General features: G+C 33.9%; 2 protein-coding genes across 3 annotated transcripts; both read right to left on the bottom strand.

The window, feature by feature from the left end:
- Positions 1-22,834: 22,834 nt before the first annotated feature.
- On the bottom strand, positions 22,835-24,647 carry LOC115955096. The gene is made up of 2 exons (XM_031073148.1): positions 24,402-24,647; positions 22,835-23,212 (listed from the first exon to the last, which is right to left on the bottom strand). The coding sequence occupies exons 1-2, from the start codon at positions 24,571-24,573 to the stop codon at positions 22,929-22,931; spliced, it is 456 nt and encodes a 151-aa protein (XP_030929008.1). The 5' UTR covers positions 24,574-24,647; the 3' UTR covers positions 22,835-22,928.
- Positions 24,648-26,456: 1,809 nt separating this feature from the next.
- Positions 26,457-59,881, bottom strand: LOC115956096 (two pore calcium channel protein 1A-like). Of its 2 annotated transcripts, XM_031074562.1 has the most exons (24): positions 59,572-59,878; positions 58,308-58,451; positions 58,116-58,223; positions 54,897-54,992; positions 53,454-53,584; positions 49,976-50,036; positions 49,374-49,540; positions 47,042-47,147; positions 46,764-46,841; positions 43,068-43,129; positions 38,989-39,061; positions 36,599-36,664; positions 36,355-36,498; positions 34,007-34,064; positions 32,639-32,746; positions 32,328-32,391; positions 31,779-31,947; positions 31,281-31,345; positions 30,969-31,059; positions 29,942-30,028; positions 28,939-29,016; positions 27,396-27,433; positions 27,191-27,296; positions 26,457-26,979 (listed from the first exon to the last, which is right to left on the bottom strand). In XM_031074562.1, the coding sequence occupies exons 1-23, from the start codon at positions 59,701-59,703 to the stop codon at positions 27,212-27,214; spliced, it is 2,211 nt and encodes a 736-aa protein (XP_030930422.1). In that variant the 5' UTR covers positions 59,704-59,878; the 3' UTR covers positions 26,457-26,979; positions 27,191-27,211. The 2 variants fall into 2 exon arrangements, with proteins under 2 accessions (XP_030930422.1, XP_030930423.1); XM_031074563.1 differs by lacking the exons at positions 26,457-26,979; positions 29,942-30,028 and having other exon boundaries at positions 26,996-27,296; positions 59,572-59,881.
- Between the last annotated feature and the right edge of the window lie 1,859 nt (positions 59,882-61,740).

The raw sequence follows: 61,740 nt of genomic DNA, 5'->3' as shown, positions 1-61,740 counted from the left end.
TCTATCACAAACTAGGCTACGAAATGCAGAACACCATGGGACCTAGCATTTTCTCGTAAAAGCCCAAATTATTTGGTGAGCGAGATAAAAATCTAATCTTTTCTAAGGCCCAAGAACTTTATACTTAGCAAATATTCGAAAAAACCCATGATTCAAGTTCATTGCAATACTATTTTTTTTCCAATGGGATTCAACCCCATGATAAAAGCCTATGATTCAAACCCATGGCAAATTATTCGTCAAAAAGCCCAGTTCCCACTGGTAATATCAAAAGTCCAGTTCCCATTGGTAATATCAAAACCCAATCTTCATTGGCATTATCAAAAGTCCAATATTCATTGGCAATATAAAAAATCCAATCTCCGTTGACAATGTCAAAAAGCTCAGTTCCCACTGGTAATATCCAAAGCCCATTTTTTATCGACACTATTTCATCAAAAAGTCCAAGATTATTAACGCTTGGCAAAGAAAAATATCATGGTATGATCATTACTTAAACATCACTATGGCAAAAACCATGGCAATCATCTTATGAAAGCTCATAGGGAGTTATCTTGAAAATTATGTTCTCATATTATAAACCCATGAAATACATGGTCATCATTTGCATCACAACATCCATAATATTTACCTTCAACACTCATGGTAAATATTCAATCTCACAAGCTTATCATTTAAATTATGATGCGATTATTAACATTATTTACGATATGGAATTCATCATAGTAGATGTTACTTACAAAGGCATTTTGGAAACTTGTCCTATTAGTTCAAATATTACAAATTGATCAAGGGCCCATTACCAGTATCTATAAAAACCCAAAATATGTACTAACAAAAGCCCATGAGGAATGAAAACTCATGGCCAACATTTGTTGTCCATTTTGTAGAATGCACACAAACCGGCCCAAAGGAACCAGCCCATGTAAGCAAGCCCAAATCCAGAGGACATCAGCAGGAGGCAGAAGATTGGGAATGGGGAACTAGCCCTTGTTCATCTCTAACCAAAGAACAACCAGAGACCCCTACAAGAGAACCAAGCCTTTGAGGATGAACTAGGGGGCTGTCTCATCAGTTTCTGCCACCCTCTACCTGACGTAAACAGTGCCCAAGTGCTGTCATCTCTCAAGGATAATGTAGCTCCATCACCTTCCCTAAGACTACACCTCTAGCGAAAGGGGAGCTAAAACCAAATTATTCCAAACCTTAATGAATTGATGCTATAAACGTTAAAAAAGTTCAAAAACATGATTCATGTGCCAAGCTCATGAATCCTTAAGGGGAAATATTGGGAATATGTGGTTTGGAGGGCTAAGGGGATCTCCAGCGGAACCCCCTAAAGTGGACCTAGAGTTTGACACCTAGCTTGGGGTGTTGAATCTTACTTCTTGGGGACCAATATCAGTTTGCAGCATTAAGATTCGTTCTTGATACACGCCTTAATCAAGCTCAGCCCCAGAAATCCTAGCATTTAATGCAAAACACTCTAAAATCCCATCATTACCCAAAGAAGCAAGGTAGCCCCTAAAGTAAATCTCCTACTTCTGATCATTGTTATGAATACCGTTTCGGAGCCCGTTTCGGTTTGTTCATTGGAATGGAATATTTCGGTACCGGTCAATTTCGGGTACCGTTTCGGAATTACTGCTAAAATATATATTTATATATTATTATTACTATTCTATAAAATAATAAATTTAATATAGTTTTCTATTAAAAGAAGTGGGATTATTATTTAAAAAAAACATTTATTTATGGTTTAAAAATAAAAAATAAAACTCATATTTTGTGTAATTGTACACAAGTGAACTTCCAAGAAACTTTCTATTGACTATTTTTTCAGTTTCTCCCATTTCCCAACCCACCCACATGACTAGTGCTGCTTCCTACTGATTTCTTTTTCAGTTTTTCCCATTTCCCAACCCACCCACACGTGACTAGTGACAACATTATTAGCTACTCAAATGCTACTTCTTTCATTATTGCTACTTTTTCTTCATCATTTCACCTTCTGAGCTATTTTCTCCTCTTCTCATCTTCTTCTTCTCCCTTTTTGTTACGCAAGTCACACTTTTTTTTGCTTCATCTTGCTCTTCAATTTTCTTTTCAACTTCTCTGTCATGGTTGAGAGGGTCAGATAGTGAGAGATGATAGAGAGACAAGGAGCTACAAGTGTGAAAATGAGATATAGATGAGAGAATGAGGAGGATTTTTGGTGATCTAGCAAAAAAGATGCAGATCAAGTTCAGAAAGGGAAATAAGAAGACAAAATTCATACCGGCCGGAAAATGAATTTCGGCCGAAATTGGCTGGAACAGGCCGAAATGGGGCGGAATTTAATCCGAGGTGGAATGGAGGGTATTACCGTTCCGTTTTACACGCCAGTATGAGAAATTCTAGCCGTTTCGGCTGGAAAGGAACGGAATCCATAACAATGCTTCTGACCAAAAATCCCAGGAAGATTAACCTTGATTCACGACCTTTGATTAGTCCTACATTTTTGGATTCTTGTTAATTAATGCTTCTCAGAAAGCTCCATTATAAGAACATAAACACCTCAGCCCACACGAGGACAGCTAGCCCCTCTAAAACTTTGAATTCGTTTGCCACTTTGCTGGTGGTTTAACTTTCCTCAAGCTCACCACTCATTGTCCTGAGCCCACATTTTGTCCTGAGCCCACATTCATCTAATCCTAGATGCTTCTTTTCTCCCTTTCACACAATCACAGCCCATAAATGTCTCTTAACTAGTCATAAACAGCCCACCACTCACAAAAAGCCTTAACCTCAGTGTTAATCCCATTCCACTCACACAAAACAGCCAACATTACCTCATTAATGCCTTATGCATGCACACACTCATCGAAATATTAGTTTGATACTCGCTACACTGAGTTGGGATCTTTCTCTCCCTTCATACCATGCCAATTAATCCTCCTTTTTTTCCTTCTCATGGAACCTTTAATTTTTACATTTTATTTTACTGTTGAAGGATATGATGTATTTATAACAATCAAACTCTTCCCTCACATTGATGTAATGATGGCTGAAAGTACCATAAATACCTCTTAACTGAGACGTATAAGAACCCCTGGGACTTAATATTTTTTCCTAAATTTATTTACTCATTGATTGTTGGACTTAAGTGTAACTTCACCCTTACCACTAGAGAATCTATTTCCTTTGAACTATCAGAACAGGACCATTAATGTGCTAATTAAAATGTAGTAAAACGTTTTTCATGATGCTTCTGTTGCTGTTTTGTCAAGTGCAGCGTTTTGTTTCTTGCTTGGATAGGCTTATCATCACACCGAAAGCCTTTGGGCACTATCTCAAGAGCCCATAGTTGAGTTTCGGCTTGGCTTCTCAATATTTTATTCAGAGGTATAAATTTCCCCCCCAACAATGGTCATGATTCTAAATGTTTTATGTTTCCACTATTACAGAAAATGAGTTCCATGAGGAATTTAATAAATTGGGGGGTCAAATCTCCTTTTTTTCCTCGTTGTTTAGGTTTGGAAAAAGTTACAAAGGAAAATCCATAGGAATGGTATTCAAGTATTTATTATCAACTATAAACATTATATTATTTATGTCAACATCATCCTCATATATAAATTTTTAATAGTCAAAATAGTTCTCAAAGCTGCAGTCCAAATGAACCTACTGTGATTTAGTTGACAAATTGTGGAGACCATGTACTTAAATCACCAAGAAATTACTGGGAACATAAAGAATATTATTATCTTAGTTGATTCATGCTGCTCAAAACAGCCTATGAGATTTGATGAAAATTTGGTGGTGTGGTGTCACAAAGAAAAGAGAGCTGGAGAGGCCAAGATGGTTAGAACTTCAGTGATTTGTTGGCCAGTCGTGGTTACCAATAACTAAAATGTCTCTTAGGGGGCAAACAACTTATATTATTATGTTTTCTCATTACATTTGGATTAATTTACTAAATAGTATGATTTTAGTAAAGGTGTCTGCTTCCTTAAACCTGAAGCATGCATGAAATGTCATGTGGCATCAAGTGAGGGTTACTTCTTGTATTTTAGATTTGGTGTTGTTATTCTAGCAATTCTGTCTAAGTAGAGCTTGGCCTTTGCTTGGTACATGCAATTACATTAACTGCATTGAGAATCAAAAGGTGTTGACAGATACTGGTGCTCAACTATCCTGATAACATTATACTAGTGAACACATGCCAAAGTGGCCCTTTTAGTGTTGGTCATTAAGAGTAAACTTGGAGTTTGCATGGTTAGAGACCTCTCTTATGGCTTTCATAAGGAATATCTTGAATAGGAATCTTGGACTTGCATTGACAGTCTTACATGGTTTTTTTTTATATGTCAAGTGTAAATTATTTTTAATTTTATGAGACTTGATTCCCTTTCTCATAGGGTATGCTATTGCTATTAGAATTGTTCTTGCTACATTCCCCTTATTTTCCTTATTGCTTTCATTTTTGGGATTTGTTACATTCGATGAGCAATTTAATTCCACTCTTTCCTTTTACATGAGGTTTATGTCTTGGAAGATGGGTGCTAAATGTCCTTTGGAAGAAGTTGAAGTGATAATAAGAGAGAATATAAATAATGCACTTTGAAATCTATAGTCTTAGATTTACTTACCCCAAAAAAGGAGAAAAAAAAAAAAAAAACCCTTGAGATTCCAAAACCTTGGTCAATGGTTCTAGGCATTGAGAATTTCTGTTATGTTGGAAATTAGCATCCTTTGTGGTCACTGTGCTTCTTTAGGATGAGTTCAACATGCGCAAATGCTTCAAGGCCTGAAGTGACCGTTGTACATAAGTGTACCTGCATTTTTTGAAAAATGCCTTCGGCTATGTAGTGAGAGCTTGTTTTTCTATTGAAATTCTTGCTACATGTTCACCTTTCTCCAATCAAGTGTGATAGGTCTAACCTGTAATGTGAACAGATATATAGTGGTAATTTCAAGTATATGTTAGTGTTTTGAAGATATGGAGTGCACATCAAATCAATTGCTAACATCTTTCATTAGTTCTCTTCATGAGTGGTCCTTTGCTTTGGGTCTCACAAATGGTACTTCTATTCAAAATTTCATAGAGTCAATTTATATGTAAATATTTTTCAGTTGTAATTCTTTAGGCTACTTCATGTTTTTTTTTTCATGAAATAGTCTCTTTGCAATAAAGTTATTCTTATGTATATATATGTTAGTATTTTGGGTCCAAGGTATTTGCTTATTTTTGTAGTTACTACCTCTATATTTCTGTATATTTTAAATATAATCTTATACTCTCTTGACAACTCAGCACTGTAAAATTTTAAAATTTGTTAGTAGTGCTTTAACAATCAATCATCCAAAATGATTTGTTTTGTTTGAGGTCAACTCTCAGAATTCCTAATTTTGACAATTTCTGAAAAACATCAAGATGATTAACCGCACCTTGGATTCGCGCATATAATCTATGGCAAGCAAATATTGCAGGGTTTGCATGCAATTTGCCAGTTACAGAATTGGGAGTGGTACCTACATAGTCTAAGAACATTCTAAATTTAATCATGACTTTTGTTTTTACTCTCTTTTCTAGTTTGTGGAGACTGATAACTGATTCCCACATAATGATTTTTTCTATTCAATAAACCAGATCCTTTAGTAACAATTCTTGAACATGGAATATTATCAGTGACTCAAATAGCAGGACTATTGGAATCTGATTTTGGAACAGTGTTGTCACATAACAAAAATAACATTTGGTACATTAGGTTCATGAGATTCTCTGGTAGCTCGTGCAATTGTGAAGTGTAACATTTTTGGATTTTTATTTACTCTTTCTAAATGAACCAAGCCAGCTAGAGTCTTTCTTGAGCCTATAAAAGGAAGAAAAGGCAGGTAAAACAACTTCATAAAACGCACACTTAGAGTCTATAAAACAACTTCATCAAGAAATACAAGAGCAAACATTATGTTTAAATTACTTCTTCTCAAGTGGTCATCTACCGCATCATATTATTTATGATACTAATACATATGTCAATAGGTCTTGCTGACACAAGGAGTTAGTGTGAGTTACTGTCAGTCGCCAATGTGAATGAACAAAGTAGAGAGAAATGAAAATTGACCTTTTAATAGCCAATTATGTTAAAATTGACCTTTTGTGGCATTGATATGTCTTTAACAAAGAAAACATTTCATTCCTATTACGGCTCTCTTAGACTTAGCTGGTGGAGGCTTTGCTAAGTCAAATGAGGCTAACACTTTTCATTATGATCAAAATGATAAACTATGAAGGACAAAAATATTTAGTTTAAAATTTTTAAAAGGGTTGGGTTGTTCGTTTTTGTTAAAATTGTTTAATTGAGTTTAATTATTTTTAACTATGCTATTAGTAATATTGTGGTTGGGCTAATTTTTTGGGATATTTATTTTGTTTTAGATTTTAGATCTAAATTTTTTTAATAGCTTTTAAAATGAGGAAAATGCTAGAGCTACAATTTTTTTTTAAAAAAAAAAATTGCTATGGTGATGAGCAGTTATTAGTGAGTAAAGAAGTAACTTTTGTGGTGGTACCAAATATAAAAGTATTATCAAATGTGATGTTGGAACAACACAATGTGAGAATGGAACTATAAAATATGAGAAAAAAAAAAGAAGGGAACCACTGAATGTGACAAAAGAATTATCACATGCAATGTTTGTACTGTCCAATGTAATGATGAATTTGTCAAATGTGAGAAAAAATTAGAGTATCAACGAATGTGACAAAAGTATGGTCATTTTTTTAGGTTCTAAGCATATTTAAGTAATTTTTTAGGTTACAGACTCATTTTGGTCCTTTTTTAGGTTTCATTGTCAATAAGTTATTTTTTAGGTTTAAAGGGTCTTCTGGTAATTTTAAAGGGTTTCGAAGGTATTTTGGTCATTTTCAAGTGTTATGGGGTAATTTTGGTTTTTGTTTTAGGTTTTTTTGTTATTTAGATAATTTTTTATGTTTTAGGGTAATTTCAGACTTTTTTTTTTTTGGTTTTAGGGTCATTCGGTCATTTTTTAGGTCCTAAAGGTATTTTGATTTTTTTTAGGTTCTAAGGGTATTCCGGTAACTGTTGAAGGTTTCAGGAATATTTTGGTCATTTCCAAATTTAATGAGGTGTTTTAGTGATTTTATAGGTTTCAAGGGCACATCAAAATTTTTAAGGTTTCAAGGTAATTTCGATAATTTTTAAGGTTCTGTGAGTATTTTTGGTAATTTTTTAGGTTTAAGGTGCATTACGGTCGTTTTTTAGATTCTAAGGGCATTATTGTCACTTTTTAAGTTACAAGGTTATTTCAGTAATTTTATAGGTTTCATGGTCATTTAGGTCATTTTTTTAGTATCAAATGGTATTTCGATTTTTTTTTTGGTTTTAGGGTCATTCAGTCATTTTTTAAGTTCTAAAGGTATTTTGATCATTTTTTAGATTCTAAGGGTATTCTGGTAATTGTTGAGGGTTTCGGGGGTATTTTGGTCATTTCCAAGTTTAATGAGGTATTTTAGTCATTTTATAGGTTTCAAGGGTATATCAAAATTTTTAAGGTTTCTAGGTAATTTCAGTAATTTTTAGGGCTCTCTGGGTATTTTCGTAATTTTTTAGGTTTAAGGTGCATTACGGTCGTTTTTTAGCTTCTAAGGGCATTATTGTCACTTTATAAGTTACAAGGTTATTTTGGTCCTATTTAGGTCATTTTTTTAGTATCAAAAGATATTTCGATTATTTTTTAGGTTTAGAGGGTATTTTAGTAATTTTTTAGATTTTAGGGTCATTTCGGCCATTTTTTAGGTTTTAAGGATATCCCAATAATTTTTGAGAGTTTTGAGGTTATTTTGGTAATTTTTAATTGTTAGAATGTGTTTTGGTAATTTTAGTATATTTAAGGGTATTTCGGAATTTTAGAGACTTTAGGACTATTTTTGTTATATATATTTGTCAATTATTAGGTAATTTGGTGGGGTTGGGTTGGGTTGGTTACGCCCATATGTAATGTTGGTACGGCTTAATATGACAATGAAACTGCCAAATGTGAGTAAAAAAAAAAAAAAGAACCATTGAACATGACAAAAGTACGATCATATGTGATATTGGTATTGCCAATGTGACAATGGAACTGTCAAATATGAGGAAAAAAAATTAGGGTACCATTAAATGTGACAAAGGTACAGTCAAAAGTGATGCTAGTACTGCATAGTATGATAATGGAACTGTCAAATGTGAGAAAAAAAATAGGGTACTATTGAATGTGACAAAAGTATAGATAGATATCATGTTGGTGCTGCCTAATGTGACAATGGAACCATCAAATGTGAGAAAAAAAAATAAGGGAACCACCAAATATGACAAAAGAACAGTCACATGTAATGTTGGAACTGCACAATGTGAGGATGAAATCGTCAAATATGAGGAAAAAAAACCACCAAATGTAATAAAAGAATTGTCACATGTGATGTTGAAACTGCATAATGTAAGGATAGAACTATCAAATGTGAGAAAAAAAAAAAAAGGAACCATCAAATGTGACAAAAGAACTATTACATATGATGTTGGAATTGCACAATGTGAGAATAGAACCGTCAAATGTGAGAAAAAGTAAGGAAACCACCAAATGTAAGAAAAGAACTGTCACATGTGATGTTAGAACTGCATAATGTGAGGATAGAACCGTCAAATGTGAGAAAAAAGTTAAGGGAACTACCAAATGTGAGAAAAGAATTGTCACAACTGATGTTAGAACTACAAAATGTGAGGATGGAACAATCAAGTGTGAGAAAAAAGTAAATGAACCATCCAATGTGATAAAAAAAATTATCACATGTGATGTTGGAACTGCACGATGTGATGATGAAACTGTCAAATGTAAAAAAAAAAAAAAAAGGTAAAAGAACCACCAAATATGACAAAAGAAATGTCACGTGTGATATTGGAACTGCATAATGTGAGGATGAAACCGTCAAATATAAGAAAAAAGTAAGAGAACCACCAAATGTGAGAAAAGAATTGTCACATGTGATGTTGGAACTGCACAATGTAAGGATGGAACCGTCAAGCGTAAGAAAAAAGTAAGAGAACCACCCAATGTGACTAAAGAATTATCACATGTAATATTGGAACTACACAAAGTAAGAATGAAACCGTCAAATGTGAGAAAAAAAAAAAAAGGAACCACCAAATATGACAAAAGAACTGTCACATATGATGTTGGAACTGCATAATGTGAGAATCGAACAGCCAAATGTGAGAAAGAAATAAGGGAACCATCAAATGTGACAAAAGAACTATTATATGTGATGTTGGAATTGCACAATGTGAGGATGGAACCGTCAAATGTGAGAAAAAAAGTAAGAAGAACCACTAAATGTGAGAAAAAAACTATCACATGTGATGTTGGAACTGCACAATGTGAGGATAGAACCGTCAAATGTGAGAAAAAGTTAAGAGAACCACCAAATGTGAGAAAAAGAGTTGTCATATATGATATTAGAACTGCAAAATGTGAGAATTGTTGAAACTAAAAAAATGTATCATAAAAAGTGTTATAGATACATACACCTACGTAGCAACACAAACAGAAGTGACACTAATGTTGTGGACTAAATAATAGGATGAGACCAAAAAGTATTTAATATATATATATATATATATATATGTAAAAAAAAAAAAAAAAAAAGGAGTCCACGTGAGGCTAAAAAGCCACTGCCCTTACCTATAAGAAATGACTAAGAAGAGAAAAATAAGGGATAAAGGAAAGGTGGGCATAGCATTATCAAAAAGCAAGTCTGCTATTGTCCATAAGACAAGGGAGACCCATTATTGGAGTCTTTGACTCTAGGGGTGTGCATGGGTCGGGTTGGGTCGGGTTGAGGGGATTTTTTGACCCAACCCACCATGGTGGGTCAAAAAAAATTCAACCCAACCCAACCCATCACATAAGTCCAACCCAACCCAACCCAACCCACATGGGTCGGGTTGGGTCGGGTTGAACCCATGGGTTTGACAAATTTTTATTATTATTATTATTATTAAATTGAGTAGAAAAAAAAATTAATATATTAAAAAAACCTAAAGATTAGTATCAATGTAACTCCTTAAAGGTAAACAACACTAATAACTAAACAACAATAGTAATTTGTTAGAATTTGTGTGAACTAATTGGCTTTTATATAAGATAGGAAGAATTGACTATTTAAAAAAATTTATAAATTACATAATATATTATATATATATATATTAAATTAGTATTAGTAGGAGGAACTGAGAAAATGCTGCTCTATAGCTAGTTTTTTTTTAAAAATTATTAAATATAATATAATATATATATATATATACATATAAGTGCCCTATAATTGATTTAAAAAAATTATTAAATATAAAATATATTTTAAATATGAGTGGGTCGGGTTGGGTTTGGCGGGTTTGTAATTTTATGACCCAAACCCAACCCGACCCACCATTAAAAAAATTTTTATAACCCAACCCAACCCACCAAGCCTAAAAAATCGACCCAACCCGGCGGGTCGGGTTGGGTTGGGTCGGGTTTGGCGGGTCGGTGGGTTTTGTGCACACCCCTATTTGACTCTATCCCATCAATAGAGTCTTTGATTCTACCCTATCAATGAAGTCCTTGACTCTACTAAACTAATGAAGTTCTTGACTCTACTAAACTAATGAAGTCTTTGACTCTACCCCATCAATGGAGTCCTTGACTCTACTAAATTAATTGGAGTCCTTAACTCTACCCCATTAATGGAGCCCTTGACTCTACCCCATCAATGGAATCCTTGACTCTACCAAATTAATTGGAGCCCTTGACTCTACTACATCAATGGAGTCCTTGACCTTATCCCGTTAATGGAGTCCTTGACTCTACCATTTTAATGGAGTCCTTGACTCCACCATCAAATTAATGGAGGCATTAACTCTACCAAATTAATTGTGACTAATTCTTTGGGATTATTAATTCTTTAAACAAGATTAGAGTTAATAATTCTTAAAATAAAATGACCATAAAATTGGGTTAGAGAAATTTTCCAATTCCAAATTTGTTCACAATGAATAAAATTGCTTCAAAGGAGTTTTCTTTCCCTTAATCAAAATATCATTAAAGTTCCTACAAAGAAGCAAATGAAAGAAAGGGAAAATTGCTTGGAATTTTAACTTCTCAAAAAGAGAATCCTTGATTCAATTTCCATAAAAACATGGTCCTTGACTTATCCTTGAGATTAAAACCAATTATCTCACCCAAATACAAAATTATGCCAATACTTAATTAAAAGCCAAGTATTGACTTAAAGACCCATCATTTAAAATGGGACAAAACCATATTTGAGACTTTAAATCTAAAACCTCAAATTAAGAACTACGAAGTGGCTTGATCCCCGCCAAGGGTATGTAGGCAATCTAAATAAATTATTAGGTGCATCCACAAATAAATAAAAACATATATCCCCTTAAACATAAAAATAAATAAACTTATGTACAAAGATGACATGGTTGGAATCAAAGGGTCTTCCCTTGAAACAAGGGATTGTAATTAAGAGATACATTATCTTAAATGGGCACTACTCACTTCAATAAAACTTATACACCAAAAGGCCTATGAATGAAATTATGTTTGACGAATTTGACAATGTTTGTTATACATAATTTAACAATATTTGTTAAACATAATTTGACGACGTTTGTTAAACATAAGTTGACAATTATTGTTAAACATTGGTTAACAATTTTTGTCAACATAATTTTTGGCACGCCCAGTCCTTTTCATCTCCAACTATGTTTCTTATACATCAATCTTCATGTTGTGATAGGTTTACCAATGACTCCCCAAGTGACTGTTTACTTCCACAAGCTTCCTGCAACTGCATAAGGAGCAAATAGTTGTCGCATGAAATTCACCCTTGGTCCCCCTTCCATCAAGCTGGAGGTACCAAATGATGAACACGTGACCAACATCCAAGTTTCGTCAACTTCAAAGACTTTGAAGAAGAGGAGAGCAAGGAAAGCTGCTAAAGCTAAGAAGTCCCAAACCAAAGGTTCTAATGCGAATGACCCTAACACCATGGGTATGGCCCCAAGGCTTCTCCCCATTCAAATAATGATTGGCTCCATCCCAATCACATTGGGAACAATCGAGTCGATAATGACGACTTCAACTGAAGAAAGGGAAGCTAGTCATACTGAAACCCCAAAGGTTAAGGTCACTAAGAAATCTATCAAGATTTCAAAGAAGGAATCACTAAAGCAAAAGGTGACTCCTCGACCAAAGGCAATGTGACCTTGCATTCTTGAATTAACTTCACCAAAGAGTGATCATGTTATCAAGGGAAAAGAAGTAGACATAGACATTGATGCCTCCATTGGAACATTGTCACCAATCAAGCAAGGTCCTAGAAAAAGCTTTCGAATTATTTGATCACTTTCCGGTAACGGCTCTTTGTGCTGAACAATCAAAAAGGGCCAAGTCAAACTTGGAGGTTCAACAATGGGCATTCTTCTCAGGCTATTTGTTGGCAAAAGAAGAAAATTTTGGATTAGGGACAAGTTCAAAGCACAAAAATGTGACAGAGATTTGTGAGGAGGTTAATAAGTCACCAAGGCCTTACTCAAGTCCTATCACACGCTCTAGGGCCTGCGCCATGTCCCAATCCATCATCAATGATTCTTCAATCTCCACCACTTCTTCTGATACTATGGAAACACAAAGTGATTTTCATAGTCCACTTTACAGAGATTCAGAGTCTATTTTTCAAGAAGAAGACTTTCTAGAAATTCTAATGGACCAATTTGGCAAAGTGTTAAAGATCTCAAATGAAAGTGATTCTGAAGACATGCCGGTTCTAGTAACTAGCACCACAAATTTAGAAGAGCAACTTCAAGAGTTGCAAAGGAAACTCATTGAACAAGATGCCGAAATAGCAGCCTTGGGAGCCCAAGTAGCGTCTCAAGCAAGTACATTTGCTCGAACTCATGTGCCTACAGCTGAAGAAGGGCACACATCATCTAGTTCTATAATACCAGATGAATTAAAGACACTCATTGCTGAGGGAATCAAAGAATTTCCGGCATCTATAAATTTACCCGTTCATGGGTGTCGAAAGCCTTATCCAGCCCATTATGATAATGTTCCATTCCCAATAGGTTATCAAAAACCAAACTTTGAAAAATTTGATGGTTTGACCGGTTCCCCTCAAGAACATTTGGCACATTTCTATTCGGCCTGTGGAGAATTTGCTTTGATAGATGCCTTGTTGATAAGATAGTTCGTACAATCTCTCAAGGGTTCCGCATTCACTTGGTACACCCAATTACAACCAGGGTCAATTCACACGTGGGACGATTTACAAAGGGCTTTTCTTGCTTAATTTGTGAGTTCAAAGAAGAAAGTTTCAATCATTGATTTAGCCGATGCTCGACAAAAGTCAAATGAAAGTGTCAATGACTTCATTACAAGATGGAGAAGCCTAAATCTCCAATGTTCCGAAAAGTTGACTGAACAATCTGCAGTACAAATGTGTTCAAACAATCTCTTACCAGAGATTGCCACTTTCATAGGGATTGCAAAACCTTAGAGTTTTGATGCATTGGTCTCTAAGGCGAGCAATGTTGAAAGACAAATTGCTCGACAAAAGAGTACCATGCAAAGGGGGCGTAATTTAGAAGAAAAAAATATAGAAGGAAAAAAGCCTCGAAATAATGGAGAAGTAATGGCTACCTTTGTCAAAAATGGAAGGCAAATTAGGAAAGGAAAGGAAGGCTCGAAAAATCTCACTCTTGAAGAGAAAAAGAAAATGAAATACTCATTCCATGATGATGATGTGGAAGGGATTTTTAACGAGTTGATGAAAGAAAAAGCAATACAACTCCCTGAGCCTAAAAGACCTTCTGAAGTTGATAAGATAAATGATCCTAAATATTGATGCTACCATCGAATCATTAGCCATCCTCTATCAAAATGCTATATCTTGAAGAATATAATTCGAAAAATGATAAATGATGGTGAAATCGAGGTAATAATTCCTCTCAAGTACAAGTTGCTGCATCAAATAGCATTTCTTTGCTTGAGGAGGAACCAAAGTCGACTTTGCCTTGCCCACTGAGGGGCAAAACCAAATAATGTTGAAAAGATCAAAAAGACTCTTAATATCAAGGTCGAGTCAAGCAGTCTCCCAAGTCTTTATGAGCTTATGACTAAAGCAAAATTAGACTTTTGGGAAAATTCCTCTAAAGATGGAAATGAAGAAGAATGGCTAACATATATTGGTAAGCAATCCAAGAAAATGGCTGAAAGGCCATTACCAATCATTATGCCCTTTGAGAAGCTAGGAGTTAATATCCACAAAAGGAAGGATTCTAAGAAAAACAAGAAGAAAAAGAAGAACACTCAAAAGAAAAGCATGAGTTTAGAGGAAGAAAAATATATTCAATATGAGAGAATGCCAATAACTCTAGTTGAATATCTTCCTAAGGAATTTCTTCAAAATCATTCCGAGGATGAAATGAAAGAGGAAGTTGTGCAATGTTGCATGGTTTCAATTGATGACAATGAACGAGAGGTAGATGAAGTAACTTTGCTTCCAGGCCAATATTTGTCATTACCACAAAAGGAAAAATTAAGCCAAAATGCAAAAGATGATGTTTCTAAAGGGAAAGAAGGCAATTCCTCACAACCCTTGTCACGTAGACTATGCGTTTCATGTTTGGCATGCATAATGTTTAGTGATGAGGACTTCCAGCTTGGGGAAAATTTTCAGAATCAGTTTTTATATGTCAAGGGCACAATTGGAGATGTATGGTTATCAAGAATCCTATTGGATTATGGATCAACTGAAATCTTCTCCCTTATAAGACATTCAAGGTAATGGGGATGAAGTCCAAACAATTGTCCCCATCCAGCTTGAGCATTCAAAGCTTCAACCAAGTTGGACAAAGAGCCATGGGAAGCATCTCATTAAAAATGGAAATAGGAGAATTGTATTCTAAAACTCTTTTCCACGTAATTGATGTTGATACTTCCTACAACGTGTTGTTGGGACGCCTTTGGGTACACACTTATGGCATAATCGGTTCTGCATTTCATCAATGCTTTAAACTTTGCGATGAAGATGGAAATGTGAAAACGGTGTACACTGATCCTAATCCTTTCATGGGAGAAGAGGCAAATTATCCTGTTGCCAAATTTTAAGCAACAACCATCCTTATGCATCTATCCAAAACTGTTTTCTAAAAAAAATAAAAAAAATAAAACAAAACAAAAACCAACCAAAATTAATGAAAAAATAAACATATAAGCACCAAAAAGAACAAGAAGAAGAAGAAGGAGAAGAAGAAGAAGAAGAAAGCTACACGTCCAGAAAAAAAAGAAAAAAAGAAAAGAAAAGAGGAAGCCAACACAATAATAATAGAGAAAGAAAAAAAAATCAAAGGAACAAAAGAAGCAGCCAACACGTTGGAGACTTGGAGGTAAATTCCAAGGGTATTTTTGGAATCCCTCCCAGATTTCTCTCCATTTTGGGGTGAAAATTTTTCGGTGAGCTTGGGGAGAAAACACCTAGGTCTCTCCATTTATTTTCCTTCCTCCTCACTCAACCAAACACACTCTAAAAAAGTTTTTCTTCCTATTTTCTCTCCAAAGTTTTCCATCCACCTCATTTCACATCCAAATAAACACACCCTAAGTCTCAGCTAACTAGGAATTAAGCATTCCCTTATAGGCAAAGGTACAATAGAGTTAGGAGCTCATCAACTTAACAAAACCAATATGTAACTAAGTTGCTCCCATGCTCATCCTTAGTCCCCTCGAGGGGAACTTGGTGGGTAACTATTAAATTTTAGAGTATGGAATGTGGTAACCATGTAGTTGACGATCATAATAGTTGAAGTGCATATCGATGCCAAATAGGAGGTATAAGAATAAACAATATTAGGTCTTGTTTGGTAGGAGAATTTTGTTTTTGTTTTCAAAACAATATGAAAACAATTTTCAAAAAATCGAAAGTAAAACTAGTTTTCAGATAATAATTTTTACATTATATGTGTTTGGCTCCCACTTTTAAAAACAATTTTCAAAATACTAAAAACAAAAAATAATGATGTTTGGGAGACCATTTCTATTTTTGATATATTTTTTTTAAAAGTTTACAAAAAGTAATGTGTAGAATTTGTAGATTACCCCTTTTTTTTTTGATAGTGATAAGGGGATAGAGCTCATGTATTTTATTAATATTCTTTTGGATAATGATCAGTTTCAAATTTGGAGCATGAGATTTTTTTTTTTTTTGGTAATAAAGATAAGCTCTTTAATTTAAGAGATAGAAGAGTTTGGACAAATTTATGGGATCAACTGTTTTCATTTTATTTACAACTATGCCATTAAAAACGTTTTATGTATCTTGAAAACACCATCTCAGTTGTTTTCAAAATCCTGGCTTGAACAAGGAAAATATGATACAATTTTTCGAAAACTGTATATAGAGAACATCAACCAAATAATATATTCAAATGTGAGACCCACATTTTATGATTTGCAAAAAAAAAAAAAAAAAAAACTATATTTAAATCCTCTTACCAAATAGGCCCTTAAATACTATATTTTTATATATATATATATATATATATATAAGAACTTTTATTATTTTAAATTGAATTTGATACATACTATATATATTAATAATGATTGTTTTCTTGAAAATTTCACCCTTGTGAATATTTGAATCTAAGAAATCTAAACTTTCCTTTTTTATTCTATCTTTTGAGGGAGGGGGAGTTCCTAATAGGCCTTTTCACTAGTTGGAATCTTGGGCCATGCCCTTCAAATTTATAAAAAAATTAAGGACAAAGTTTAGCTACAAAATCGGTTGTAGTCCAAGACTACAATTTTACTTAATATCTTTTTAGTTTTTATTGAATGTGAATTTTGACAAATTCACCATTGGATTACATCTTCTTCTTATATACTTCATGCTTGCAAAATTTTTAGAAAATTAAAAATTAATGGCCATGTCATCAACTACAAAGGTTAGACTCTTTTGTAGTTGTACTCTGGTTTTGTAATGTAATGTATTATAAACCCGATTTAAAATAATAGTATTACTATTTTCGGATGTGTTCTAATAAATATTATTGTTTACTAAAATAAAATAGTCATGTCATCAATAAATGATTTAAATTGCAAGTTTTTATAATTTAAAATTATGTATAAAATATAAGTTTATAGATCATATAGTAAATAATATCTGATTGATACCAAATTTGACATGTGTATTAAAAGCGCAATGAATATGCAATTAAAGGGTTAGATTTTCAAAATATGTAGTAATATTTATTTTATTGAGTAAAGTTGTAGCCTTATGCTACAACCAATTTTGTAACTAAGTTGTCCAAAAATTAATTTTTTTTGTAGAAATATAATTAGATTTTTTTTTATAGAATTTTTAAAATATATCATATTTTTTTATTATATAAAATTGATAATTACAACGGTGAGAAGAATTTAAACTTCGAACATTTGTGTCGTAAACATTACATAAAGTAAGTTGAGTTATGAGAGTGTTTGAATCGTATTTTAGTATGTCTGTTGGCATCTTGAAGTCGTGAGATATGAGAATACCATTTCTATGTTTTGTAGGGTACTAGTGTCGTGTTGCCAAATGATCTGACCAAAATATTTCCATCAAACAATTCGACAAGTTTGTGACTGTCTACGACATGTGAACATAAATAAAGCTATTGGTAACCTTCACAAAATTGTTTGGTTAACTTCTTTTGAAGTAGGAATGTTTGCAACCGGCCAATTGGCCTATTTCGGAAAACTATAGTATACTATAGATATTGTCACTTTATATGTATCTTGTTTCGTTATCCAATCAAAATAAAAGGATAAAATTTTGTATGGAGATAAAGGCTAAACTACAATAATTATAAATTATAAAAATAAAATCACACCACACCACACCATATTTTTGGTGCGATGGTCATTCCACAAGTATAAGTGCTTGTGAGGTGTGGGGGACAAGGACCGAAATTCAATTCTCCACTTCAAATACATATACACTTAGATTAAATAAACTTGAACAAATTTTCAATATTTTAGGATTAATGCTTCTTCCTCTCATATCTTTTTTTTTTTTTTTTTTTTGAATCCTCTTCCTCTCATATATACTATCATAGATTTTATTATTGGGATCCAATATTATGTGCAAGAATGGTGTATTGTTTTTGGAATAATTACTCAAGCAACTTCAATACATGTGACCCCTACCTCTTGGACCAAACAGATTTGATTGAGTAATGCAAGATATGCTACAAATTTTACTTCATAAATTTTATAAATTGATATGTTACTGTGGGGCCAGAGAATTTGTGACCCCGACCCACTTTGCATTAGGGCCCAAGGCCCAAGCCAAGGAGAGACATTGCCGAGGACATCTAACGAAAGTCCAAAAGGCCTAGATATAGCCGAGGACGATTCTGTCCTCGGCATCCCAAAGCGCTCCTAGAAGAAAGGACGAGTACGGTATAGGAGCCGTGCATGGAAAAGCTAAACACCACCGCATTGATGAGGAAAGGACCCCTGAACAATGTGGCGACAAAGGACAAGGGAAAGGCTACCATTACTACAATTAAGTACTCTGCGCCTGACAGAGCAATACTTTTCAACTTTTACAACTACTCCCAACCACTTTGGGTATGGGTTGATAGAACAAGTATCAGCCCTAAAAAACTGAACCTACACGTGGACGTTGGAAGGAGGGTAAAGGCTAGTATAAAAAGGAGAAGGAAGCAATCCAAAAAAAGAGGAGGAGAGCCAAGAACTAGAGCCTCCCAGGCTGTGCCGAGGAGAAAATCTTCTTGGGCAAGTGCGATTCACCCTTGTGCAATTACCATGAATATCATGAGTAGCCTCTGTCCGGTGACCAAGGCCTAACCTTTTCGCCCACTCTCTACAAATTTATTGTTTGGGCTTTTAATGTTCAAACCCAATAAACCAATTTGGGGTCGTTACAAATTGAGTCCTTACAATTGGCGTCGTCTGTGGGGATGGCTTGTGCGTTGGCACAAGCAGCGGTTAGTCATGGTAGGACCAAACTCCTGTCCAACAAAGGTCTGCGAAAGCTCCTCCGTCATTTCCAGCAGCGTGGGGTTGTCGTCTTAACTCAGCTCCCACTCAAGGCTGCACTTCGAAGTGCCAGTGGCACGGGCAGTTCTAGGGGCTTCCAACATCAAGTTTATGCCCCACACATCTCTGTCAAGGGGCTAATCCTCGCGGGTCCAGTAGCCCGATTCACCGAATTCCTACGAGTTTTGGACAGAACCAAGGTCTTGCATGGTCCTCGGACTCAAACCTATGGGGAAACCAACTACTTCAAAAAAAATATAAGTTTTGGATAGAACCAAGGTCTTGCGTGGCCCTCGTACTCAAACCTTTGGGGAAACCAACTATTTCAAAAAAATATAAGTTTTGGACAGAACCAAGGTCTTGCATGGTCCTCAGACTCAAACCTATGGGGAAATCAACTACTTCAAAAAATATAAGTTTTGGACAGAACCAAGGTCTTGCATGGTCCTCGGACTCAAACCTATGGGGAAACCAACTACTTCAAAAAAAAATATAAGTTTTGGACAGAACCGAGGTCTTGTGTGGTTCTCGGACTCAAACTTATGGGGAAACCAATTACTTCAAAAAAATATAAGAATATAAGTTTTGGATAGAACCAAGGTCTTGCATGGTCTTCGGACTCAAACCTATGGGGAAACCAACTACTTTAAAAAAATATAATTTTTGGACAGAATCAAGGTCTTGCATGGTCTTTGGACTTAAACCTATGGGGAAACCAACTACTTCAAAAAATATAAGTTTTGGACAGAATCAAGGTCTTGCATGGTTCTCGGACTCAAACCTATGGGGAAACCAACTACTTCAAAAAATATAAGTTTTGGACAAAACCAAGGTCTTGCATGGTCCTCGGACTCAAACCTATGGGGAAACCAACTACTTCAAAAAAATATAAGTTTTGGACAGAACCGATGTTTTGCATGGTTCTCGGACTCTAACCTATGGGGAAATTAGTCACTAGAAAATGGCTTAGGTCTCAGACAAAATGGAAATCTCGCGCTGTCCTCGGATCCCCAGCTCTAAGGAAACTAACGCAACCGAGTATTTAGACCCGGTACAGTCATATCTCGGTCCTCGGACCGGATGCCAAAAAAGGTTAGGGCTATGAATGTTGTCAGGAACATGGCAAAGCACCCTAGTGCTTGGCAACTCTCTCGAGTAGTTCATTTTAGGTTACCCATCCTCGGATGATCACCCCATATGCAATATAGAGCATTCAGCTGTTATCTCGGTTAGTCTTATTTGGTTAACCTACTTCAAGTCGGTATTATTGTGCCCGTTAGTTTTAATAAGTTCAAAGTGATAGCTCTTTGTTAACAAGGGTTTCGGCCCTAAGTATTGTTTAAAAGAAAAGGACACCAGTACATCCATTCACAAAATAATTATTACAGAAAAGAAAGAACACGTAAAATGGGATAAAGTCATCTTTTATTAGATAAAGAAATAGTACAGCGTACAATAAGGGGCTTAAACAAGCCTATACCAAAAGCTAACTACAGAAGCAAAAAGAAAAAGATACAGGGGAACGATAAATCCTTCAAATGTGAAGGAAGAGAAGAAGAAGCAGAGACGCCTGGGTGGCACCAGTGATGGAAGAGAGGAAGAAGTGGGGATGCCTAATCCCCGTATCAGCTCTGACTCCCATCAAGCAAGTGTCATATTAGCAGCACTAGAGAGAGAGCAGATGGTACTAACGATGAGAAACCTCAATGCTGTTGCATCAAAAATCTGATGCGACCTCCACCTACTTTGGATTTTGGCTAAGGAAGAAGAGGCTCCTTTCCTGCCTTATGAAGGGGAAGAAATGTCTTGAGTCTTTGTCTCCCTTGCCCTGACCGGGCCATTTTGAGTCTCTGGGAAACCCAATACTTCTGGAGAGGGTGTGGTCCCTTCATCCCCATCTTGGCCTTGACCATATCACCCCCGAAGGCTCAGTCACACTGGTAATGGGGACTATGGGCACAATTGGAGGGTTAAGGATTTGAAAGGCTTAAAGGGACTACAAATAAAGAAAATGACCCCTCACCGTGCTTCTTATATAGGGGGCAGGCCTGATGGCATTTAATCTATACAAATCTCCAAGAAAAGCTACAAACGAGATAAGTCTCGCCCAACTCCCAATGCCGTCTTCAACCGTTGGATTTGTGTCGCTTCGTAAAGAAAACTTATTAAAAACGCGCCTCGCGCACCAAAACGGTAGGAACGCGATGTGAGTAAAACTAAAGGAATGTCTCATAACCAGGAGCATGTCCCAGGCAAATGAAGAGGCACCGGCATTGATGAAGGACAAGGCTGGGCAAGCCATTACATAAGCCCAACATCACCAAAACCCTCTTCTCTGTCCGAAGGGCCGGACAGCAGGATTTTGAGGGGTTATTGTGGGGCCAGAGAATTTGTGACCCCGGCCCACTTTGCATTAGGGCCCAAAGCCCGAGCCGAGGAGAGACATTGCCGAGGACATCTAACGAAAGTCCAAAGGGCCTAGATATAGCCGAGGACGATTCTGTCCTCGGCATCCCAAAGTGCTCCTAGAAGAAAGGGTGAGTACGGTATAGGAGCGGTGCATGGAAAAGCTAAACACCTCCACATTGATGAGGAAAGGACCCCTGAACAGTGTGGCGACAAAGGACAAGGGAAAAGCTACCATTATTGCAATTAAGTACTCTGCGCTTAACAAAGCAATACTTTTCAGTTTTTACAACCACTCCCAACCACTTTGGGTATGGGCTGATAGGACAAGTATCAGCCCTAGAAAGCTAAATCTACATGTGGACGTTGGAAGGAGGGTAAAGGCTAGTATAAAAAGGAGAAGGAAGCAATCCAAAAAAAGAGGAGGAGGGCCAAGAACTAGAGCCTCCCAGGCTGTGCCGAGGAGAAAATCTTCTTGGGCAAGCGCGGTTCACCCTTGTGCAATTACCAAGAACATCATGACTAGCCTCTGTCCGGTGACCAAGGCCTAGCCTTTTCGCCCACTTTCTACAAATTTATTATTTGGGCCTTTAACGTTTGAACCCAATAAATCAATTTGTGGTCGTTACAAATTGAGTCCTTACAGTTACCATTCACAAAAATTAATTAAACATCTATTTATTATGTTATTAAAATTGCAACAATAATGTTCATTGTCACGTAAGTTTTTCAATTTTTATTTTTATTTTATTTTATTTATTTTAGTAAAACTTGTAGTACCCTTTAAAATTCTCCAATTCAAAATTCTTGCTCCACTAAAATGGGGATTTAAAGGGAATAGAGAGTTGTCTACATGGATTGTAGGTAGTAGGGCAAGTCGGTGAGGGAATAATTGAGTAAGCCTAATTGGAATGGAAATTTTTTATACTTGATTTAAAATGCGTATCTTCAAATTTGATCCAAAATCAACCTCTAGGACCCCCGGGTCCCCACTCTTACAATATGATCACTTAGATACCCAAAAAAAAAAAATATATATATATATATATATATATATTGATATCAATTCAATTATTATCAGAAGCCCAAACATAGAATATCTATTTGTTGTTTGGGTTTGTCAAGCTTGAATTACAAACTCATATAGTCATTTGTATGATATATATATATATATATATATATATATATGTATACACAAATACAAACTAAACAACTGTACGTGAAATCCCAAGTAGTCATTGACTGATCGACATTCATAAATTTTGACGTACATAAATATATCCTAATTTGACTTCAATATATAAAGAAACACACACAGCATCCCCATCTTATTATTCTTATTCACCATATATAGCTCATGTATTGACCTAGCTAGCTAAGCTAATTTGTAGCTAGCAGGTTAGCTCAAACTTCTCAAACCACTTGAGGAATCCTAGAGCAGCATCTCTTGCCTTCAATGGTGGAGGCGTTTCTGGAGTGAGTGGCTCAAACTCAGCCTTCCATTCAGCGAGACACATCTCATTCTCTTTTCCTTCCACAGGAATGAATGAGAAGGTGACCCTATATGGATCGTACATCCTCCTCAAGTCACCTCCGATCACACGGTATGTCACGGACTGCCCCATCTCCACCTTCTCTATCTTCTCAGTTGATTCTTTCACGTAGTTGCTGATGGCTGCGTGCGTCCACCACTTTTGCATCAGAATTTGCATCCATTTTTATATTACAATGTAAGTGCACAAAATTATATACTCTTTTTTTTTTTTTTTTTTTTTTCATGCATGAAATGGTTTTTATTTTTTATTTTTTTTGGTTCTCAAGTTTAAGTTAAAGGTGGAAGGTGATTCTGATATTAAACTTGAATTCAAACTTGCAATAATCTTGTTAAGGAGCTTTCGATAGTTATGATTTGTATAAAATTCATATTCCTTTTTTTTTTTTTTTTTTTTTTTTTTTGGAATTGATTTTGTACATGTCATCTTTCTATTAGAGATTGAAACTTATAAGGCTCAAAATATATTTGAAGTCCAAACTTTTTTCTTATTTTCTATATATAAATATTAGTAAGTGATAGATTATATTTTAAATTTACTTTTCCTCATTACTAAGAAAATTTTAAAAATATAAACATTAAATCAAACATAGAATTTAAGGCAAGTTCTGAAGCAACTTTCATTTGGGGACGAATAGGATATGAATAGGTATGGACTTGAGAAATAACTTGTTTATGTTCTTTTTTTTTTTCTTTTTTTTAAAATAAAAAATTTAGTAAACAAGTTAAGCTTAAGTTTAAGCTTGACTATTACATGATCCAATCTCAAATCTAATAATGTATCCATCAATAAAGTCATGAATATAAAGCTTGATTAAATTATATTACAACATTAATTATATGTTTAAACGTATAAAAATATACTTATATAGACATTATATATATATATATATATATACACACACACTTGATATTGGATTTTTTAAGTTAGCAAGTAAATTCATATATATCAAATTATTATTTGTAATTTATTAATAATATAAATAACCTATTTCATTTTCTATGAATCTAATTTTTTTTTTTAATTCATACACAAAATCATTTTATTTACTTAATTCAATTAATATAATTTCAAGTATAGTTTATTTGTTAATTACTAGTATAGTTATGTGAAGTGGTTTTACTACATATGAAAAAAGAATATGGTAATCAAAATAGTTCATGAACAACTTTAAGTTAGTTCAACTAGAAAATGAACTAAAATTGCATATATAATCTAGTTTGTTAATGAGCTCGAGCAACTTCGCTCGGTTCTTTTAGAAAGGGTGACATATAAATCAAGCTTGAGAAAGACATATATATATATATATACCAGGGCCAAGCTTAAAAAGCCTCAAACTTTCGGGGCTGCCATCTCCTTGGATGTATTCAGCTTGGGCAAGCATTTCAGGATTTATTTTGCTGATAACTTCATTGTCTCTGTACATTTCCCATGCCTTCTCAGCAGGGATGTTGAGCACCACTTCCCCTTTCATGCTCCTCATCTCTCTCTCTCTCTCTCTCTCTTTCTCTCTCTCTGAGGTTTGTCTTGTTCTATGATGAGGATGGGATGGGATGGGGGTCTATATAAGGATAGATGACTAAGAGATGCTCTCTCCGGTGGAGATTTAATAATTAGAAGTACCACTCAATGAAGCCACATAACTCACTCTCTTTCTCTCTCAATTATATACTTCAACTATATAATCACTTGACTTTCTAAGTTTGTTTTAACTTGTTCCCATAATGAGTAGTCATTAATAAGTTAAATAGATGGTAAAATTTACTTGAGATTTTATATAGGTTTCATGTCTAAGTTAAAGATTACTAAATATTTAAATATGAGTTGTAACGCACACTTTTCAAAAAATAAAATACACATTAATAATTCATTAGTTTACATGCACAAATTCATTATGGTTGTGTGTATATATATATATATATATATTTTTTTTTTTTTTTAATGTGTACAGTTTGACTTTATTTGTTTTTAAAATGTATAAAAATATTATTTAATAAATCATTGAATGTATCTTAACCACTACTCTTAGGGAATTCATTAACAAAATCTTTTTTTATATTAAAAGACTCAACATATATGTACTAAACAAGAAAAATGACATCTTGATTAAATTGTGTTACTCTATGATGATTTTTTTTAGGCTTTTTGTAAACTTTTTATGATTTTAGTGATATAGTATTACCCACCATTCACATATAGGGATTGTAAATTTCTAGACAGTTATATATATATATTGTTATCTTTTCCTTTTAGTAGAAATAGACCTATTAAGAGTTCGAATTGCAAACAATTAGAAAATTAGGGTTTTGTTTGGGTCTAGTGTCATGTGTACTAGACCCGATAGGATGCTACCATGTGTCCAAGAAGTGCCATGTGGCAACATCCCATCAAGTCTACTATAAACTGAACCTAAACCTCTCCCCTAAAACTATAGGTTAAATTAGTGTTATTGAAGCATCAAGATTTATTAGTTTAAGACAAAGTTCAACATAATGTAGATTCTTTTAGCTAGTTATCCTAAGATGTTTTATTGATAGATCATGAGATCTAGGAGTTGGTGCCTATAGATTCTCTTAATCGTCCTACAAAATACGGATATGCAAAAAAGAAAATTTCAACAAATGGAGTCATTTCATTTCAAAAGTAGATGCTAACCTTCATATCTACCTATATTTTTTTTAAAACAATTGATGCTCCAAGCCTTGTGTGGTGTAGTGAACGTGAAGGGATTCCACTAATTTACTAATAATTGACAATAATGCGTTGGCCCCTTCCAATTTGTGTTGAATATATATATATATATATAGAGTATAAAAACGCCTCTAATCTCATGGAGTCAGTTTCCTCTAGTGGCTAAAAACAAAAACAAAAAGGTAAAAACCATTTCGTAGAAGCTTTTGGAGGAAAAAAAAAAATAAAATCCTCTTTTAAATAATTTAAAAGAGAAAAGGCAGCCAAGAATATAAAATAGAATTTAGGAGTTTTTTATAAATTAAAAAAACGATTTACATGCTAAATATGGTGCCCCTGCAGCTCAGCTCAAACCCGTGCCCTCCCCTTACTCCACCAAGCACTTAGTCCCTAGAGAGATCCCGACTCACCCAAATGAAGCAGTGGTGGGCTCAGTTCTTCTCGTATAGCCAAAATATCGTATAATTGGTAATAGTACCGCACCAGCTAGCTACAAGCTTTATAAGGCCCTCGTCATGGGTTTGACTTGATATAATAAACCATTAATTATTTTTAAAACCAAAATTATATAGCTCAGTTAGTGAATAATGGATCAAGCACAACATCTTTGAATATGTAAGAAGTTGGACCATTTTCCAAAAAGTTAGACAGCCCTCTTTATAATTTGCATTAAAATAAAATAAGATTAAGATGCTGGATAGCATAATATAGGCATACAAAAAATGCTGTGGCATCCGCACATGGCATTATGTGAATTTCCTTTCCCCTTTATTCTTTATAGGCTTTGCGTAGTCTACCCTCAAAAGTTGAAACAATAATCACTTCCACTGCTAAATATACTTTCCTCACATGTACAAACAATAATACAATATAAAACTATAACAAAAACAAAATGTAGTTGCACAACTTCTTGTAATCAAACTCTGTACCCAAAAAAAAATAAAAAATTTGGGGGGAGGGGGGGCTTTTGAAGAACATAAGCTGTGTAGGCTAACAGAAATTAAGCTGCCTGCCAAAAAGGAGAACCTGGTACCAATGGCATGAAAAACAAAGAGTGTGTCTGCTGCTCACTATTTAAAGCAATTGCATGGTTCCTTCCAGGACGAATCACTTGAAAAAATTCTTTTGCTTTGCTAACTACTAAAGAGTAAAGGCTAAATACCCCAAAGCAAGGGCAAAACGGCTTCAAAATTTTTCTCTATAGTTCACAAAGATATAAAATGGTAACAGGTTAGCTATTGCAATGGAAAACAAAAAATTGTCAAAAACAGAGTTATAATGAGAAATTTGTGAAGTTCTAACTTGTAATTCACAATAGCAAATCCAATGGGAAAACAAAATGTTGCTTTTCAGTCTTATAAAGTGATCAGATCTTGGTAAAAAGATTTTGTGAGGTCTAGTTCAGTTACCACAAGTGGAATGAAGCAAATCTATGGGTTGGGGGGCTCTTTATCGAGCTCTGCACTCAACATATGATGAAGAAGGAGATCAACCCTCTGGCTCCGTGATTTTGTACTGCACCAAGCCAAAAGAACAAGACAAGGTAGCTGTTAACGTCCAAAAATGGATGCAAATAGAGCTTTGCAAATCTTTAAACTAGTTCACCATACATACCCAACAGATCGTCGACGATCCTTTCTGCCTTGTACTTCCTAGATTGAAAAGGTAATAAAATAATTATATGATTTAAATATTTTCATAGAACTATAAGTATAAACTGGTGAGGGGATCAAAAACATTGGAGACTATGGTGACAAGAAAGAAAGACTAACACAAACAACAACCAGTTCAAAGCAAGAAAAACTCTAATTATGGTCAATAAGATTTCATTTCAAATAATGAGGGTTGGTGCAGCTTAAATGTATGATGGTAAAAAAAAGTAAAAATAAAAAAGGCTCCTACTAATAACAACAGATGATTAGTTTAGGAAATTAATTCTAATGGAAGTGATAAGTTCTGTGGATAACAATAATGATTTATCTATTGCTAATAAAAAGCAAAGAAGCCATTACTTTGCCAATTTTGTTTTGCAAAAATATAGATATCAAGTAACTTTCAGAACGTATATATGGCAATGCTGAGCAATGTGGGCAAACTTCCATCTTAATCATTTCTGAAGCCTGAATAAATAATCTAACATGGTCCTATTAACATCATTGAAAATTTGAGCAACATGCAAAACAACCTAACTTAGGAAATAATTGCAACTTCAATTTTAAAACTTTTGAATTGCCTGCATTATCTCTGCAGTGTTGCCATACAAGTGGATTAATAATCCAAATCAAGAGGTATCTTGAGCTTGTATGGACAACAACCCATGTAACTTTTCAAAAAAATGTTCCTTTAAAATTGATTAGTCAGATAGTTAATGAAAGCCTGAAAATGACAAGTTAGATGCTAAAATCAAATCATGATGCAATATTTTTTTTTTCATGAGTTGTGTCTTCATCTTAACCAATTATAGGATTTCACAACCCAGTAACATGATAATCAAACAATTTTCAAAATATATTTATAAGTAATTACAAAATAAACCCCAGAGCCTGGTATTAGCGTCAAACTAAACCTAAAAGTTTTGATTGCACTAATGTCAACCCTATAATCTTAAAAGTGTTACAATGTGCTCTTAGTAAGTCTTTGAATTTGTTAACTAAAAATAATGGAAATCCATATAAGTTGTACTTAGAATTTATCTAAGCAATAAATATTCTACACGAGAGTTGCAGATGGTATTTTGGCACAAAACAAAATTCAGAAAACGGTTTATTTATATGTAAAACCTAATCAATAAACACAATTTAATGAAGATGCCATCATTTTGTAAGTTTGTACTGTCATTTTATCGTTCATGTGAAAGGCCTTTAGCCCCCAAATAGCTCTCAAGTGCAGTTTGCTTGAATTTCTAATATCTCTAGTTAATCAAACCTCAATGAAGATCTAGATTGCAACAATTTTGAAACTAAAGGGTGGATATTGATGGAATGAGAAACTTAAGAGTTAATTTGAAAATCACCCTAGAATTATAGGAGGATTTATGTAATTTTCTTAAGTGAAAGGGAAATCATATAATTGCATCATGCTCACATTTTCAAGAGATGGACCTGGCTGCATAACTTTAATTTTCTATTATAATAATAAGTGCAGAACAGCTACCAACCTTATCCTGTTCTTCAAAATTTTCTGATGACTCGAGATCCATTTCAGCAAAGAATGCCTCCAATACAAAAGCTACAATCTGAAATTACATGAAAAACAAACTCTAAAGTTAATCTTCATTTGTTTGGGTAATAAATACACAATTGTTTTGAAAAGAGGAACACATCATGTCAACAGGACATTATAAAGCAAACCTAAAGCAATACAATTCACAAAAATTGCAAGCTAAAAGAAGCAGAATAAATAAACTCTACATTAGATCATGCTTCTAAAGCCCAAATCAAACTACAACTGCCTAAAAAATAATGATATCAGATCGATAACCGAGAGCTCAATATCATTAAAATGTATAATTGTTTCTTTCTCTCAAAATTACCCACATTAAGCAAAGGGGCATCTTTTCCAAGTAGAGCTTCTTCATTTACTAAACAAATAAATTTAAGATTAAGACAACAATGCCACAGCAGCAGAGGCTTCTCATATTCCAAATTCCCGATAAGAAAATCCTTAAAATGTTAAAAGTAAGTCATTCTCAACAACCCTGTTTGGAGTCACAGGTAAAATCTTTAGGAAGGAATCAGGGCCCCTAACTTAGCCAAACCAAAACTGTTCTTTGTTATGGGCTGACCCTTGTGAAGTTACTATGTATGAATGCTTCATACATAAAGGTAATTACTGTCACTCTCTATGTGAAATTTTAGCAAACAAAACTGTAATGACATATTTCAAGTTTGGTTTTAGTCAATTACTGAAAATCTGTTTTTGCAGCATCTTATTCAAGAAACAACGTTGCTCTACCTCATAAATTGCAAAACAATCAAATGGCAGGCATTTTGCTTCTGCAACACATGGAGAAAGGGCCAATAAGCTTTAGCTCAAATGGCACCTCCTTCTCCTGTAGTGGGTTCAGACCACACTAAGTGCTTGTGTAACTTATTAATTTTAAAAAACATATAGGCAACATGGTTGGAAAAAAAAATGGAGCAAAAGTTAATAAAACTTACCAAATTTAAAAGCAATAAGACAGTTATTAAGTAAAAGCTGACAAAGTAAGTGAGGCTCCATGCAGTTCCTGTTAATTCCCGGTAGCTCTGAAATGATGAATGGCAATTAAAAAAATGACACAAAGTGTAGGTTACAATTATAGTTCAATTTTAACTAATTGAACCATAAAAGTAATAACATAGGATTAACGAAGAACTGCTGATAACAACTTAAATATGCCTGAACCTCTTCTATAGTCCAAATATTAGTTGTCTGCACTACATGCGGTTTACTGACATTTTAAATGAACAGATATTTTGTAGGGTGGAAAACAAATGCTTTAGTGCTAAGCTAGTAACTCTACTGAACCAAAAAAGGATTCAAGCCTTGATGCTGGGACAGACACAATGACATGGATCATACCAAGTAACTTGAACACTTTGAAGGAGAGAGAATTCATGTTAGATACAACACTTTCCCATCATGGCATGACATGCATGAACAGAATTGTGCCCAAGAATATGGTTGCATCTCTGTGACTCATAAGAACCAATTGTTTGATTGAGTTTGGGTTGTGACAGGTTCCCACAAGATCAGTTCTCTTATGTGGGAGTTTCTACAAACCATCCACTAGGTGGAGCCTAAATAAAATCCATGGGTCCCATGTGGGATCAAAATGCATGGATTGTCTAGATCCGTGCAATCTTTGCGATGCATTACAGATCTAGTGGTTGTAGTTTGCAGATTTCCAATTTGAATTTCAGGTAGGTTCAGAGTAGCCAACCCATTAACAGCTCCCTCATAAAGAACCCCAAATCTTCAGTCAACATGGAGGTACAGTCAAGAAAGCCTAGCTTCTCATGATCACATTTCAAAAAAAAAAATAAGAGAGAGAAAAAAAAAAAGGGAAAATCCCAGCAAGCATTCCATGAGGACATAAATCATAGAAGAATAGCCAAACAGACAGTATCATTCACTATGTAGAGAAAGATGATCATTCAGGATAATATAATTCAACAAAAATTATAAATAAAACAGTAGTTATACCTGCATCCATGCTTGCCAGTTTCCCATGACCAGTAAATTGAAAAGTGTCACCATCCCATTTGGATAGTCATTGAAATTGAAAAGTAAATAGCTGATTTTGTTAAGAAAATTGTTTGAGGAAAATGACATTTGTTGCAATTAAATCTTTGCAGAAGCAATAAACAATTTACAAAATGATTGAATATTAATATCTAATAGAATTTTCCTATAATAGCCTTTTATTATCAATGTAAAACAGAAAGATATCACAATTATGCCATGGCTGGATAAAATGAAACCTTAGAAAATAGTTTATTAATGAATATAGGATACTCATCATCTGAAAGATCAGTCCCGTCCAAACTGGCATTTCCAGCATTGACAATCCCACCAAAGATCTAAAAATTAGAAGAAAAAAAATTGGAGAATGTTTTAACAGTAACATAAATGGGGAAATATTCAATATTATACATGGATATAGCTTATCAGATGTCTAAAAGACATGCTGTATCAAATGATAAGGACCTATAGATTAGAATTATCAACCTTCAAAATGTGACTGATGGAACATTTAAACTAGGTCTAAATCAATTAGGTACAAAATTGACCCTCCACACCATATATTAAATTTTAAATCTGTGAAGACACATAACAGAAACTTGAGTATTTCCAAACATATGCTGAAGAAAAATTGTATAAGTACAGGTTAGACATATTCCATGTACTTCCATTTAATATAATAGGGAAGCACAGATTGGTGAAGAAAGAAGAAGAGCATCTTTATATTAGTCAATTACATTCTTTGAAAGCAAGCAAGAGAAAAGAATTTACCTGTACACCAAGAGAGCAATAAATACATAGGACACAAAATATGGTTCCAAGGTATGGCATCAAACTTGGTATAAGGGTTATGAAAGTGGCAATGAAGGCACGGTAACGCTTGACGTACATCAGCAGCCTTATCAATCTTAACATTCTTATGAGGAGAAGGTAGCGAATCCTGTTAACATTAACAAAGGAGAAAAAATTGTAGATGAGGAAGTGCTTTAAAAGCTATGATAAACCATAAAATTCCTGTATCAAATTTATCAACTTAATGTTCTGTGGACATCAGAGGAAACACAGGTCTGTGGTATGATCACTGGTGTTTTCCTATAAGAAACATGTAAATATCATTAAGAAGTATCCTACATTGACAGCAATTTGATGAAGTCAATGGGGAGGTCATGTAAAGATCATCCAAAAAATTGTCATCATGCCTAGACTAAGATTTTCATATTATGTAAAAACTCAATAGCAAAGAGCTAGGACAAATGCAGAGGCAAAATGACGAACTCTCATGTAAAGAAGAAAAATATTTTTAAGAAAAATATTCCCTACCACTCGCCATTGGAAAGGAAAGTAAGTCCTTGAGGGGCCACAAAAGTCAAGGTTTCTCCAATAACTGTAGACATAAGAATCATCAATCAATAGCAATATAAATGGAACAGAGAATAACACAAACCAAAGAAGTGAATGATGTTTATTCCATATAATAATCAAAAGGGCCAATTAGCAATAGCAGAAGTTGTTTCTATAGACAATTCCATTTATCAAATTTAGCAATATTGTTATGATGCCTATAAGATTGATTTGTAAAGAAATTGCAATAAATAGTACTACAAAGGGATTTTATTTTCCAATCTGATTACCTATTATCCAAGTGATCATAAAATCAAAGCGGTTTTGACCATCCCTCCAATAATTCTCAAATCCAAATGAATATATTTTTAAAGCCATTTCCAGCATATATATCCATCCTGTGGGATAAAAAGACAAAATAAGAAAAAGAAGAAGAAAAAGCCACCTATTAATTTCAGAAACAGAAACTAAGATTAGTCTATATAGCACACATAATTTGGAGTAATGAGACCAATCAGGTAATAAAGAGCAAGTTAATAAGTACAACATTTCTAAAGGAGTACCAACACTGAAAACTCTCAAAGCAGAAAACAGACTTCTAGCCCAAGTCAGAACATGTATAGTAGTTTCTTTTTCACTTACCATCACTACCAAAGACTATTACCCAAGATTATCAAGTATTTCCTGTTAAGCGAGCATGCATCAATAAGTTTAATAGTCAGTCTAGCAGCAATAGAGACTGCCAACACTGCCATCAATAAGTTTAGCTATTATTCAGAATGCTCCTTTGCCTGAGCACGTGTGTGTGTGTTGTTGATGATGTGGGAACCACAAGCAACAATTTATTTTGTTTTAGTTTTATTTCTTTTTGGACATTAATTAAAATTTTATTTTATTTAGGCCCCAGTACTCAATTAGGTTAATTAGTATTTTTATTTAAAGCTTAGTGTACTTCTATCATTCAATAAGTAGGGTTTCCTATGCTAATTAGAATTAGGATTTAGTATTCCTATATAAGCAAACTATTGTACTCCTTTCAAGGAGATGCGATTTTGATGAATGAAAGTTTCTTTCGGTTTTTTGTCTGGTGCAGACTCCTAGTGGCTTTTTTTCTCACATGGTGCTGACTCCAAGCAAGCCTAGGAGCTGATTCCTAGGTTCCTATCCTTTATTTTAATTTTATTGTTCCAAAGTTCTAGCTTGACATACTTCAGTGTGTTTCTCATCTAGCATTCGTATGTTGCACTTTCCCTCACATGTGATCTAAAAGACCCTAAGCATAGCCTTCGTTCAAATATAATACACTTATGCTTCTGGATTGTGCCTAAAAAGGTATCAACATTCAGGAAGGCCATCAATATTGGTTCCAAACATCAATGCTGATGATTAGAACAGAATTGACCATGTCAACCGTTGAATATCACTGACATAACTACCAAGGTCAAGCTAATTGTAACAATGAAAATCCTTTAATGGACAATATTAGCAGCCAACCATGAATAGTGGCTGAAAAATCTATGTTGTCTTAATTTTCTGAATCTACAGATATGCAAATGCTAGACTTGCATCAACTCAGAAGTTTAGACTATAGATTGTTAGTTTAGCAATAATTCACACATGTACATATGAAGATAAGTTGATCCACAGCAAGCACTTACCAAAGACAAACTCTACCTTTTGCCACACCTTTTGAGCAGAATTATTTTCTATATCAAGCTGCAACAAAATAAGCGTTCCACATTAGCATGATTTATAAATGTCAGGACAAAGGTACATGAGCCACTTGCCAATTAATTGTTCTGGATCCAGTAATCAAGAAACCAAAAGCACAACTCTATTACAAAAACAACTCTATTAATAGTTTGGAGTGCCATTGAGTATCAAAGTGTTCAAGAAATGAATTTAAATATTTGATTCTTGGTTCTGTCAAATTTTTTGTTTTGACTTGCAAGAAGGTCAGAGTATCTCCATTAATGGAGCATTGATTAGAAAGGCTTCCTCAGTATTTTCTGAGAACGTTAGAGGGAAATATTACTTTTCATTTAATGCCAAAAGATTCATATTAATGGGCTCTCTCTCAACATTGATTAGAAAGGTTTCTCACTCCTTTCTGAGAATGTTAGAGGGAAATATTACTTTCCTTTTAATGCCAAAATATCCCTATTAATGGCCTCATCTCTCACTTTAGTAAGTGTGCTGGAGCCTTTCTATCATCCTAAAGAATTGACATTGGTATTATAGTTTGAAACCAAATAGACCAGGTATCAGATGGTAGACATACCAACAATTTTCTTATTCTAAAACCTAACTGAAAATGATGACATGTAAAGAGTAGTGGAAATGGCTGTTCTTAAGGTAAATAAATCTGGAACACTAACATCATTTAGGATGTTGACCCAGAATCAATTGACAAAAATGACTGGTAGAATATTTCTGACATCATATGTGCAATTAGCACTTAACTAGGTGCCTTTGTTAGTTAACATGTAAAAGCATTCCTCTTCTAAGACTCGATTGTTGTGGGGTCTGGGATTTAATCATTCAACAGTGACACATCCACAGCTGACAAAATATGGGAAAAAGAATTTCCCAGCACTGTAATCATGGGCAACTCAAGCTGCAAACTCGTTGCAATCTAGGCCAAAAAAGGAGTACAATTTAGAGGATGCTTCAGCTGAAAATGGCATGATCAGTACTTGATGTCATGTTGCTTGCAACTTGTTTATTAATTTGTAGAAACAAGTAAAAATTCACCAACTATCCTAGGAATATGGAGAATTATGAGGATGTAGTACAATTTTTCCAAGAAACTTGCAAATTATTATTATTATTATTATCATCATTATCATTTACTTCTTGTTGTCAACCTTAGTACATTATTAAACATTTACCCCTTACTATGGGTATATTTCGTAGACTATAATAGACACTATAATGTAATAATTATTCCTATGATTTATCTATTTTGTAATTTAGTTATGTTTTTATTACAAAGAATAGTCATTCTTTATGAATGACTATTTTTTAAAAAGAGGAATAACTTTCATCTCTAAGTGGGTTGTAATAGCTTTTCCTTAGTAGGTGACTAGGTGCAATAATTTCTAAAATTAATATATTTACAAATATACAAACATTCCATATACACATAACAATTACAAAAATAATAAATAATAAAAAAATAACCTCTCTCTCAAATTTAAAAAATATTCCTTTTTAAGAAAAATAATTGAATAACTAAGATATTTCCTAATGTTACAACTTACAATCAAATGTATGAATATGTTTAGTTATTTCATTACAACACATTTTATTTTTAGTAATAAAGATTATCATCACTGTTGTAACTCTATTCAGTGTGCCAAATGTGCCCTATGTAAACACTACTCATAGCAATCATCATCCTCATTATTATCTCATTTACAATCAAATGTATGAATATGTTTAGTTATTTCATTACAACACCTTTTATTTCTAGTAATAAAAATTATCATCATTGTTGTAACTTCATTCAATGTGCCAAATGTGCCGTATGTAAACACTACTCATAGCAATCATCATCCCCCATTATTATCTCATTATCTTTAGTATCTACGGTTATTCTACCAGTATAAAACCCTAAAACAAAGAATAATATACATACTCAAAATAATAAATTCACAGAGACGTGTTAACACACTATGTCAATAATAAAATTGACAGAAAAATAATTATAACCATTTGAATTCTATTTCATTTGAAACATGCAGTGATGGAAAAATAAATTATTTTTACACCACAATGATGAACTTTGACAACAAATAGCATCTAGAAATTACATCCTTATTGAGTCAATGCAAGTTTATTCATAAGCACTAAGATCATACCACTAAAGGCATCAAACAAGAATATTAAAGCGGAACTTTAATTCATAAATATCAAATAAATCCAAGGCAATGAACCCTATATATGTTGACCACACCACAGTGGCAAACGTAAAGCACCAGCTCTATTAAAATAGAGATCATACCGTTGTTTCCACAATAACAGCAAACAGATTCAGTACGAGAATGAAGGATATAATGTATCCAAATCTAGGACTCCGCACAAAGCCTTTCAACTTTTTAGAGCAGGGTGAATTATAGACTGATGGAAAATATTCAAAGCAAGATTCCTGCAACCAAAATACATAGTATCAAAGATGCAATATAAAGCTCCTTGTCACTCAAAAAGAAGCTTACTGATGTTTCAGATTTGGGGCATTTCGGACTTACACACTCTTCCTTCTGGAATTTTAGAGCAATGGCATTGCAAAGGTCAGAAAATTCATTTAGGTTTATCTACAAGTCAAAAGATGAAGTTTAGCAAACAAATCAGAAAAATACACATACAAAAAATGATCGTAACCATAACATTTTTCTTCTACAATGTCCATCTCTACTAAAAAACAGTTTAAAATACAAGGAAAAGAAAAATCAAATTTTGTTGTTCTTTCAAATTATTAGGTTGCACTACTTGTAATCCTGTTGACCAAAAATAATCTGTTTACCACTTGTAATGATTTGCATTCTAGAATTGTTGTTGTTGAAAGATAAATGATGTGAGAACATTGAATCTCAAGCAAAGGCAAAAAGGGTCATGCAGTGGTAAGCAAATGGTAGACTTGGGTGAATGATGAAGTAGGTTGAGTTATCACACTATTCTCTTTACCCTTCCAGCACAACTAGAAGATCAAAATTTAATATCAGGGTGTCAAAATTTTATTTTATTGAAGCCTCTATGTTAGGAAGGAAGAAAAGTGAATGAAGCAAACAGAAAGGAAGAAACATTAGTCGATAACCAGTTTTCAAGTTTTGTAGTTGGGGAAAAAAGGAATGAATAAGTTTCACTTAGCCCCACTATGCATCATCCAATTGATCCAAAATTCAGGAAGCGATCGTGGATCATAGCAGGATCCTATCTGATATCTGTTAACATAGGACTCAGATTACCTTACTCAAACAAAAGGATAATTCTTCAGAATTATCCTTTTGGATTTACTATGGGAAGGCCAAATAATGAGATGAACACAAAGTGTCTTTGCAATTTCACCAATTTAACTGCATCATATATCAAAAAAATTAATACAAGGGTATAATAATAATTAAAACTCTCTTTCTTCCTTATCATAATTCTCTTCTAACAATCAAGGGCAAGTTTCATCCTTCTTCCAGGCTTTCATCCCTAGTACCAGACAAGGGAAAGTGACATCTCTGTCTCTAACTTTGTCCTTTACACATTTTAATCCTTATTACAAAACAGAAAAATTTAGGTCCCACCACAAATCAGTAATCAGAAAAGGCTAGAGATCAATAACATATAGCAAAGTGTTGATTCTCGATGTCTAGGGTCTAGGCAAGAATGGATAATGAAACTCTATCATAAGGTTAGAACGTATTTAAGGATCACCCTTTTTTTACTTATTTGGATGTCTAGGCAACTAATAATTTTAATAAAAGAATTTGATCTGGTTACTAAGCACTAAAAATAAACAAAGTTCCTAAAAGGGGGTGGATATGCCCCCCCAGCATTTAGGTTTTTGAGCATAAGGTGCATTAATATTTAGATACAAAATATTGTCTAGGAACCAACAGTATAAACAACAAAATACAAAATTAAACCAAAAAAAGTAAATCTCACATTCTCTATCCTTATTATATTCTAAAATAAAAATGATCTAAAATAAAAACTAGAGCAAAATATATCTTAGTCCCAAAAGGAGACAATGCAGGAAAGACTACAATGGCTTATGGAAGATGGTTCTCAGAATTGAAGTCTAGGCCATGCATACTTCCCAAAAAGGTTATCAAAATTGAGATACCATAACAAATCTAAAACGTAAAAAATGCAATGGATTAAAGAAAACCAAGGCATGGAAGAGCAATACACACCACAGTGATAATGGTCAAGCAATCGTGTTCTAGCAGAGAGAGAGTGGTAGAGCAACAAATCAGACAGAGAATGAAAAGATAGGAGGGCGAATGTGTAAGATGAAAAAGTTATACTTTGGATAGTCAAAGAGTATTAAATGGGGTATCATTGTTACTTTTGTAAAAAAAAGTTTCCTTTTTTTCTTACTTATCCAAAAAAAAAAAAGATAACTATCCTGGTCTTGGGAATGTGAATACCCACATCTTTTCAAGTAAACCCATATTCCTATAGAAGTGGGGTTTATGGGGATCCAAATTCCCTTGAGCTATTTGCATTCCAATAAGGAATCTTGAAAGATGACCCAAACCAAATGCCTTCCTTATATGTATTTCTAGATATGGGAGGCAAGGCTGTTATCTTGCCTAAAATGGAAACAAAATCTGCTTGTTATGAAATACAAGAAGCACTCTACAACCAAAGTGTATTCTTCCTTATATTCATAAACATTACAAACTAAATATCGAAGTCTTATGTGCATTAGTAGGTGCTGTATACATTTGCTAGCAAACATATCCATGACACCAAAAACAGAAATGATTAAATTTAGCAAAATGACTAAGTGAAATTTTTTTACACCAATGATGGATTGTTCAAACAGTTGACAAAGAAAAGTTTTGAACACTAACAAAAAATAAAAATAAATATCACTAGAATTTAGTTTAGTCTAACCAAGAGCTTAAGTAAATGGACATACCTTGAAATCATGACTATCATCCAGCTCATCAAATATCAACTCAAATTCTTCTCTTGATATTTCTGGCAAAGTCCTACAAGAAAAATATATAAGACATCCTTCAAGATTCACAAAATCAACATCACAAGTGACCTGGCACAAACCAGAATGATGCAAAAACAAAAGTAAATAACTAGAAACATAAAGATAGAGAAACTATGAGTCAACACCTAGGCTTTCTAGTAATCAGCACCTAGCATGAGAAAACTTCTAGGAGTCAGCACTTAGGGTTGGTTAGAGTCAGGACTTAGGGTTGGCTAGAGTCGGCACTAGACCAATGGGATGATTTCAACTGAAATTTTGTTCATCAAAATAATCCTCCTCAAAAAGATTCCAACACCTTGTTATATAGACTACTAAAGTCTAACTAAAATAGGTAACCTTGATTGACTTATTACAAAAATACCCTAGACTAAATAAAAATACTAACAAACCTAATTTAATACTAGGGCCTAAAATAAAATTCGATCGACTCCAATAAGAAATAAAACTAAATTAAAATAAATCTTTGTTTGTGCTTCCCACATCAACAAGCTAGCAGCACGATTAATGAAACCTATGATAAATACAAGAACCTTGATTTTATACAAAAAGTTGATCTCTTGAAGAAAGAACCAATGCAACAACATTTGAAATGCACAGGTTAATAGTTTCTTTGTTAGATCATAGATCCACTGTTGTAAAAAGGATTAAAATGATGAGTAGTTCTTTTTTTAGATAAGAAATAGAAATTCTATTTATAAAGAAAAAGCACTTTGTGTTAACAATGATGAACACATAGTGTTTAAAACAATTACAAGCAAATCAAATAGAAATTATAGCAAAATATTGGAAATCAGAAATGGAAGTGCAATGCGTAAAACCCCAAACCCGAGACCAATCAAACAAAATCTGGATTAGCAAGGACTACAAATGATCTATAGAGCTCACAGCATCCTCAAAAGTGGGGCTGTTACACTCCCATAAAACTAATCACATCAAACATGCTAGTACCAAATTCCAAACATTTGAGAAATGCTTCCCCAACCAGTTCTGCCACCTAAGCAGAAAAGATGCTACCTTTTCTTGCATCACTCACTGAATCCCAAACATCAGGAAAATTTCACTCCACAATGCATGAGAAAACTCGCAATGAAGCAAAAGATGCTCCACAGTTTCCCCACAGCATCGACAGTCGACACATGCAGCACCAATTAACCAAGGAGAGTCCCCTCTTAACAAGGTTATCGATTGTAAGAATCTGGAGCTGCTGCCCATAAAAAAGAACAACACCCTTTTAGGGCCCTTTACACTCCAAATGCTCTTCCATGGGAAGGAAGCAGTAAGGCAGCCAAAAATATAGTTATAATAGGAACGTACATAAAAATAACCACTACTAGTCAAACTCCAAATCAACCTATCATCTTCTTCCCCACTAGGAAACTTAGAATAAAGAAGTTAAAAAAAGAAAAACACATCCTCCAACTCCCAATAGTGAAAAGCTCTATAAAACTGTAAACTCTAGCTACTACCTAGGATGCACTTGCACGGATACGGGTACGGCGATATGGCAATTTTTAAAAAATTAGGATACAAGTGCGGCGGGTATTCATGTATATATGTATATTAAATTTCAAAGTTTACAAAATTAGTTTTATAACAAAAATAGATATATATATTTTTAAATAATTGTTAAAAAATCTATTGTAAGTATATTAAAGCCTAGCCAATATATATACACATATTTATTGTCTACCTAAATAATGAAAAAAGAATAATAAAAAGTTAAAACTCATAAAAGAAAATTTTAAAAAGAAGTTGGACTAACCTTAAGCACATGCCTACGGAGCAAAAGGGCAAAAGGGGGAAATCACTAACCTATGCACACACAAACAAAACAAAAGGGCAAAAGGGGAAATCACCAAATGAAGAAGATTTGGGTTAGTTAGTCTTTTTTTTTGCACGGGGTGTGAGCACACAAACGGATCAAGGTAAAGATCCTTTGGAGGAAGGTGCCCACTCCCAAAGGATCGTACCAAAACCAAATATGATTGCCATCTCCCATCTCACAAACTGCAGGTGTGAAGAAGCTTTCCCCACCCGCTCTAATTCTCCTCCACAACCCACAACCATCAATCTCTATATCAACTCTAGTACACCAACCCCCTCTATCTTAACCATATTTGGATGCAATTACCTGACACAACAAATGGTTGACTTCATCCGCGACGCACCATAACCATTTTCCTAGTAAAGCTTTATTAAAAACCCCAATCCTCCGAATCCCCAAACTCAATAGGAGAGAAAATCTTGCTCCAAGCCACTAACGGGTGTTTGAATTCTTCCTCTTACCACCCCCCCCCCCCCAACAACAAAAAAAAAAGAAGAAATCCCTCTAAATCCTCTCTATTCTATCAGTGACAAATTTAGAAATAGTGAACAAGGATAGATAATAGGTCAGAAAGCTCGAAAAAGTACTTTTTAACAAAGTCAGTCTATGACCCTTCAACAAATATAAATGTTTCCAACCAGAAATTTTCCTCTCAGTTTTCTCTATAATAGGTTTCCTGATGAGTAGTTCACTGGAGCTTCTTGAAGCTCCCTGTCCGCTTATAGGGATGTCAAGGCTAAAAAGCAACAGCTAGTGGTTGTGGGATGTCTTGCCTTCAGGCTACCTCCTAGATCCTTTCTCAATTCTAGGGTGGTATATCACTGTCTGTCCCATTTTTACAGTTAAACTTCATTTATTAGAATAAAAGGTTCAAAAAACGATTCCATAAATGGTTCAAACATAAACTATCCTTACACTTTTAAGTGCCTCAAAAAAATACTTCCATAATGGGACAACAGAAGGTCAAGAGGCTGTTCAGAAATTATTTATTTAAGAGATTTGATAAGGGTTTTGGATCTATGTTAGATGAGAGAACAGGTAGATGTAGAATAAAGATTGAAGAAAGCAATTAAAGCTTTGACTACAATTTTCCTTATGCATTTTTACTTTCAAAATCAGCAATACACACATGATGAAGGTAATGATAATACCAATCATATAAATTGGCAAGAAATAAGCATATTAATTTCGATTTCTTCTTTTCAAAGGAATCAGGAAATTGTAATTGGATAACTAAGAGTAGTTAGAAAGGCACAATTGCACAAGAATCTCCAATCTCAATACACGCAAGAATTTGGCTGAAAGTTTCTCAAAATAACAACAACTGAGTGCTTCCCACTCCTGGATAAGTTATTTTGAACTACAAGTGTATGAACTTGTGTTCCACTCCCACCCCCACCATTAAAACACTGGAAAGCAACTCATAAAAGATCTCAAACGGCATCTCCTTCCCCTAAGGGTGGAAAGTGGAATCACAAATTCAATTCCATATGTGTGCATGAGTTGCATTCACCTACAAGTTCATTTACGGAAAATCAGAAAAGCCTCTTCTTGAGTTAGTCATATTTTTCAAAATCATTTCCCTCAATAAAAAAACCACAACCTATCATTGTAATTTGAAAAACTGTAAACCAGAAAATCTACACAATCATGTGAGATGCTTCCTGTGCCCCAGTACGACCCTAGTGTCCTTTCTCTTGCAACTTACCATGGACAGTATGGTAGATTCCAAAGAACTTATGGTTCCCACCTGCAGCACTTTTAAAAACATTAAATTAACATACTATATATTTTCCTGCCCACAGCCAGACTTTTTGGGTTATCTACTTTCTACTGGCATGCACTGTTCACACATCCCTCTAGTAAAAGATGAAAGAAAGAAGTTCCGAGCAGAAGAGATACAACACAAAGTGAAAAAATATTATCAAAAAGTCAAAACCAGACGTCTGTATAAATTCCATTGCCCCATGCTTTTTAGGGTGTCATTGTATCCTGAAACCTTTTTTTATTTATTTAAGAGAGAAGGCTATTTTGCGTAGGGCCATGTTCAGTGACACAGGAGCCTTCCATTTCTTCCTAGTAACCAATAGAATTTCAAAAAACATTCAACAATGTACGATAAAAGAAAATAACTACTAAGGCATGTTAAAGATAGTGGTGCCATTAATACCTGTACTTATTCAGTTCCTCAAACAGTTGAATGCATTGCTCTTTATCAAGAAATCCATGATTCTGTTAAAGCACAAAAAAGGGGCCAAAAATAAATAAAAATGTAATGTCAACAATAACAAATGCAACTATATTTAAATGTATAAAAAACTAACCAAAATCATTATGATAAAAAAATTAAAAAAAGAAGTCATGATGCCATAAAACAAGGATGACAGCACAAGGGCTATATTTTGAAAAATAAAAACGGGGGGGGGGGGGGGGGTGGTGTTATAACTCATTCAATCTAAATATGAACTCATACATACTATAAATTCAGAGAGCACCATCATGTTAATGTCTCTTGATATGTCAATGGATTCAACAGGTGTTACCAATTGTCTTTCATACAATACACAAACTTGTTAGATAAACAATGTCATTCAATAAACTCCATGAAACCTTTTCCTGAGCTCCATCAACTACAGCCACAAACAAGGCTCAAAATAAACTCTTAATTTAAAATTTGTAATTGAGATTGGCATGCCTCTCCTACCATTTATTTCTGGCTAGGAAACAGACTGTTGTGACAATTTCGAAATAAATGTCTTTCAAACACCTTCAGCATTATCACTCACGAAAACCAACACTTGTCAAAGAAAAGAGAATATCCAGTTCCAAGGCATGACATCCACCAATTTTTTCTTCCTTCTGTTTTAACTATAGTTTTCTGAAACCCTATCCCAAAGTTTCATCATCAAGTGACTGGGCACTCTGTGCCATTCATTTAGCTTTCATAAGCATGTCGGATTTTACATTCAACTCAACTCACCTAAAAAGACTACCAAGGTAATCATCAGCTCTAACTAGAGCCACATCCTCTATCAGATTCTTGGAAATCGTATTTTAGCACGGCCTCTTGAATCCATCCATCTCCTCTTGGGCCTTCCTCTTGCCCTTTTGCTCCCTTCAATTTTGAAACTCACTCTATACCAGGGCATTCATTATTTGTCATTGCACATGGCAGAAAGAGTAACCCTATCCTTAAATCTAAATGTTATACCAGTGAAACACAGGATGCTTTGAACTTTGAACTCCTAACCTCAAACGTTGATGTACTTCTATAAGCACCAAGGATAACACAAGAGGCTATTGAGGGCTCAAATAAAATTTCTTCTAAAAACTTATATATATATATATATATATATATATATATAAGTAATAGAATTTCATTAAAAAAGCACTATCCTATTACAGGGATGTATAAAAAAGAATGGCAGAAAAACAAGAAGAAACAGAGCATTTAAAATAAAAAAAATAAAAACCTGAACGACCGAAAGGTAAATCATCTAAAAAGCCCATGAATGAAGTCATGGAGAGGGTATAGGAATTGTAAGTCCACTCATATAACGTTTTTAAAAAGAGAAATTTGAGATGTGGCAAGGGAAATTCCTTTCCCTCAAAAGTAAGGGGATTTTGCTCTTTCCAAATATACCACATTAGGCAAGAAGGACCTGTCATCCAAACTTCCCCACTCATAATTATTTATTTTTTTATTTTTTTTTATAAGTAATAATACTTCATTGAAAATAAAATGAAAGAGTACAATGAACCCACATACATAGACAGTGTACTACGAACACAGCAAAAAGTCAATCAAAAAGATGAATGAAAAGTACAAACCTCAAGTAAATCGGACAAAGAAGCAAAGTATAAACACTTGAAGCAATTATTCACTCAAATTTTTTTTTGAGGAATAAAAGCTTCAAGTCAGGAATCGATATCTCACTCCCTTCAAAAGTCTGGGCATTCCCCTCCCGCCAAATACCCACTGGGGGCAATAAGGGATCATGTTTCAAATCACTGCTTTGCTGTGCTTGCTAAACTTGCTAGGCCACCTGACTAGGAGCTCCACAGCACCTCTTGAAATGACCCATTTAATCTCAAATGGTGAAAATACCATATTCCTCATCTCTCTAGCAACAGAGCAATGTAGAAGTAAATGATTAGTAGTTTCCCCATCCCTCTTATACACATACAACACCAATCAATCACAACTATCCAATGCCTTTGCAAGTTATCAGTAGTTAAGATTTTCCCCATGCTGCTTCCTAAAGGAAGAAACTGACCTTTGTTAGCACTTTAGGTTTCCACAGATTCTTCCATGGAAAAGACTGTTGAGCTATGGAGTGTAACACCTTATAGGATCTAATTTCAAAAAACCTCCAGTGAAAGGATTCTAGCATTAGCTTATCCACTCCACCTCATCTCAATAATCCAGATTATACCATATCCGTAAAGGATTTAGAGTAGGAAGGTTGGATAAAGTGCCCTTTATCAAAGTAAGTCAGCCCCCCTTGAAAAGGTACATTCTTTTCCAACCAGCCAAACACCTCTCCATTACGCTATTCCACACAGATTTTTCTTTGACAGTGGAACCTAAGACCCAAATATGTTATGGGAATTTAAGCTACCTTGCATCTCAAAATACTGGTCAAAGTTTCAATATCCAACACATCACCAACAGGAACCAATTCTGATTTCCCCAAATTTATCTTCAATTCAGATATAACTTGAAACTACACAAAAATTGCTTTCAAGTGTCACAATTGCTCTGGATGAGCCCCAAACAAGATCAAAGTATCATCCGGAAATAGAAGATGTGAGATCATTAATTGATTAGCAAAAAGGTCACCAATTGAAAACCCTGATATGTAATTGCCACCCCCTACTGTCTCCAACAACCTACTAAGCGCCTCCATCACAATGATGAACAAAAAAGGGGATAAAGGCACTCCCTATCTCAGCCTATGAGCTTTGAACAAAGCCACTTAGGATTCAATTCACAAGCATCGAAAAACAAACAGGGGAAAAATCCACTTCCTCCACCTAGAATTAAACCCACGTCGCTGAAGCATATACAAGAGGAAATTCCAATGCACATGATTGTCGGCTTTCTCCAAATCTAACATGCACAAAACCCCTGGTATGCTGTACCTTATGTGACTATCTAAACATTCGTTGGTAATCAATAGAGTCAAGAATCTGTCTCCCTCTTACAAAGGCATTTTGGGGTTCTGACACCCTCTTGTCTAGCACCATTTTCAACCTATTCAAGCAAGGATCTTATAAACCCCAGTAATCAAACTGATAGATTGGAAATCCTTAATCTCCACCCGTGATTAATTACTTTTGTTCTACATGTGCACGGCCTGCTCACTCCTTCACTACCGTCAGACAGTAATTCATGCAAAGAAGGGTGTTAGTGTTAATGTGTCTAAACATCCATGAGCTCAAATTAAATTGTTGGTCTGCTTCCTGATAGCAGCTAATTGTTTTCCACAACACTCCTTAAAATTATATAAATTACATATAATCCAAGCCCTTGAACTTTATGATTCCAGTGATGTTATTTCAAAGAAGACATAAGACGAATATTATTTTCTTTTGTATTTAAGTAAGAATATATCTCCCTCTAGTCTGGAAGCAAAAATTCCTTTTAAGATTTAAAGAGTACTATTAACTTATCAAAATGGTATAAAGAGTATCGTCTAAATAGGATTGTCTCAAAGTCAAAAACAAAGTACAGAGATGAAACTTTTAATCAAAGACATAAGCAAGACATATCATTAAAAAGAAGTAGATCAAGAAAATTGGAAAAGCTTGTTGCTTAAGCATGCTTAGAGAAGATTTAGCCTGTAGAGACAACCGTTCTTACATCTTTATCTATGAGATTAAAAGCTTTCTCCAAGATTCGTTTCCTCGTAGAGTCCATCATAAGAACTTGTTTTGCAAGCTACAACAAATAAGAGATGTGAACATATGCATTTGTATTCTTTCTTGAGGAAACAAGAAGAAACTAAACATAGCTATTTCTTGAACATTAAGTAGTAAAAAATATACCAGCAGCTGAAATGAATAGATGAACACAGATACAATAGCTGTGTCTTATTGTCCATGCTTAGAGGCAGCTTAAGAAGATAAAATAAACCATACCTGATCTTTGAAGCTGTCATATACAACAGCAAGAATCAAGCTGGTAACGAAGTAAACCCCCAATAGGATGTAAAGAACAAAAAACAGACAAAACCAACGCGAAGCCCTTCAAGACAATATAAATTGATGATACATTAGATCAAGGTTAAGGTTTATATGTCATCAATAGAAATTTCAAGACTTCAAAATAGAGAAATACCATGGAGATGTGACATGGTTCCAACAAGTCCCCAGGAAATTACATAAATGTGGAAACAGAACAAGTAAAAGCAATAATAAAACTTCTGGAAATGCTAGGGAACTATAGTGCTTTTAAAAGGGAAAAAGGGTGGGCAAATTACAGAAAGCCTTCTGATGTTTTGAAGAGTAACAATGGCACATTTTACCATAATAAGACAGGACTTCCCTCAAGGTTTTGAAACAAATTCTGATACCCTCTAGGTTGTTGACCTACACTGACCACCCCTACTGCTGACTTTTCTCATCTTAAATATGTACTAATCATTCTACTCCTGGCCACATTTAATGAATTATGAAACTATAAATGGCAAAAAATGGACAAACAAATTCAGTGCAAGGCAAGTATTCGGAATTTCCCCTAAGAAGGTATAATCCTAAATTTAAAAAGTCCAAAAAGGCAAAAAAAGGATACCACATAAGGCAAACAGCCAATCAAACAAATTTTAAGTTTATACCAGGGAGGGGGAGCTTATATTGAGATAGCTAGATACTCTCAAAAGTCCGGCTATTTCCTTCCTGCTAGAAACCCTACAAACAATATGGAAATAGCTTTCCAAGGAGTGGGACTTTAAAACACCCTTTATTACATGAATAAATAAAGCTTAATGTAAAAATTAGTAAATGCAATCCATGAGGAGATTTGACCTTCAAACGGAAATTCTATTCTCAAACCCCTAAAAAGAGAGAAGTTATTACTATTTACATAGTTTCTCTGATGCCATGTAGTCGGCAATGGTTGATTGTGGGTAATATCATGAAAACCAAGATGTCAAGCTTAGGGTTAAAAATTAATAAACCCTAATACACATGTATCATTTATTGGGTTAACTCCACAATAGAAGATGATATTTATCAAGAAAAAAACAATAGAAGATGACACAATCACCTATCCAACTTAAACAATATTACTCATAACAAGTTACTTATCAAAAAATAAAAAATATATATTACACATAACAAGCGTCATATTCTGATTTTATTTCAGCACTCCAATATTTGGAATTCTATATTAAAAATACTATTCCCTACCAAATCACTCAATTTCGTACCAGTGGAGCAACCTCAAGATGACCACTACAGTAACATTAGTAATAATAAACCATAAACACCTACAAGATTCAAACTAGTTCAAGATTAGATAACTTTACAAGACTAAATTCTTCAAGGAAAAACTGCCAGTGGTATCCTAAAATCTAATCTTTTGGCAGCTTAATGGGTTTCTCTTATGTTTCTTAGATTCTATACCATAATATTCATGTTGATGCCTAGGCAGGCACATCATTTAATTCTCAAATGATAATCACATGAAGAACACAATAAATGAAAAGATAAACAATTATGTAGTACTAAGGCTGTGTAAGTTTCTTCAATTGGAAAATGCTCAACATTCAAATTAGTATAACGAATGAAAGTTCTTAAAGTAAATACACGCATGAATTCAGATAAAAGGAAAATACACGACACAGGCAGCAACAAATTCAGGAAAATCCAAGTTCAGAGACCAAAGAAATTCAGAAAGTTGGTTTACATTCAACACACGGCCATCTTTGGAATTTCCTAGTTTGTAGTTGTGTCTAAGGATCTTAGCTTATGTTTCCTTGAGGGTTATAAGCTGGGTTTAGAGTTGTTGGAATAGGATGTAACAGCGGACATGATTCTTATTCTAATGCTGTGATTCCTGTTTGGTTCAGTTTCCAGCTTAGTTTACAGGTTTTTTCCCTTTATTATTTAGGAATGACATTATTTTACAAATTGATGACAATACTAAAGATTTTATACTGTCAACTATTCTGGCAGCTATTGATAGCAAAATATCCTGCAGTAATAAATCAACCAGTTGTGCCGTCACAAATAGAGTGTGCCACATGGAAGACCCTTGTACAATTAGATTGGACAACAAATTTTTTTTTTTTTTTTTCAATTTTTTTGAAATGACATATAGAAGAAGGGATTAACAGCTTCAAAATGATGCATTATTTTCATGCAAACAGAAACAATTGGACATGTTCCAGTTCAGTAATAGCAAGCCAGAAATTGAACAACACTGCAAAAATATAAAAGGAAAAAAGGTATCTAAATCACTCCTACTTACTTGTACGCTGGAATCCAAACATCTGGATTGTTGGATGTGGTGAACAAAACAAACATCTGATACAGTGTGGTGCCATACGAAGTAAATACTGTTTTCCCTTGTTGGGTATCTTCAAACATGACATAGGCTAACCAACTGGAAAACAGAAGAAACAAAAGCCCTAAAGCCTGCAATTCAAGAAAAGCAGTCAGCAATAAGCATGAAAACTAAAAGTATTAAGCAGTATGTATTTTCACAACTAAACAATGGATTAAAATGGAACAGGTGCAAATGAAAGTGAACAATCCTCCCAGGGTCACAAGCAAAAAGTAAATTTTCTTGTAAGAAATTTTATTAGAGAGAGAAGACCTTCAAGTACTGATGAAATAGACAAGAGTCCACTAAAAAATTACATTGTAAGACTAACGACATCTATAAAATCTACAAAAGGAACAGAGTCCTGCCAATAGCAATTGACCACTCATACAGTGAAACTGACGTAGTCAAATTTGACACCATTAAATTTATGATTATTTATCTCTACAGATTGTTTATAAACTAGAAAAAATTGTAAAACTCAACAACAGTAAAGATAATGTACAAAAATAAGATAGTAAAGATACCAAGACGTTAAAGTAGGTGCTAAGCATTCCAGCCAGGATGTACATTGTGGCTCGTAATTCCCTACGAACAAAAAAGAATGAGAAAACATCAAACTAATTTAACATAAGTTGTTTAACAGTTAAAAGTAAAGTATAAAGACATGCATGCACATCATGACATGTAACATGTATAGCTATCTACAGTGATTATGCAGGTTCTGATCCCAAAAATTTGATGTCGCCAATGGTTTGTAGCTGCATTTAATTAATATTCTGGCCTTCAGACCATCAAGACTTAATTTATGGCCTCTGAGTATGTATCCCACTTCTTTTAATCAGGGAGTTCTCTGTATTAAAGGTTTTTTTTACCCTTCACTGTCAGCACTGAGTGCATATCTCAAACTGTATAAGTCTTATACCTATTGGTAAGGTTCAAATATGGGGCATGATATTGCCATAATGATTCTGGGAAAATTTGCCAGTTCATTTCACCCTAACAAGATACTTCTTTGCACTGGATTTTTTTTTTTTTTTTTTTTTTGGGTAGAGCTTTGCACTGAATTGATTATAAATGAAAACTTTATCATTAGTACCAAAGAAACAAACTGCCTTAAAGTAAAGATACAGAACTAAAACTATCAGCAAATTCCATTTCACAGATTTTTCAGTTCAACAGAATAATGTGTTCAAAGTATAATTTCATAACTTTTATCATCTCAGCTCTGAAGCTATGATCAATAATTTCTTGTGTATTTGGATGGTTGTGTCTGCCCTTCAGGTTTCACCTAGCAGTCTTTTATTGATTATCACCTCACATGCATATATGTCCTAAGCAAAGATGGTCTTCAAATAAAACAGCTTTATACAATTCCAAATCTTGCTCTATAAAGGAATAACCCTTGCTCCATAGTTCATTTTTCATTTAACTGCTCTTAGGTCTTCTTGATTGTAACTCCATTCACTTGAAGACTAGCAATGAATTTTTTTTCGTAATAAGTGATAAAAATCTTAGTAGAAAAGGTAGAACAAGTACAAAATGGAGAAAACATTAAATCCTGCTCAACAAATTACAACCAAAAAATTAAAAAAGAGAGAATCACAATGATATCTGCCTATGATCAGCATCCAGTCAAAATGAATTATAAAGATGTTCCATTAAACTTGGAATCATGAAATGTACTGTTATTTCTCTCCCAACAAATTGTCCTCATAAGTTTTACTTTGAATTTGATTATGGGTGACCTCCTGGGAAGTCCTCGTGTTGCACCCCTCTCTTTTACTTATCAAAAAACAAATTGTCCTCATAAGACAAAGTGAAACTACCACCCAAACTACACTCCTCAAATGGCAAAGAGATCTCCCTTTCCAGCCCACAAACATCTATATTCATTGGGACCACCCATTGCATCTCGAATAGAGATAAAGCTAATGACTGTTACCAATGTCTCTCAAGAGATAAAGCTAATGACCACTATCTCAAGGTAAGCTACCTACCTATCAAAATTGCAATAAGTACTGTCCACCAAGGTGTGGAGAGAGAGTGAGATACAAATCTTCGGACACATGACCAACTGAAAGCTCTTGAATCCCAAGGACTTGTAAGATTATAACATTCCCAATAATGGTCTCATGCTCACCCACCATCAAAGAAACCACCAGAAAAGAGACACCACCATAAAATTCCTCAATCCCAGCTACAGGAGAGAGAATGAATGAAGAGGGAGGTTTTTATTTATTTATTTATTTATGATAAGCAATTAAGATTTATTGATACAATAAAATAAAATAAAAGGGACACCCACTACACAGGAAGTATACAGGGGTAAACAAATCAAGAATATAAATTACATAAATCAAGTAAATCAAGAATAAAAGATAAGGATTTGTTTCCCAAAGCCGACAACCGGTCCAATAACGTTCTAAAGAAGAATAATTAGGCCAAGCATGGATCTCTCTTTATCTTCAAAGCATCTACTATTTCTTTCCCACCAAAAACACCACATCAAATAATGGGGAATGACCATCCATATATGTCTATTTTGATGACGACCAAACCAATCTTGCCAGGAAGCTAGGAGCTCAACAACAGACTTTGGCATAACAAAAATTACTCCAAATAAGCCCAAAATCATAGACCACAGATCCTTAGCCACCAGAAAATCAAGGAAGAGATGGTCAATAGATTCACCATTCACCTTGAAGGGGGGAGGGAGAGAGACATCGAAAGGCATTTGAGGTCCATTAGCTGCTAGGTGAGGTGGAGCTAAGTTAGCTATTTAATTGATTTGGCAACATTTGTGATGGCGGAATCATAACATGGTTAAAGAAAGGATATTCTCTTTGGAAGCCTAAGGCTAAGGCAAAGCCCAAGAATAAGTGTCCATGGTAGTTAATTAAGTTTTTATATTTTATTTGGTTATTCTTGAGTCAATGATATTTTAGTAATTTTACAATTGTTGGGTATGGGCCATAGGTTTTATTAATGAGTCTTATTTAATTATGGGTCTCTATGTATGGGCTTTGGTTTAATTTATTAGGGTTAAATAGTAGTCCTTGTACTATTAGGAATCCTAATACTACTAGTACAAGAGTCTTTATATATATAGCGTGCTCAATGTACGGAAGGAGTAGAACGAGTTGATTAATAAAATTGAGTGTTTTGAGCGATAGGCACGTTGGCCTTTGTTGTTTCTTTCTCTTTTTTTTTTTTTTCTTTTGTTTTGGGTTACTATTCACGGGTACTGTTCACACAGCCCCTATATAGCCCTAACTTCTCTCTAATTCTTCTTCTTTTCTACCCTAAACCCACCACAACTAAACGTAGACAAATCTCTAATTTGTCCTACATCAATTTGATTAAGCCAACTGGACTATATTGGAAGAATTGCACTATAGTAAAATGCAGGATTTATGATCCCGGGATGTATATTATTAAAAATTATAATGATTATTAATTTGGGAAGTCTTTGTCAAGGAAATTAGAGTCTTAGCATACCAAAATATTTCTTGGCAAAGTTCTAGAAGGTTCCTATCTGTTTCTAGGGCTTCTAAAGCCTATTTATAGTTCTGGTATAAGTATAACACAGAATCAGCCTTAACAATAATTGAATGCTGAATGGCATTTTGAAAGAGCTTTTCTCCTCCCATCTCTCTCCCACCTCTTCTCTCTCTTCTCTTATATGTCATAGGTAGAAGAGTCACATTGTGCTGTCACCTCATCTTCATTCTTTTCTTTCTAATTGTCCTCGTTCTCTTTCTTGTCTCACCATGAAAAAAGGACTATCTTGATTTCTTGTTTTAGAGGACCCTACTGCAATTTTTTCATTTCAAAGCATAACTTTTTAAATGTACCTCAAGAAGTATAAGTTCATAAGACTTAACCTCTGCAAAATTAGTGAACAAGCCCATGTTTCCTTACATCTAAATTCTAGGCATGCATACATACACACACAAAGATACAGGTAATTCAAAAAAAAAAAAGGGTTTTATCACACAATACCTAAAGTTCAGCATGAAAAACACAACTCTGATATATGGTGCAATTCTAAAAGGAAGATAATCAAAGCCCCCTGAAGTAAAATAGAAAGCATAAACCAGTATATCAGCAACCCAAATTAACAGCAAAGCCACCTGAAAAAAACAAAAATGGAAATTTCACAATTAGACTAAAGGAACAGAATATCACAACATTGAACTTTCAAAATATAAATTAGATATACGTTAGCACCAGACTTTTTTCTTCTCTAGCCTACGTATAAAAGGGTCAACATATGAATTGCATTATAAACTGTAAGATCATATGATCTCAAAGATACATTGTTTCTTATTCCGGTCCAATAGTGGACGCTGTTATAAAAGGGTCAACATATGAATTGCATTATAAACTGTAAGATCATATGATCTCAAAGATACATTGTTTCTTATTCCGGTCCAATCATTGTGGACGCTGTTGATGTTTTTGTTGCTGCCACTACTCAAACTAATCCAAAAGTTTATGGAAAGAAAATTTAGAAATCAAAAGGCTACATTTTACTTTCTATCACGGATATTTCATTGCTTAAGACTTCTTTTCATTATCAACAAAATATGCATTTCGATCTATTCACAACTTGAATCATAGACCATTGTTTTGGGCCTTCATCCAAATCATAGAAAAAACAATATATAATTTTTTTATATATCGAAGGCAATTTCAGGCTGTCTTATGTGGTCAATACTTTAACCTTGATCAAACCAACTCCTGCTAGGAACTCTTTCTATTTGATCCACTTGCTAACCTTTTATTTTTTTTCAAACTGCATTTAATATGCATTTATCATAAAGTAACTATCATATGAAGAAATCAGATTTTTTTTAGTAAGTAAAGATTTTACTAAAACAGGGCACACCTAGTACACCGGAACTGGAAATATACAAAAGAAATGCAAACAAAGTTATGATAAAAGTGCATAAAGGTGCAAAATGGTCAATCAAGAAGCAACATGTGCACTTAAAAAAATCAACCAAAATAAGAATATGAACATGGATGAGAAGAATACAAGTAAGGATGAGGTTAAGTCATCTCAATATTAAGAACACATTCAATGAACCAAAATGCAACAACATCTAGAAGCATTTCAATACAAACTAAAGGTGAAAGAAGATCAAAATGACAACCAAAGAGAAAATCCACTGAAGCATCATGAAAAGATAAGTGGTTAATAATACAACTAAGAGAGCATCAGCTGAATAACTAAAGAGGTCAATCTCATGAAAGATTTACTTTCTTTGGTAAACTTATCAGTTATTTGAGTCACAAATTTAAATACCTAGTACAAGATCTATACAGAAGGTTCTGATTATCAAAAAAGGCTTCTCGGTAAAAATTAAAAACCAGGAAATCACTTTCTTTCTCTTTTTGGTAAGTCAGAAAATAACTACATGAGAAAGAATAAGGAAGTACCTTCAATCGATTAAGAAGCCTTTTCCAATAAAGATGGTACCCTTCATATGAAATTGGAAAGAAGGTATGTATCACAAGTATGAATAGACATATGCCCTGCATAAAAAAGTAGAAACTAATGAAACTTGCAAAAGATTGTCTCTATAATACATCAAACCAAGGAAACAAGTGGTACAAAAACTAAGCTGAGATGCTCAAATAAACCTTAGGGATCTAGCAACATGCCCAAAATTAAACATTCTGTAGTTCGAGTACAAGATTTATGTACCACCTCAACACCATGTATCATTTCTAAGACTAACCAGACTATAAATAACATAAATCCTTGACATGCTATGTATTCAATCAACACCTTCTAACACTAGACCTAATATGATAGAATAACCAAAAAAAGCCCCCCTAGAAAACATCATTAACAGGTTATCAGTATTTGATAATGATCACCTACCCACAATCCAACATCCATTAACAAAGATACAACAAATGGCCATGCTCTTTATTTATTTTTTCTTTACTGTGCTTAACCAAACTACAGACCCTTCTCATAATGGGTCAAACCTGAGACTTCTGATCAAAGAAGACAAACCTTCGGATTTTGTTCCTTTAAGACAGATTTTTAAACAGGTCTTACAGCCATTATCAAAGAAACTTTCAACAATTCATCATAATCTTTTTCAAAAGATCAAAATTTCAATTGTAATTTTCTTATCAAGTCCAATGACCATTGACTCAAATGGAACTTCCTTCTTTCAGAAATTTGGCTGGAGGGTTGTGGCTGGACGGTGATGTCATGGATTCAAAACCTACCGAGCGTATTTAACTCACCAATCAAAAAATAAATCTTATCAAAAAATGAAATTTTAGTTGCAATGTTTTTTGGAACATGAATTCATATTAAACATTGAAGTTTCTTATCAAAATAGTAGCCATGTAGGACAGATACTTAAATTTGCATTAGTTACAAAATATCCAACACAATTTGCATCACTTACAAATATCCAGCAATTCCTCAAAATCTCTTTTTCAATTTTAAATAATAAAATTTATTGAGATCAAACTGATAGTCACCCAAGTGTACAAGTGTATAAAACTAGGGGGCCATACAATCAAGCACGCAAATTACAAAGATCTATCAAATTACAAACCAAACATGGAGAATAACTACGCACTAATGACATCCAATCCAACAAGGTTTTAAAGAAAAATTATTTAAGATTCGGCAAAGTTCTCTCAGAATCCTCAAAGCTCTGGTTATTCCTGTCCCTCCAAAGGCACCACATCAAACAATTGGGGGCAGCCATCCAAATATAACCATTTTTATGACAATGGGGGGCAGTCTCCGTTGGAAATACTTGACACTACCCTGATAGCAAATGAATGTTTAAATGGTCATTTGAAATATGACAATCTGTGGGTTTTGTGCAAAATTGATCTGAAAAAGAATTATGACCATGTCAATTGGGATTTTTTGATTTATTTGTTACAAAGATGTGGCTTTGGGGGAAAATAGAGGAAGTGTATAGCATTTTGTATTTCCACATTCAAATTTCTTATCCTAGTGAATGGCACCCCTAGTGTTTTTTCAATAGCAATGGTGGCTTATGTCAAGGAGATCCCCTTTCCCATTATTGTTTGTGGTGGTTGAGGCATGAGAAGGATGTTAGCAAAAGCTGTGTCAAGGGGATGTTTGAATGTCTTTACTATGAATAATATGAGGCATAAATGTGATATCCCATCTCCTTTTCATTAACGATACACTTATCTTCTACAATGTAAACTCAATCCAACTTTGCTATTTAAGATGCATCCTCATTTGTTTCAAGGCGGTTTCAGGCTTGACGATCAATTTAAGTATATATGAAAATTTGCCAATTGGAGTGGTAATGAATGTCAAGGAATTGGCAAGCAATCTCAGATTACATGTCTCATCCATTCTGATGAAATACTTTTGCCTCTAGGATCTCACATCAGGGCACATATATGATTTCATTATAGATAAAAGCACAAGAGATTGACTAGCTAGAAGAAATTGTACTTATCAAAAGGGGGGAGACTCTCTCTAATCAAAAGTACGTTATCTAGCCATCCAACCTATTTCTTATATTTATTCCCATTGTCTGTAAGAGTTACAAAAAGGTTGAATAAAAATTTCAAAGAGATTTTCTTTAGGGTGGGATAGGTGAGGGATTCAAATTTCTAAATTGTGGCCACAACTTACTATTTGCCCATTAATTTCCTAAACACGTGTTCATCATGGTTTATTTAAATTATATAATATATATTGCCCCATGAATAATAAATTTATGTTGATACCACACATTCCTGATGCAACCAACAAATAGTTCAAGAAAAAAACGAGTAAATATCAAAATATTCTAGAATTATGATCTGGTTTTGATGTGCAGCCTATTGGATCCTTTCATAGGCTACTTTAGTTATTAGTGACTGTATTAGAGTATTAAGTTTATTTAGGTTAGAAAGTTGTTAGATCAGTTTTAATTAAGATTTATTAGAATAAGGGGAATCTGGTATTTTTCTAGATTTTCCAGAATGGGCTGTACTAAAGGCCCATGTGTCTAATTATATGTTGAGCCTTTTTCTATTTGATTTAGAAGTACTTAATTACTTTGCTTTGTTATTAGGATTCTTGGTCCTACTAGAAAAGTGGTTATTAGCACTTAGTATTCCTTTCTACAATTGGGTTTTGTAATAGCCTTCTATGTACTATGTAGACAATAAAATTTAGATGAAGAGATTGACTTTAATAAAATTCCAGCAGCTAATTTTTTTTTTAAGCCTTGAGGGTGTGATTTCTTAGGAAACTTAGGTGTGGTTGCTTAGGCTTTATCTATTTTTGTTTCATGTTCTATTCACCATTTTGACACCAAAAAGCCTTCAAATTCATTCAAGATCCAATATTTTTATTACTTAACCTTACCTACACCTTTAAACATCAAACCCTATTCAAGAACCCTTCAAAATATCATAAATAATCCTAATTTGGTGCAAAAATTTTTAAGATCCTACATCAACAAGAAACTCCAATCATTTCAAATATATAAGGTAACCACTTGGCACAAAGATAGCAAACAGACGCTAAACAGAAGTGGCTTTGTCCTATAAACTAGATTCCTAAATAGTTTTCAAACATTTGCAATTTAAATAATTATTATTAAAATTAGAGGTCATTTACAATTCTTCTAAGTATCTAACTCTTACCTCATAAAGAAGAGACTCCCCACCAGCTAAGTAGGGCAACTGCCCAAGAAAATAGTAATCCCTATCATTGCAAGAATCTGTAGCATAGTTGGTACACCACAAAGGTTTCTGCACAGAGTTTAGAAAGTTCCGAATAAATAAATACCATGGTTTACCAAAAAAAAAAAAGAAAAAAAGAAAAAGAAAACCAACCTCTAAGAAATTTAGGATTATCATTGCAAAATAATTGAGGGACCAAAAGAAATCAAATTGAGTAAAAACTAAGTAGGATTTTGCAGCACTCTGGAAGTTTGATTGATCAAGAATTTGCTCGGGTAAACCAATACCATCTTCAGCCTGCAGAAAGCATTTTCAGCCAATAACCAATAAAAAGTAATCATTTGTTAGAAAATTTTGAGAATAAGAATATTAAAGAAGTAATGCGTGAAAATCTCAAATAATGTTATATAGTTGTTCAGAGAGAGAAATGGTAGACAAGGCTAAAAATTTCTATTTGTTTCTTTCTTGGTTAGACAATTTGTAAGTCTTCCAAATATCACAAAATCCAATGTAAAACAAAGGACACCTTATGAGGATTAAAAAAAATAAAAATTAAAAAAGAGATGCACATCAATGAACTTCTTCTTTGATTAGGTACACACGTTAAAAGAACTATTAAAAAGAAACTTCAGAAATATATCCCTGATTTCATCATGTACTTTAAAGGCTTTCAACAAAATCACGAAAGATTGCAATCATAAAATGGAAGGACAATATTTGAGGAAAAAAAAAAAAACCTATATTACCAATGTATAGTAAATGTCAAACAGATTAATGTGCCACCCCTTCTATGGTTCTATCACCACACATTACAAGAAATTAATTTTTTTCAAAATCAATTTGAATTCTCATATGACTCTTCTTTTTCATTTTCTTTTATGGTAAAAGCTCAAATTAACTTGTCTTCATGGAAACCTACTTTGAAATTCTAAAGACAAGCCCATTATGAAATAGACTTCAAAAATCAGTATTAACAAGAAGCATAATGCTATTTATGTCTTATTGGCAAGTGCAACCAAGTGTTTGAATGCAATTGAGAACCTAGTGTATAGCACCTAAGTTACCATATCTAAGTTTTATCCCACTACATATATTATCAAACACAAACCCAATTGGTTTATCAAAAAAAAAAAAAAAACACAAACCCAATTGAATCACATCTAAATCCTCCAAAATTCCACATCCAAAACAAATAAAATAAGCCTAAACAATTATAACTACAATCATTCATTACATTGTTACATAATTACCAAACACAAAGCCCATTATCAAATTCACCATTAAAACACAACTACATTCACCAAAACTCTAATCTTAACACGCCCCAAAAAATAAACACTTTCTTAAAAGGGAAAGAAGATGAATTATTGGATACATTATAAAAAGTGAAAAAAGTGAAACAAAGAATGAAACGAACCAGATCAACGAGAGCAGCAGCCTTTTCAACATTCGAGCCGTAAGCAATGGCCTTAGAACGATTATGGTGCTCTCTCTTGCGACCAGCCGCAGTAGCTCTACTGCTTTCTCCGCTTAACAGAGGCTTCTCCATCTATAAGAGACAAATGAAAACTGAAACCAAAATGACAATTGGTTACAATTCAAAACAACAAAAGCAGAGAAACCGAGACACAGAGAGAGAGAGAGAGAGAGAGGTGGTGAAGATAATATAGGCTTTGATCCGACACGTAGTGAGACAGTTATGAAATAAATCTTCTTTATTATTAATATAAAAGATCTCAAATAGAGGCTTCTGTGTCGGGTTACGATGAGTCGTGTTCCCATGAGCTATCCCTCATGCCTCCTTCCATGCACTCTCTCTTACTCTCTTTGGATAGCAATGTTTATTGAGCTCAAATTGTGATATGAAGCCAAGATTGATTTTACTGCAAAGTGTGTCTACGGTTGTATGTAACAATTAAATATACACTAATATTTAGCCTTTATTGAATTACATATTTTTAACATAAGAAAGAAATGAAACTAGTTTAAAAAGTTTATTGTGAGTGATATCATTTAATATCGCTTAGTGTTTTTGATAGCTTATTTGTTAAATGTGAAATAAAAATTTTAAGTTAATCTATTTTTTAAAAAGTTAGTTTTGTTGCTTTTTTAGAAGAAATATGAGATAAAAAGCAAAATTTTGGGAGGTTGAGTTTAGGTATCTTTTTAACAAATCCATTATTAGATTATATTATTTCTATTTTTGTTGTCTTACACTAAATTTATATAACATAAAATCCCAAATATAATTTGACACACTATTTATTTTTAATAATGTGCCATGAATGATCATCTTTTTTATACAAAATAGAAATTCTACTCTAATCTAATCTGTTTATATACGTGTGAAACTTCATCTTGGAAACTTGAATTTCAACCCTTATCCCTTACATCTCACAAAAATTTTGTATTTGTAGAATGACTATCATGTGCGTGCCGTGGTGTTCATAAATAGTCATTTGACCACCAAAGAAATTTCTCCAAACATATTTATGTAACACTACTATGTTAATAATAGTAATAATCAATGATGCAAGCATTCAAGAATTGCGTGCTATGATTAGTTTACTATCAATGAAAGCAATTAAGTAATTAACCATTTCGTGAAAAAAAAGAAAAATAAAAGCAATAATTAACCCAATGAATAATCAATGATGCAAGCATTCAAGAATTGCGTGCTATGATTAGTTTACTATCAATGAAAGCAATTAAGTAATTAACCATTTCGTGAAAAAAAAGAAAAATTGAATTCCTAACATTGAAGCGATCTTATTGGAGCTATCATAAAATTGACCTCATACTATCCTTCTCTTTTTTCTTTTATTTTTTCGAGGGGGAATCATTCTCTTAGTATACAAGTGTGTAGCTTTTTGCTTTTTAGGAAGGCATATCGAAGAAGATTCTGGATGTAGATAGGATAGCCCTGTTGAGTGATAAACTTGGATCAATCGACACGGAGTTGTCCTAGCCGACCTGAAAATTGGAATGTAAGTCGGCCGAAAGGAATGGATTGGGACTGTGCGCCCTCACCTGCTTTTCATGAACTCCCCCTTTCTTTTTATATATTATCAGCTTAGATTATTCTTTCTTATGCTTTTTCCAAAACACTTTTCTTTAATTTCTTTTAGTAATTTAATTCATAGATAACAAACACAATTACAATTTACCAAGTGTTATTGGGATTACAGCCTCTTGCTTCTTGTGTAAAAAAATAAATAAATTAGAATTATAATTTTCAGTTTTAAATTTTAATATATAAGAAAGCTTGTTTTAAGAAAAATAAGGATGTCTTATCCCATTCAGAGCATCACTCTTTAAAGGTAGGTAATCTTATAAATCACTATAATGTGTTAAAAGAAAAAAAATAACTTCAAACTTGTTTGGAACTAAAATTTTTCCTATAATTATTATTATTATTATTATTATTATAGTTACAAGTGGAAGGGAAATTTTGAGTCATAAATATCTCTATTGAAAACACTAGAAAGTGTTAAGTACAAAACTTCAACTCGACTTTTTTCTGTTAAATTTATACAATAACAAAAAAAAAAATTATCATATCCTTTTTATTAGTAACCCTCGAATT

This window comes from Quercus lobata, chromosome 8 (genome assembly GCF_001633185.2).
Source record: "Quercus lobata isolate SW786 chromosome 8, ValleyOak3.0 Primary Assembly, whole genome shotgun sequence".
In the NCBI taxonomy this organism is placed as follows: domain Eukaryota; kingdom Viridiplantae; phylum Streptophyta; class Magnoliopsida; order Fagales; family Fagaceae; genus Quercus; species Quercus lobata.
Note: the sequence above shows the minus strand (reverse complement) of the source record. Positions and strands in the feature narration are given on the sequence as shown.

Excerpts from the sequence above, each read along its gene's own strand:
- LOC115955096 (XM_031073148.1), bottom strand. The coding sequence starts at position 24,573 with ATGAGGAGCATGAAAGGGGAAGTGGTGCTCAACATCCCTGCTGAGAAG. Across the intron at positions 23,213-24,401 it reads GCTTTTTAAGCTTGGCCCTG|CCATCAGCAACTACGTGAAA; the intron begins GTATATATATAT and ends GGACGCACGCAG.
- LOC115956096 (XM_031074562.1), bottom strand. The coding sequence starts at position 59,703 with ATGGAGAAGCCTCTGTTAAGCGGAGAAAGCAGTAGAGCTACTGCGGCT. Across the intron at positions 50,037-53,453 it reads TTTTTCATGCTGAACTTTAG|GGAATTACGAGCCACAATGT; the intron begins GTATTGTGTGAT and ends TTTTGTTCGTAG. Across the intron at positions 36,499-36,598 it reads AATTCCAGAAGGAAGAGTGT|GAATCTTGCTTTGAATATTT; the intron begins GTAAGTCCGAAA and ends TTTTGGTTGCAG.